A 71,172-nucleotide genomic window follows, 5' to 3' on the forward strand; every position below is an offset into this window, starting at 1 on the left:
CTAAGTTTGGGCTTTGGTATCCTAGGGGATCCACATTTGATTTGATTGGTTATTCGGATGCCGATTGGGCGGGGTGTAAAATCAATAGGAAGAGCACATCGGGGACTTGCCAGTTCTTGGGAAGATCCTTGGTGTCTTGTGCTTCAAAGAAGCAAAATTCGGTCGCTCTTTCCACCGCCGAAGCCAAGTACATTGCCGCAGGCCATTGTTGCGCACAACTACTTTGGATGAGGCAAACCCTGCGGGACTACGGTTACAAATTAACCAAAGTCCCTTTGCTATGTGATAATGAGAGTGCAATCAAAATGGCCGACAATCCTGTCGAGCATAGCCGCACTAAACACATAGTCATCCGGTATCATTTTCTTAGGGATCACCAACAAAAGGGAGATATCGAGATTTCTTACATCAATACTAAAGATCAATTAGCCGATATCTTTACCAAGCCTCTTGATGAACAATCTTTTAACAAACTTAGGCATGAGCTCAATATTCTTGATTCACGTAATTTCTTCTGCTAGATTGCACACATAGCTCATTTATATACCTTTGATCATGTCTCTTTTATATGCTATGACTAATGTGTTTTCAAGTCTATCTCAAACCAAGTCATAGGTATATTGAAAGGGAATTGGAGTCTTCGGCAAAGACAAAGGCTTCCACTCCGTAACACATTCTTCGCCGTCGCTCCAAGCTTCTCTCCATCTTTAGGGGGAGAATTCAAAGCAAAAAGACTTCGTCTTTGGGGGAGAAAATAAGCCCAAAGCAAAAGGACTTCGTCTTTGGTATAATCTTAACTCAATTATTTATGACCAAAGGGGAAGAAAGTACTTCGAGGGCTCTAATGATTCCGTTTTTGGCGATTCATGCCAAAGGGGGAGAAAGTAAGAGCCCAAAGCAAAAGGACCGCACCACCACCAATTTCAAAAACTTAGTGTTTCCAAGAATATTTTCAATTGGTATCCTATTGTGTTCAAAAGGGGGAGAAAAATGGTATTTCAAAAATGACATATCAAAACCCTCTTGAACACTAAGAGGAGGATCTCATTTAGGGGGAGTTTTGTTTAGTCAAAGGAAAAGCATTTGGAACAGGGGGAGAAAATTTCAAATCTTGAAAATGCTTCTCAAAATCTTATTCATTTGCCTTTGACTATTTGCAAAAGAACCTTGAAATAGATTTACAAAAGAATTTGCAAAAACAAAACATGTGGTGCAAACGTGGTCCAAAATGTTATATAAGAAATAAACAATCCATGCATATCTTGTAAAGTATTTTTGGCTCAATTCCAAGCAACCTTTGCACTTACATTATGCAAACTAGTTCAATTATGCACTACTATATTTGCTTTGGTTTGTGTTGGCATCAATCACCAAAAAGGGGGAGATTGAAAGGGAATTAGGCTTACACCTAGTCCCTAATTAATTTTGGTGGTTGAAATGCCCAACACAAACAATTGGACTAATGATAGTCGCCTAGAGGGGGGGGTGAATAGGGCGAAACTGAAATTTACAAAAATAATCACAACTACAAGCCGGGGTTAGCGTTAGTAATAATAAATGAGTCCGTAAGAGAGGGCGCGAAACAAATCGCAAGCAAATAAGGAGAGTGACACGTGGATTTGTTTTACCGAGGTTCGGTTCTTGCAAACCTACTCCCCGTTGAGGAGGCCACAAAGGCCGGGTCTCTTTCAACCCTTCCCTCTCTCAAACGGTCCCTCGGACCGAGTGAGTTTTCCTTCTTCTCAATCAACCGGGAACAAAACTTCCCCGCAAGGGCCACCACACAATCGGTGCCTCTTGCCTCGGTTACAATTGAGTGTTGATCACAAGAGCAAACGAGAAAGAAAGAATGCGATCCAAGCGCAAGAGCTCAAATGAACACGGCAAATCACTCTCTCTAGTCACTAGGGTTTTGTGTGGAATTGGAGAGGATTTGATCTCTTTGAATGTGTCTAGAATTGAATGCCTAGCTCTTGTAAGTGGTTGAGAAGTGGGAAAACTTGGATGGCTATGAATGTGGGGTGGTTGGGGTATTTATAGCCCCAACCACCAAACTTGACCGTTGGCTGGAGGCTTCTGTTCGATGGCGCACCGGACAGTCCGGTGCACACCGGACAGTCCGGTGCCCCTGCCACGTCATCGTTGCCGTTGGATTCTGACCGTTGGAGCTTCTGACTTGTGGGCCCGCCTGGGTGTCCGGTGCACACCGGACATGCACTGTTTGATGTCCGGTGCACCGGTATGGGCAGCCCTGACGTCTGCGCGCGCTGCGCGCGCATTTAATGCACCGCAGGGAGCCGTTGGCGCCGCAGGGAGCCGTTGCTCCGCTGGCACACCGGACAGTCCGGTGCACACCGGACAGTCCGGTGAATTATAGCGGAGCGGCTGCCGCGCGAACCCGAGGCTGGCGAGTTCAGGAGGCCGCGGTTCGTTGGCGCACCGGACATGTCCGGTGCACACCGGACAGTCCGGTGAATTATAGCGCGCCGGCTTCCACGAATTCCCGAGGGCGAAGGGGTTGGAGTCTGAGTCCCCTGGTGCACCGGACAGGTACTGTTTACTGTCCGGTGGCACACCGGACAGTCCGGTGCGCCAGACCAGGGGTGCCCTCGGTTGCCCCTTTGCTCCTTTATTGAATCCAAACTTGGTCTTTTTATTGGCTGAGTGTGAACCTTTTACACCTGTATAATCTATACACTTGGGCAAACTAGTTAGTCCAAAGATTTGTGTTGGGCAATTCAACCACCAAAATTATTTAGGAACTAGGTGTAAGCCTAATTCCCTTTCAATCTCCCCCTTTTTGGTGATTGATGCCAACACAAACCAAAGCAAATGTAGAAGTGCATAATTGAACTAGTTTGCATAATGTAAGTGAAAAGGTTACTTGGAATTGAGCCAATATAACTACTTCCAAGATATGCAAGTAATGTTTCTTTCTTATATAACATTTTGGACCACGTTTGCACCACTTGTTTTGTTTTTGCAAAACCTTTTGTAAATCCTTTTCATAGATCTTTTGCAAATAGTCAAAGGTAAATAAATAAGAGTTTGCAAAAGCATTTTCAAGATTTGAAATTTCCTCCCCCTGTTTCAAATGCTTTTCCTTTGACTAAACACAACTCCCCCTGAAAGAGATCCACCTCTTAGTGTTCAAGAGGGTTTTGATATACCATTTTTGAAATACTACTTTCTCCCCCTTTTGAACACAATAGAATACCAAATGATAAAGACTTTTGGAAAGCACTAAGTTTTTGAATTTGGTGGTGGTGGTGCGGTCCTTTTGCTTTGGGCTCATTTCTCCCCCTTTTTGGCATGAATCGCCAAAAACGGAATCATTAGAGCCTTTGAAGTGCAATCTTCCCCTTTGGTCATAAATAAGTGAGTTAAGATTATACCAAAGACGAAGTCCTTTTGCATTTGAGCTTTTACTCTCTCCCCCAAGGATGAAGTCCTTTTCCTTGATGCTCATTTCTCCCCCAAAGAAGAGAGAGTTGCTCGGAGTGGTGGCGAAGTATGAGTTACGGAGTGGAAGCCTTTGTCTTCGCCGAAGACTCCAATTTCCTTTCAATATACCTATGACTTGGTTTGAAATCGACTTGAAAACACATTAGTCATAGCATATAAAGGAGATATGATCAAAGGTATTCAAATGAGCTATGTGTGCAAGCTTAGCAAAAGAAATTTCTAGAATCAAGAATATTGAGCTCATGCCTAAGTCTGGTAAAAGATTGTTCATCAAGTGGCTTGGTAAAGATATCGGCTAATTGATCTTTAGTATTAATGTAAGAAATCTCGATATCCCCCTTTTGTTGGTGATCCCTAAGAAAATGATACCGAATGGCTATGTGCTTAGTGCGGCTATGCTCGACGGGATTGTCGGCCATTTTAATTGCACTCTCATTATCACATAGCAAAGGGACTTTGGTTAATTTGTAACCGTAGTCCCGCAGGGTTTGCCTCATCCAAAGCAATTGCGCGCAACAATGTCCTGCGGCAATGTACTCGGCTTCGGCGGTGGAAAGAGCGACCGAATTTTGCTTCTTTGAAGCCCATGACACCAAGGATCTTCCCAAGAACTGGCAAGTCCCCGATGTGCTCTTCCTATTGATCTTACACCCCGCCCAATCGGCATCAGAATAACCAATCAAATCAAAAGTGGATCCCCGAGGGTACCAAAGCCCAAACTTAGGAGTATAAGCCAAATATCTCAAGATTCGTTTTACGGCCGTAAGGTGTGATTCCTTAGGGTCGGATTGGAATCTTGCACACATGCAAACGGAAAGCATAATGTCCGGTCGAGATGCACATAAATAAAGCAATGAACCAATCATTGACCGGTATACCTTTTGATCCACGGACTTACCTCCCGTGTCGAGGTCGAGATGCCCATTAGTTCCCATGGGTGTCTTGATGGGTTTGGCATCCTTCATCCCAAACTTAGCAAGAATGTCTTGAGTGTACTTCGTTTGGCTAATGAAGGTGCCCTCTTGGAGTTGCTTGACTTGGAATCCTAGAAAATACTTCAACTCCCCCATCATCGACATCTCGAATTTCTGTGTCATGATCCTACTAAACTCTTCACATGTAGACTCGTTAGTAGACCCAAATATAATATCATCAACATAAATTTGGCATACAAACAAGTCATTTTCAAGAGTTTTAGTAAAGAGTGTAGGATCGGCCTTGCCAACTTTGAAGCCATTAGCAATAAGGAAATCTCTTAGGCATTCATACCATGCTCTTGGGGCTTGCTTGAGCCCATAAAGCGCCTTAGAGAGCCTATAGACATGATTAGGATACTCACTGTCTTCAAAGCCGGGAGGTTGCTCAACATAGACTTCTTCCTTGATTGGTCCATTGAGGAAGGCACTTCGACTTGTGAATACCCTTTGGCCACGAGTCGAGCTTTGTTCCTTGTCACCATACCATGCTCATCTTGCTTGTTGCGGAAGACCCATTTGGTTCCTACAACATTTTGGTTAGGACGTGGAACTAAATGCCATACCTCGTTCCTCGTGAAATTGTTGAGCTCCTCTTGCATCGCCACCACCCAATCCGAATCTTGGAGAGCTTCCTCTACCCTGTGTGGCTCAATAGAGGAAACAAACGAGTAATGTTCACAAAAATGAGCAACCCGAGATCGAGTAGTTACCCCCTTATGAATGTCGCCGAGGATGGTGTCGATGGGGTGATCTCGTTGGATTGCTTGGTGGACTCTTGGGTGTGGCGGTCTTGGTTCTTCCTCATCATCCTTTTCTTGATCATTTGTATCTCCCCCTTGATTATTGCTATCATCTTGAGGTGGCTCGTCTTCTTGATTTTGCTCTTCATCATTTTGAGCCTCATCCTCATTTTGAGTTGGTGGAGATGCTTGCATGGAGGAGGATGGTTGGTCTTGTGCATGTGGAGGCTCTTTGGATTCCTTAGGACACACATCCCCAATGGACATGTTCCTTAGCGCTATGCATGGAGCCTGTTCTTCACCTATCTCATCAAGATCAACTTGCTCTACTTGAGAGCCGTTAGTTTCATCAAACACAACGTCACAAGAGACTTCAACTAGTCCAGTGGACTTGTTAAAGACCCTATATGCCCTTGTGTTTGAGTCATAACCAAGTAAAAAGCCTTCTACAGTTTTAGGAGCAAATTTAGATTTTCTACCTCTTTTAATAAGAATGAAGCATTTGCTACCAAAAACTCTAAAATATGAAATGTTGGGCTTTTTACCGGTTAGGAGTTCATATGATGTCTTCTTGAGGATTCGGTGAAGATATAACCGGTTGATGGCGTAGCAGGCGGTGTTGACCGCTTCGGCCCAAAACCGGTCCGGTGTCTTGTACTCATCAAGCATGGTTCTTGCCATGTCCAATAGAGTTCGATTCTTCCTCTCCACTACACCGTTTTGTTGTGGCGTGTAGGGAGAAGAGAACTCATGCTTGATGCCCTCCTCCTCAAGGAAGCTTTCAATTTGAGAGTTCTTGAACTCCGTCCCATTGTCGCTTCTTATTTTCTTGATCCTTAAGGCGAACTCATTTTGAGCCCGTCTCAAGAACCCTTTTAAAGTCTCTTGGGTTTGAGATTTTTCCTGTAAAAAGAATACCCAAGTGAAGCGAGAATAATCATCCACAATAACTAGACAGTACTTACTCCCGCCGATGCTTATGTAAGCGATCGGGCCGAATAGATCCATGTGTAGGAGCTCCAGTGGCCTGTCAGTCGTCATTATGTTCTTGTGTGGATGATGAGTGCCAACTTGCTTCCCTGCTTGGCATGCGCTACAAATCCTGTCTTTCTCAAAATGAACATTGGTTAGTCCTAAAATGTGCTCTCCCTTTAGAAGCTTATGAAGATTCTTCATCCCAACATGGGCTAGTCGGCGGTGCCAGAGCCAACCCATGTTAGTCTTAGCAATTAAACATGTGTCGAGCTCAGCTCTATCAAAATCTACTAAGTATAGCTGACCCTCTAACACACCCTTAAATGCTATTGAATCATCACTTCTTCTAAAGACAGTGACACCTATATCAGTAAAAAGACAGTTGTAGCCCATTTGACATAATTGGGAAATAGAAAGCAAGTTGTAATCTAATGAATCAACAAGAAAAACATTGGAAATAGAATGGTCAGGAGATATAGCAATTTTACCCAAACCTTTGACCAAACCTTGATTTCCATCCCCGAATGTGATAGCTCGTTGGGGATCCTGGTTTTTCTCATATGAGGAGAACATCCTTTTCTCCCCGGTCATGTGGTTTGTGCACCCGCTGTCGAGTATCCAACTTGTGCCCCCGGATGCATAAACCTACAAAACAAGTTTAGTTCTTTGTTTTAGGTACCCAAACGGTTTTGGGTCCTTTAGCATTAGATACAAGAACTTTGGGTACCCAAACACACGTCTTGGAGCCCGTGTGTTTGCCCCCAACAATTTTGGCAACTACCTTGCCAGATTTGCTAGTCAACACATAAGATGCATCAAAAGTTTTAAATGAAATGGCATGATTATTTGATGCATTAATAGTTTTCTTTCTAGGCAACTTGGCATGGGTTGGTTGCCTAGATCTAGATGTCTCACCCTTATACATAAAAGCATAATTAGGGCCAGAGTGAGACTTCCTAGAATGAATTTTCTTAATCTTATTCTCAGGATACCCGGCAGGGTACAAAATGTAACCCTCGTTATCCTGAGGCATGGGAGCCTTGCCCTTAACAAAGTTAGACAAGTTCTTAGGAGGGGCATTAATTTTGACATTGTCTCCCTTTTGAAAGCCAATGCCGTCCTTAATGCCCGGGCGTCTCCCATTATAGAGCATGCTTCTAGCCAATTTAAATTTTTCATTTTCTAAGTCATGCTCTCTAATTTTAGCATTAAGTTGTGCTATGTGATCATTTTGTTTTTTAATTAAGGCAAGGTGATCATGGATAGCATCAACATTAATATCTCTACATCTAGTGCAAATGGACACATGCTCAATAGTAGATGTAGAGGGTTTGCAAGACTTTAATTCAATAACCTTAGCATGCAACAAATCATTCTTAGTTCTAAGGTCAGAAATAGTAGTATTGCAAACATCAAAATCCTTAGCCTTAGCAATTAATTTCTCATTCTCATTTCTAAGGCTAGCGATGGAAGCATTTAATTCATCAATCCTAGCAAGCGAATCAACATTATCATTTCTAGGATCAATGCAAACATGAGAATCAACCTTAGCCAACAAATTAGCATTTTCATTTCTAAGGTTGTCTAAAATCTCATGGCAAGTGCTTAGCTCACTAGATAATTTTTCACATTTTTCTCTTTCTAGAGCATAAGCATTTTTAACCTTAACATGTTTCTTGTTTTCCTTGATTAGGAAATCCTCTTGGGAGTCCAAGAGATCATCCTTTTCATGGATAGCACTAATTAGCTCATTTAATTTTTCCTTTTGTTCCATGTTAAGGTTGGCAAAAAGAATACGCAAGTTATCCTCCTCATTTTTATCATCCTCATCACTAGATGTTTCATATTTAGTGGAGGACTTTGATTTTACCTTCTTTTTGCCGTCCTTGGCCATGAGGCACTTGTGGCCGACGTTGGGGAAGAGGAGGCCTTTGGTGACGGCGATGTTGGCGGCGTCCTCGTCGTCGGAGGAGTCGCTTGAGCTTTCGTCGGAGTCCCACTCCTGACAAACATGGGCATCGCCGCCCTTCTTCTTGTAGTACTTCTTCTTCTCCTTCCTCTTGCCCTTCTTGTCGTTGTCCCTGTCACTGTCACTTGATAATGGACATTTAGCAATAAAGTGACCGGGCTTACCACACTTGTAGCAAACCTTCTTTGAACGGGATTTGTAGTCCTTCCCCTTCCGTTGCTTGAGGATTTGCCGGAAGCTTTTGATGATTAGGGCCATCTCCTCGTTGTCGAGCTTGGAGGGGTCAATTGGTTGTCTACTTGGTGTAGACTCCTCCTCCGTTGCCTTGAAGGCCACGGGTTGCGCCTCGGATGTGGAAGGCTCATCAAGCTCGTTGATCTTCTTGGAGCCCTTAATCATGCATTCAAAACTAACAAAATTCCCGATGACTTCCTCGGGGGTCATTTGTGTATATCTAGGATTGCCACGAATTAATTGTACTTGAGTAGGGTTAAGGAAAATAAGGGCTCTCAGAATAACCTTAACCACTTCGTGGTCATCCCATTTTGTGCTCCCGAGGTTGCGCACTTGGTTCACCAAGGTCTTGAGCCGGTTGTACATGTCTTGTGGCTCCTCCCCTTGGCGAAGACGGAAGCGACCGAGCTCCCCCTCGATCGTTTCCCGCTTGGTGATCTTGGTGAGTTCATCACCCTCATGCGCCGTCTTGAGTAGGTCCCAAATCTCCTTGGCGTTCTTCAACCCTTGTACTTTGTTGTATTCCTCCTTGCTTAAAGAGGCAAGGAGAATGGTTGTGGCTTGAGAGTTGAAGTGCTCGATTTGGGCCACTTCGTCCGTGTCGTAGTCCTCATCCCCTACGGATGGTACCTGTACACCATACTCAACAACATCCCATAATCTTTTGTGGAGAGAGGTTAGATGAAATCGCATCAAATTACTCCACATAGCATAATCTTCACCATTAAAAGTTGGTGGTTTGCCTAATGGGACGGAAAGTAAAGGTGTATGTTTAGGAATGCGAGGGTAGCGTAGGGGGATCTTACTATACTTCTTACGCTCTTGGCGTTTAGAAGTGACGGACGCCGCGTCGGAGCCGGAGGTGGAGGTCGATGAAGTGTCGGTCTCGTAGAAGACCACTTTCCTCATCCTTTTGTGCTTGTCCCCACTCCGATGCGGCTTGTGAGAAGATTTTTCCTTCTTCTCCTTATGGTGAGAAGAGGAAGATCTTTTCTCCTTCCGCTTGGAGGATTTCTTCTTCTTCTCTCTTCTCTTGGTGCGGGACTCTTCCGATGAAGATGAAGTGCTCCCTTGGCTTGTAGTGGGCTTGTCGTCGCCGGTCTCCATCTCCTTCTTGGCGTGATCTCCCGACATCACTTCGAGCGGTTAGGCTCTAATGAAGCACCGGGCTCCGATACCAATTGATAGTCGCCTAGAGGGGGGGTGAATAGGGCGAAACTGAAATTTACAAAAATAATCACAACTACAAGCCGGGGTTAGCGTTAGTAATAATAAATGAGTCCGTAAGAGAGGGCGCGAAACAAATCGCAAGCAAATAAGGAGAGTGACACGTGGATTTGTTTTACCGAGGTTCGGTTCTTGCAAACCTACTCCCCGTTGAGGAGGCCACAAAGGCCGGGTCTCTTTCAACCCTTCCCTCTCTCAAACGGTCCCTCGGACCGAGTGAGTTTTCCTTCTTCTCAATCAACCGGGAACAAAACTTCCCCGCAAGGGCCACCACACAATCGGTGCCTCTTGCCTCGGTTACAATTGAGTGTTGATCACAAGAGCAAACGAGAAAGAAAGAATGCGATCCAAGCGCAAGAGCTCAAATGAACACGGCAAATCACTCTCTCTAGTCACTAGGGTTTTGTGTGGAATTGGAGAGGATTTGATCTCTTTGAATGTGTCTAGAATTGAATGCCTAGCTCTTGTAAGTGGTTGAGAAGTGGGAAAACTTGGATGGCTATGAATGTGGGGTGGTTGGGGTATTTATAGCCCCAACCACCAAACTTGACCGTTGGCTGGAGGCTTCTGTTCGATGGCGCACCGGACAGTCCGGTGCACACCGGACAGTCCGGTGCCCCTGCCACGTCATCGTTGCCGTTGGATTCTGACCGTTGGAGCTTCTGACTTGTGGGCCCGCCTGGGTGTCCGGTGCACACCGGACATGCACTGTTTGATGTCCGGTGCACCGGTATGGGCAGCCCTGACGTCTGCGCGCGCTGCGCGCGCATTTAATGCACCGCAGGGAGCCGTTGGCGCCGCAGGGAGCCGTTGCTCCGCTGGCACACCGGACAGTCCGGTGCACACCGGACAGTCCGGTGAATTATAGCGGAGCGGCTGCCGCGCGAACCCGAGGCTGGCGAGTTCAGGAGGCCGCGGTTCGTTGGCGCACCGGACATGTCCGGTGCACACCGGACAGTCCGGTGAATTATAGCGCGCCGGCTTCCACGAATTCCCGAGGGCGAAGGGGTTGGAGTCTGAGTCCCCTGGTGCACCGGACAGGTACTGTTTACTGTCCGGTGGCACACCGGACAGTCCGGTGCGCCAGACCAGGGGTGCCCTCGGTTGCCCCTTTGCTCCTTTATTGAATCCAAACTTGGTCTTTTTATTGGCTGAGTGTGAACCTTTTACACCTGTATAATCTATACACTTGGGCAAACTAGTTAGTCCAAAGATTTGTGTTGGGCAATTCAACCACCAAAATTATTTAGGAACTAGGTGTAAGCCTAATTCCCTTTCAACTAACTAGTTTGCCCAAGTGTATAGATTATACAGGTGTAAAAGGTTCACACTCAGCCAATAAAAAGATCAAGTTTTGGATTCAACAAAGGAGCAAAGAGGCAACCGAAGGCCCTCTGGTCTGGGAGCACCGGACTGTCCGGTGTACACCGGACAGTGTCCGGTGCACCACCGGACAATGTCCGGTGCACCAGAGGACTCCAACTCAAACTTGCCACCTTCGGGAATTTCCAAGGCACTCGCGCTATAATTCACCGGACTGTCCGGTGTACACCGGACAGTGTCCGGTGCGCCAAGGAAGATCAGCCTCAGGAACTCGCCAGCTTCGGGAAACTCCAACGGCTAGCCCGCTATAATTCACCGGACTGTCCGGTGTGCACCGGACTGTCCGGTGCAACTCCGGAGCAACGGCTAGTCGGCGCCAACGGCTACCTGCAGCGCATTAAATGCGCGCACAGCGCGCGCAGAAGGCAGGCGCGCCCATACTGGCACACCGGACAAGGAACAGTGCATGTCCGGTGTGCACCGGACATCCTGGAGGGCCCACAAGTCAGAAGCTTCAACGGTCGGAATCTAACGGAACCGGTGACGTGGCAGGGGCACCGGACATGTCCGGTGTGCACCGGACTGTCCGGTGCGCCATCGAACAGACAGCCTCCCAACGGCCACTTTTGGTGGTTGGGGCTATAAATACCCCAACCACCCCACCATTCATTCCATCCAAGTTTTCCACTTCCCAACTACTACAAGAGCTCTAGCATTCAATTCTAGACACACCAAAGAGATCAAATCCTCTCCAAATTCCACACAACGCCATAGTGACTAGAGAGAGTGATTTGCTTGTGTTCTTTCGAGCTCTTGCGCTTGGATTGCTTTCTTCCTTCTTGATTCTTTCATTGACATCAAACTCACTTGTAATTGAGGCAAGAGACACCAAACTTGTGGTGGTCCTTGTGGGAACTTTGTGTTCCAAGTGATTGAGAAGAGAAAGCTCACTCGGTCCTTGGGATCGTTTGAGAGAGGGAAGGGTTGAAAGAGACCCGGCCTTTGTGGCCTCCTCAACGGGGAGTAGGTTTGCAAGAACCGAACCTCGGTAAAACAAATCCGCGTGTCACACTCTTTATTTGCTTGCGATTTGTTTTGCGCCCTCTCTCGCGGACTCATTGATATTTCTAACGCTAACCCGGCTTGTAGTTGTGATTATTTTTGAGAATTTCAGTTTCGCCCTATTCACCCCCCCTCTAGGCGACTATCAAGAACGCAGACGCTACTCTTCGAGGCCCTCCTGCGAGACCGCGAGGCGGGGGAGAACGAGGCTATGGCCTAGATGGGGTATCCCGGGCGAGCAGTTTTGCCGAAGAAACCATGGCATGAGCGATCTGGCCTGGAGGAGGCGGTTGTCTGTGTTGCATCCAAGAACGAAAGGGAGAACAGGAACCGTCAAGATTCAAGATGAATAGCCAACAGGGATGGGCCACCTGCCATAGAGTGAGAGAGTGGCCACACACGGATGTGGAGCATGGTTGCTCGACCAAAGACCATGGCGCTCGTTCAACTTGTTTCGTTGTTTTCTTTCTTTTCTTTCTTTTCTTTTTTATACATATATGAATATATATACATATATTAAAATATTCCAAAATTGTAGTTAATCATAAATAATAAATTATCCCATTTCAAAAGAATAATTAGGGTAATAAGTCCTATTTATTTAAATAGACTAGGTTTCAAAAAGATAGATCGAATACAAATAAACCTTTGGACTTAGAAACATTATGCAACGGCATGAGTGTAACAACCAATATATACCAAAATAATTCTCCATTATTTAGGAAATAGAGAAAAAAGCAAAAATAGGAGAGAGTAACACCTGAATTTGGTGAATATTAGAAAAGAAATTTTATATCCCCAAATTCAGGGTGTTACATTGCGCTCATCCTCCGCGTGGTCAGGTTCTCCGCGTGTGCTCGTCTAGATCCATGGTGCACCCCTTCCTCCAAGCCCTAGACGCACCCCTTCCTCGTTTAGATCCACCGCGTGTGGCGCTGTGGCTGCCGGCTGTGTGGCTGCCTCCTCGGCTTGGCAACCAAGAAACTATTACAAGAAATTTGCAAGCCACATTTCTTGGGCTTGGCGGTGCTCGTCTGGATCCACCGCGTGTGGGGGTCCTCTGGCGGCCTCCTCGCCATGCTGCTGCTCCTCGCCGTTATCATGCGTGTCTGCTCTCCAGTCTAGGGAACACGAAGCGCAGCTGCCGCACCACGAAAACTCTTGCCTGCTCACTGCGTACTGCTCAGAGACCAAACAACCATGCTAATCCCACGCATGTCGGACTACTGCTCCTCCTGTCCGGGGAGTACAGGGTGCCGCAACAAACACTGACGACCAAATACCAGTGAATTCAATGGTGTCTGCCTAACACTACGATGCAATCCATCTGCCAGTGAGCTTTACCACCCTTTTTTGTTGCCTTCTTTTTCCTATAAAACTGATCGATCATGTTTTAATATGGAGATGACCGAAGAGAATTGACTGACAAGTTGATACTGCAAGTCCCTTTGTCAAAGCTTCGAAGAAAGTCTTTTAGAAAAAAGGGGAAAAAACTTGGACGATAAGCATGATTTGGTACTTCAAGTCCCTTTGTGAAAACTCCTGCACCATCGTCACACCCACTTCAGGAACGCAAGGGACCTGAGAGGCTGAGATCACTCAGCAAGTCTTGTCGTCGTCTTGTTCAGGCTCCGCGAATGTGAATTTGCTTCAGACATTGACTTCCGAATTATGCCTCTGCTTTAGTGCCAAATCTTCCCTTGTTAGTCCGTAATTCGAGTTGTTTCATCTTTATCTTTGCTACTATATATTGCTCACTTTATGTAGTAATATATGCTATAATTTCATACAGCTGCCCAGTACTAGATTTTTTTGGTTACATAAGTGTATACTGCCATCCAACAATGCATTGAAGAAGACAGGAAAAACAGATCAGGATACAATGCATTTGTTGCATCCATAATCATTCGCTTTTTGTATAAATATTTTTTCATTTGTCCTGATTCATTTGTGTGCCTATATTCATGTGTTTGAGTCCCTCAGAGAATTATTACTTCATGAATTAATTGTACACTTTAGGATCATGTATGTCAGCTCCTTATTTCAGTTTTGTTACATGTAGATCCCTACAACACCGATTAGAGTTGGGGAAGGCGAACCTCCTCCTTCTTGGGATCCGGTACCAACTCCAAAAGGTACTGAATTATGTCTATGTATACATAGTTTGCTTTAGTCCGTAGTAGTTTGCTTTAATTCTGTTTTTTATATTCAGCTTATATCTGACGACAAGTCTATATTATTTAGTTCTACAATGAGTATCTCATTGCGGGATCGTATTAGAAAGAGGAGGGAAGAAGAAGATGATGACATGATGATATTTATTTTCCCCGCCTTATATCTGATGGGTTCTACTAGAGGTGGGGGACAAAAGAAGAAACATCATACCTCAGATGAGACAGGCGAGGTTAAGGTTCGTCGACTCCTCGAGGGACATGTCAAGAACTGTCAAGTTACATTTCGGATGGAACCACACATCTTCAGAGAGCTTGCAACTTATCTTAGAAGGAGAAGGATCATTGTTGATACAAGGATCACAGTCGAGGAGAAGTTGGGGTTCTTCTTATACATGCTAAGTCGCAACGCCTCATATCAGGATCTCCAAGTGTATTTTGGGCACAGTAATGACACCTTCCATCATCACATCAACCACTTCTTCAATAAGGTCATTCCTGTCCTATCTCGTCGCTTCATTCAGCCTCCTGATCCTAATCAAGTGTATCAAAAAATCCAAGATAATCCTAGATTCTATCCATTCTTCAAGAATTGTCTTGGTGCCATTGATGGAACTCACATTCCTATTTCCATATCTCCTGATAAACATTCTCCTTTTCGAAATCGGAAAGGAACACTAAGCATAAATGTGATGGTGGCATGTGATTTCGATCTCAATATCACTTTTGTTTCTAGTGGATGGGAGGGATCAGCCACATATTCTAGAGTGCTAAGATCAGCTATGAGCAAGGGTTTCCAGGTACCTCCAGGAAAATTCTATCTAGTTGATGGAGGGTATGCAAATACTCCATCCTTTCTTGCTCCATACCGAGGAGCTCGGTACCACTTGAAGGAATTTGGGGCTGGACATCGAAGACCACAGAACCTGAAGGAGCTCTTCAACCATCGCCACACACTTCTGAGGAACCATGTGGAAAGGGCTTTGGGGGTGCTTAAAAAGCGCTTCCCCATTCTCAAAGTTGCCACGTTCCACACATTGGAAAACCAAGTAAAGATACCTATAGCTGCTGCCATCTTCCACAATCTAATCCGATCACTTCATGGTGATGAGGATTGGTTAGATCATCAGCCGGATAATATTGATCCATCAAACTTTGTTGCTCTACCAAGTGGTGATCAAATGAGTGACCCAGGCACTACACAAGGCAATGCTTTAAGAGATACCATCGCCCAAGAAATGTGGGCTCAATACCAACAACATCTAAATTAGTATTTTTGTGGTTGAATAAGTTGTAATAATTTAATTAGTAGTATTGTAACATGTAAAACAACACTTTAAGTTAGTAGTATTGTAAAATGTAATAAGTTTTTTTCTTTAAAAAGTTATGGTTGGAAAAGGCTCCCCAAGGTTCAACATAGGTGGTTCCCCAAAGTTGCGTAGGTTCATTCCTACAACAAGTGCTACTAAAAAGAAGACTTCTCCTAAATGCAGTGGGGCAAAAAAGAGTGGAAGTTCTCCAAGAGGTATTGTGTTCAATGTTTCTTCATGCTTTCTTGTAAGTTTTGTATTACTGATGTGTGACCATTGTTTATGTAGTAGTGAAACAAAGAGCGGATTGGAATCCAGGCCTTGAGAGGTCTCTTGTTGACATTCTCCATGAATTTAAAGAAAGTGGATATAGAGGTGACAATGGTTGGAACTCCGAAGGGTGGAATAGAATGGTCAAGGAGTTTCATGTGAGGAACAAGTATGTCTCCTTTACAAAGTCTCAAATTCAGGATAAAGAAGGTCAGCTGAAGAGAGACTACAAGATGCTCAAAGCAGCAAAGCAACAGAGTGGGTCCACCTGGAATGAGAAAAGGAATATGGTTGAAGGACCACCAGCTTTGTGGGAGAATCTCATGGTGGTAAGTTGATTTCTTGAAATTCAATTATCAAATTAGTTATGTAGGATAACCTTATAATGATAATCTCATATTTGATCAATGTTTTTTTAATTGTGCAGACATTTCCTAAAATCAAGAAGTTTAACAACAACAAGGCGACCTTCCCGCTCTTTGATGCTTTGGGAGAGCTTTATGATGGTAAGTTTCCAAACATCATACTGAAATATATAATATAGTTTAACTTCTAAATTTTAGTATGGTCCTTCTGAATGTCCCATTCAAAATGTCCCATTCTTTCCACTCGTGCTCTAGGTAGAGACATATTTTTGCTAAGTTTATATTTCTTTGTTATTGTGTAGGACACTTGGCTGAAGGGACTTGGAATTGCACTTCTCTTGAGGCACCGCAAGAGGAAGAACCGAATGAGCAACTTCAGGATGCAGAAGATGGACCACAAGGCTTTGATCTGAATGTTGTTCATGATGTAGATGATGAAGTTGATGATGCACTCACTGAAAGGAATGAAGATATGTTTGAAGGAAGGGCTAATACTCTGTCACGAGATGAAGAAAGTGGACAGCGAAGACCTGCTGCGTCAAGAAACAAGCAAGAAAAGGAACCAAAGAAGCCCAGAAAGACTGACAACATAGAAAATATGATGAACAAATACCTAGAAATGAGGAGCAAGCAAGTAGAAGATGAAGCTGCAAGAGAAAAGGAAGCAAGAGAAAAGGAGACAAGAGAAAAGGAGGCAGCTCAAAGTGAAGATTTCTCCATCAAAAGGTGCATATCAGTTTTGAACACAATGGAAGAAGTGACCAAACTGGAGAAGGCAAAAGCATATTCAGTCTTCACCAAGAGCAAAGATAATAGAGAGACTTTCATATGTGCATGTGAAGCGGATCAAGAATCAGCTTTGATTTGGCTAAGAAATGAGATGACTTAGTAGGTATGATATTTGTGTCTTTACCTTCCACTCAACCATATTCACTTGGGCCTTTATATTCCAATCTAATTGTTCCATTTGTTTGGACAGGTTTGGGTGATCAATCGGTGATGCTTAGCACATCTGGAGGTTTCTTATTTTGAATTGACATGCTTAGTTCTAAAGTGATGTTTCTTCTTAGCACATCTGTTCTATCTCTTAGATGTTGAAGATGTCAGTCTATCAAGATTGCTCTTTGCGTTTGTTGGCAAGACTATAATTTATTTGACATGCTTTGTTGTTTTAAAACTATTTTGGCTTTACTACTATGTACCAAGTCTGCTGTTGGTGCCCTATTGTAGGATGTCGTCCAAAGCAGAAGCTTTTGCTGGACAGGTGACGTGCTTACAAGCTCAGATTGATTCATGAAATTGCTTTGTTTATGTTGGTGTACCAATTTTTGAGTTTTGTTTGTGACATTGTGTGTGGCTGAAAATTTGATTTCAACTGAAGTGACAGGATTTAATCCTTTGCTACCAAACAGATAAAAATTGCTTCCCTTAATTCATTCCAGCCGGATTAATTACATGTCCGGAACAAGTGAAAGGGCCGGATCCACTGAATCCTAGCTTGTAACTGTTCCTAGCCTGGATTCAGTCCTGAGATGCCGAACAGGCCCTTAGGAAATATCCAGACTGGAAACACATGGCAAATCTCTTCCACATCAGCCTTAGAAATGCGCTGATCCCTGACGTTTAGTGATGTCACCAGATAGTGGCCATAAGGCCATCTCCAGGAGGATATGTAAATGGCCGTATAAAGTATTATTTTGTACTATAGATACTTTGTACTATAGATTACACTGTCCGTATATTGAAGTTTAAAATAGAGAGTGAAAAGAGAGTACGATAGGGATAGAGATTATGCTGGAGATAGTCTAAGACCACTCTAGTAGAGACACACTCCGCATCTATATTTCACGTAGGCTTGGACACACATGGATGGCCCCTTTGCACGGGCGCGTTCCAGCAGACTCCGCATTTGCACTTTATTCGCATGCATGTATAGACTGACAATTGGGTCCCACAATACATGCTTTTAATTACACTATTTCTCAGACTTGTTTGAAGAAGAGAGAGAAGATGTGGAGAAGGGGAGTGGAGATGTCTAGCGTGCATTATAGGGAGAAGGCTGTGGAGTCTGTTGAAACTGTAAACAGTGCCACAGACCAGCATAAAATACGAATACAGAGTGTAATAGGGTGACTGCTGGAGTTGGTGTAACTACATATTGTCGCGCCACCTACTAGACGTCTAGACACCCAGCAGCTTGGGCCTCGTGCAGTTCTGTTTCGTGGGCTGCCCCAGCGCCATCACGGCCAGCCAATATTGGCCGCAGATTTCTAAAGAGCATGTTCAATTGTGTGAGCTATAAAAATATTTTATAATTTAAAAATGAGTATAATTTATAGAATTTATGACACCAATAAAATATACCGCTTCAATAATAAAATCCTAATTCTAGATTATAAAACAGTCTACTACAATGTAACATATTTGAGGCCCTTGATAGTATGCCCACTGTTGTGTAGGATATCCTGCAAACTTTCACTTGGTTACCTTTAGGCTCGAGTGTATAACATCTGATTGAATGACTGTGTATTTTGCATGCATCGAGTAACATATTTCTCCGAGCTCCAGCAAAACAAAATTTAGAATAGCTATTAGGTTGCCGTCGATGATATGTAATTATGTATGGCTTGAACGCCTTATTCCAAACTTATATGTCAATCGGGTTAACAAAACCAGATGATGGCCTTCATCTTGACATCTTGTCATGTTGCAAACTTGCGACAAGCTAGCAGAGCACAGTGTGAGATCAGTCAAAAAAGCAGTCCCTGTGCGAGATCAGACAAAAAGCAACTACGCAGGCACTGCTCAAATACCAACAGTAATGACCCTGGCCCGTTCCGTTTTCCCAGTACGTTTCCGTCGTACGTTTCCCTTCAGTTCACCGACGATGATGTCCCGGACAAAGGCTCGTGCACGACGACGTCGGTAGAGACGAAGACGGGGCTGTCGTTCAGCCTCAGCATGATAGCCCTAAGGATTTCTGTGAGCGACTTCTTGAACTCCGCTTCATCCACTGCCTTTCCTTCTTCGACGCCCGCTGTCTTGATCGACTCTTCCACGACAGCATCCACCTGGCGAACAGATGGTTAAAAAACATGAAAAAAAAACTACGTCCCGATTGATCATACATCATCAGTGTTGTCATTTGGAGATGAGACGATACCTCTTTCACAGCACTGTAATATGGAAGGCTTGCAGCATCGGCCATCTTGTCAAGCGCGGTTATGAGGCACCCCTTGGACGCCTTGTTCTTATCTTCTGCTGCCAAATTTTTCCAGACAGAATCCAGCAGCTGGTGCACAGAACAAGATTTAATTTAATTTAACACACCTCGGTATTGCCATATTGGCATTCCGCATTCCCCAACAATAGCAACTGAACCTTCTGAAATCACAAGTTCGAGTTTGAGAAAAGAAAAAAAAACAGCTTGGCTTGGTGTACCTTGTCCAACTCGAATTTGTTGGCCAGCAGCCTCTTGACGCCACTCCCGTCATAGTGGTTCTCGGTGTGCGCGACGATCACAGGCTGCTCCTGGAGTCGATCAGCGACGGCGCCCAGCAGCTTCTTCAGCTGCTGGAACAGGTCATCGCGGGAGGCCGGCTGCTGCCCAGGCTGATCGGCAGGAAGAAGCTGCTGCAACGCCGGCTCCACGATGTGCTTCGCGACCCAGGCATCTGAAGCCGGGGGCACTCCGTGGTCGACGGACAGCTTCTGTAGAGCGGCCAACACGCATTGGCGCGGTGACGCGACTTCGGAACCGAGATCGACGACCTGCGAGAAAACGGCGGCAGCTGTGGGCTCGTATCTGCTGCCGGCGGCGAAGTCCCTGAGGTCCTCGCCGTCCATGCGCAGTATCACGAGGGGGTCCCTCTTGAGCCCCGCCGCCATGCCGAGGAGTATGTCCGACAGGGCCTCCTGGAACTCGGCCTTGCTCACCTCGCCCTGGGATGTCCCATGAGTCAACTCGCTCACCACCTGCACGTGTTAAACCGCATGCGTTAAAAAAAATGATAAGCCTTAAATTCAAAGGTTAAGCTATACATAACGAGAGATAGTTTAAGGGGTGTTTGGTTTGTAGGGACTAATGTTTAGTCCCTTCATTTTATTCCTTTTTAATGTATAAATTGTTAAATATAGAAACTAAAATAAAGTTTTAGTTTCTATATTTGGCAATTTTTGAACTAAAATGGAATAAAATGTAGGGGCTAAACATTAGTCCCTAGAAACCAAACACACTCTAAGTAGAATACACATAGTTCAAAATATAGCTATAAAAAGAGACTTATACAATACTAGTTGTCCCACTTGTTTACACGCTGTGCTTTTCGAATGATATGAACATGTCGATTATTGAAGCCTATCATGATTGTAGATCCACACATAATTGAATTCATGATCTATATCTCCAATCATTCTTTTTTGGAAAACTACGTGCATAAAGTTATCGAGAGAACCTGTTCGAACCGGTTTTGAGCCGGCGGACAGTCCGGCCCTGAGGCCGGACGGTCCGCGGTCCGGACGGTCCGCTCCTGTGGGCCGGACGGTCCGCGCGTGCGCAGAACAGATTAGGGTTCCGAGTTTTGTGCTACGGTTGTTAGCTGTATTCGCGGGATTAGCTCGGAATCAGTTGTGTAAAGGGTCCAGCCCCCCTCCTCTATAAATAGAGAGGTCTACGGCCGATTTGTAATCATCAACAATCGAATCAATACAACTTTTATTCGCATTTTATCCTAGGAGTAGTTCTAGTCTAGTTTAGGTTTAGCCACTCGATCCCCAAATTCTCCGCCTCTCCTCGACTCTACGTCGATTAGAGGAGTCTAGGTCGGCCTGCCCGAGCCTAGACACCACCTAGGATCTCTACTCCCCGACGGGGTCCCTCCCGGGAGTGAGATCCAGGCGCCGTCGGCGATCTTCCGCCGTCCCTGCGTACGTGCGGACCGTCCGGCCCCAGGGCGCGGACCGTCCGGCCGTCAGGCAGAAGTCCCAGCAGCGCATCAGGCCGCGGACCGTCCGGCCCCAGGCCGCGGACAGTCCGCCCTTGCGCAGAGAGCACCACCGCGCCTCGCACCAGGCCGCGGACCGTCCGGCCCCTGCGCGCGGACCGTCCGCCCCTGTGCAGAGGGCACCGCCACGGTTCTTGTTGAGTGTTTGGCGCTCCGAAAAGGCGTCAACATACTTTTGGCGACTCCGCTGGGGACAACATATCTAAGCTCATCAAATCGGCCCTCAATGGCCGGTTCAAGGGATAGCTCTGATATTTCTCCAAGCAACATCATAGAGCCGACTTGGGAAACCTTGCCGGCTGACGAGCAGCTCCAGTTCGAGGAGCACAAGGAGCGGATGATCCAGGAGGCTAAAGCAAAATTCTTGGCCAACTTCAAAGTGGACAGGAACAACAAGGTCGTCCGACATCGGGCGACGGATCCGGCTTCGCTCCAACCCACGCCAGATATCCCCAATGTAAGTAATACCAACGATCTGCAATCTCTTAGAAATTATGTAGAAGATCAGCGTGAACAAATGCAGAACATCATAGGGGGTATGCAGAGCGATCTTAAGAGACTAGTACGTGCATTTGATAAATCTAGTACCGCAAATTTTCCTTCGCACGAGGTTGAGTTAGGAGATAACGCGTGTAACCCATCGGCTACAGGTTGTCACGACCAGTCACAACCCCTTTATGGGATGCCGATGGACACATACCCTAAGCAACCGCAAATCGGCAGCAAACCAGCCGATCTGCACATGCCCGGACCGTCCGCACGTGAGCGCGGACCGTCCGGGCCAGCAACAGTCGGGCCTATTTTTAATGAGTTACCTAGGTATGCGCCCGAGCCACCACACACGGCGCAGAACCCAAACTACCCAGACGGACGGCCCGCATATAACCACGGACGGTCCGGGTACGTATCCGGACAGTCCGCGCATGAGTCTTTTGAGGAGAATTATTACATGAATCCTCGCCCGTCCCAGCAACACTTCCCATCACACTATGCGATGCACCAGCCCATTAATTCAGGATCCAGAGCCCAGGAAAGCTTTCCGGCCCCACCTAGAAGGCCGGAAAGAAACGATCAAACCTATGAGCCATATAGGGCAAATGGAAATGCACCACGTAGCTCAAACCAATGGGGGGAAAGACAACATGCTAATATCCAGCCAACCCCACCTATGTTTGACCAGAGAGCCGGTGGTCTCGCACCGGCTGCCATTGATATAGTAAGGGAAGAAATAGCCGGGGCGTTCCGAGATAAGCTCGGAGTAAGCATGGTCCCTGGGGGGCAATCATATCGGAAACCTTATGACAGCCGATTTGATCACCACCCATACCCACAGGGAACCAGGATACCCGAATTCACAAAATTTTCGGGTGATCAAGGAAAGAACACACGTGAACACATAGGCCAATTTTTAGCACAATTAGGAGAGTTGGCCGACACAGAGGCATTTCGCGTACGTTTATTTTCATTATCTTTAACAGGAACTGCGTTTGCATGGTACGCCACTTTACCTCCTAATTCCATTTCATCATGGGGGGATTTAGAACAAAAATTTCATGATCATTTTTTCTCCGGTGACTATGAGTTGGATTTGGTAGATTTAGCGTCGTTGCGACAGACAAAAGATGAATCGGTTAATGATTACATCCGGAGATTCCGAGATACAAGAAACCGATGCTTTCAAATTCATTTAGCAGAGAAACAGCTAGTAGGATTAGCCTTTAATGGTCTGCGATATTATTTAAAAGAAAGATTAGAAGGCATCCAATTTTTTACACTAGCACAGTTACACCAGAGAGCTTTGGCTTGCGAAAGCCGGAGCAAAGAAACTGCTAAAACAATGCGTCACAACGTACACATAGTAGAATGCGACCAAAGTAGCTCAGATGACGAATCAGCAGAAGTGTACGCTGCTGAAATGGTTTGGCCAAAGCAGGCCAAATCTTCGGCTTGTGCTTCCTTACAGCCGGTTCAAAAGAAACGGCAAGAGGAGGTAAAGTTTACATTTAATGTTGGTAAATGTGATAAAATATTTGATGAGTTACTTAAAATGGCAATATTAAAATAAATCACACTGTTCCATCCGCCGACGAGCTAAAACGTCGTGCGTACTGCAAGTGGCATAACTCATTTTCTCATGCCACTAATGATTGTAATGTATTTCGGCGACAGATTCAATCGGCCATTAACGAAGGACGATTGAAATTTCAGGAAATGCAGGTGGATACAGAACCCTTTCCGATGAACATGATTGACTTCGAGGGCAAGAAAGTCTTGGTTCGGCCAAATACAGCCGATAAAGGCAAATGCAAGGAAATAATCATCGGCAATGCTAAAAGGGCCGATGGAGATTGTAAAGTTGCTTGCAGGAAGGTGGTGGCCGAGAAGACTCCCGATGGAGGGGAGACACTGAAGGTGACCATCACAGCCTCTAACACTGGGGGGCAAGCGCAGACAGGGAGACAGTTGCGGGAACCCGTGCTGCGCATCACGGACAGTCCGCCGTCCCGACGCGGACGGTCCGACGCTTCCCCGGACGGTCCGGACGACTCTGGCGGACGGTCCGGCCATGCTCAGGACTCGCAGCGACCACGTACCTTCAAACCACGACGACCAGAGATAGGTACGTGGAAAACAAATACATTTAAAGCAGCTGGTCGGCTGATCAAGCCTGGCCCGACTTTCGATCAATTGTTGTCTAAATATGTGAAAAAGAAGGCCGGCCCCAGTGACCGGCCACCGAAGCGACCCCGCTCACCCATTCATGAGCAACATCAGGTCAGGCCGATTGGACCACTTCACCAATCGGAAGAAATGAAAGGTCCTATTGTACAATTGAGACCTAACATGCCGACATGGACCCCTCCACCCCCTTATCCATCTATGCCATATCCATACACATACTTACCTCCACCATATGTCCCAAATCAAATGTGGGGCATGCCACCATATCCATTTGGGATGCCACAGTACCCCGCCTGGGGGGCACCCCAAACATCCGTTTTTGATAGGTTGGCGCCGCCAGTGCAAGACCGATTGAGCGCTGCTGAATCTGGTCACCAGGCACAGGCCCAACAAGATTGCCGGACTACTCGGCCTCCTAGGCCGACCAATCCGGCAGGGGGGCATATGCCTGCAACAAAAAAGGACATCATCAAAATAGGCACTGCAGATGTTGTCATACAAGAAGATAATAAAGGGCCGATGATTTTCGGCGAATCGGCCAACACAACCGAAAAGGATACGGCTACCATCAAAACAGTCGATCCAAAATACTCCATGCCTCGATGGTGCCCAGCGGGATTGACACGATCCCAAAAGAGAAAATTACAGCGCCTAAGAGCAAAGAAGAGCCAAAAGAAGGAGGCGGAAAAGACATTTAATGACACACATCCACTATACCCGCCACCGCAAAAGAAATGGAGACCGAAGGCCGTTGAGAAAAAACAAACGGCCACAGAAATAGAAAGTCAATCTGCACCAGGCGCGGACCGTCCGGCCCCTGCGCACGGACCGTCCGCCGTTCACCAGGAAGTCTCTGGACAACCTGCACCAGGCGCGGACCGTCCGGCCACCCCACGCGGACCGTCCGCCGTTCACCAGGAAGCCTCCAACGACACGACAACATCAATGGAAGAGGACGACCTGCTGGGAGAAGACCTGGTCGACTACGAGGCTTCTCCAGAACACCCAGGTATGGATGTAAATATTATTACATTTTCTGCCGATTGTACTATCATCGGCGACGATGAACCTGTTGTTGCCCAGTTTGATTTTGGTCCTAAAGAAGCCGCCTTTACTAAACCAAAAGAATCGGTAAATCATTTAAAGCCGCTCTTCGTGCGCGGCCACATTGATGGGATACCGATTGCTAAGATGTTGGTAGATGGAGGGGCGGCTGTAAATCTAATGCCTTATTCATTATACAGAAAATTAGGTAAACAAGATGACGAACTTGTCAAGACCAACATGACCCTCAGCGGTGTTGGAACTGATAGTTCGATCAAAGCCAGGGGAGTCACGTCCGTTGAATTAACCATCGGGACTAAGACCCTTGCTGCTGCATTCTTCGTCGCTGATGTAGAAGGAAATTACAGTTTAATCTTAGGAAGAGATTGGATTCACGCCAATCAATGTATACCTTCTACATTACATCAAATGCTGATACAATGGGTAGGCGATGACATAGAACAAGTACATGCTGATGTATCGGCCTGCATCGCTGTGGCTGATGCCCCTGTACTCTGGACTTACGAGACTGCTACATGTCTCACAGGAGTAGACTTTTCTGATTATCAATTCATAAGTATAGATAAGAAAGGTTTCATTCCTGTAATGCTAGAGCCGATGGAGAATCGGCTAAATCCTAAATAAAGTTAAATGATGAATACAGACAAAGTTCATGAGTCTTTGGTCACGGACAGTTCGGCCGCCAAGGCCGGATGGTATGGTCTTTCACAAAAGAGTTCGGACTTTAAGGCCGAACATCTACCACAGCGAAAAAACAGTATTACGGATGATCCGGTCCCCGAGACCGGAAAGTCCGCCATCACGCAAAGATCATCTGATTCCTTTGTGGGAGACATGATAGAGGAATTCAGAGATCTTGATAAACTAGGACAGGGGTTTACATCGGCCGATCCTTTGGAGGAGATTGACATAGGAGATGGTAAAACTCCAAGGCCGACTTTTGTAAACAAGACCCTGGAGACCGATTCTAGAAATGAGATGATCGGTCTATTGAAGGAATATTCAGATTGTTTTGCTTGGAATTACACTGAAATGCCTGGACTAAGCCGAGAAATTGTCGAACATCGGCTGCCTATTAAGCCTGGTTTCAGACCTTTCAAGCAGAAAGCTAGAACATTTCGTCCAGATCTTCTCCCACGAATCAAGGACGAAATCCACCGGCTGCTAGAAGCTAATTTTATTAGACCTTGCAGATACGCAGAGTGGGTCTCCAATATTGTGCCGGTGGAGAAGAAGGAGTCAGGTAAGCTTAGAGTATGCATTGATTTTCGTAATTTAAATAAAGCAACTCCTAAGGATGAATATCCCATGCCCATAGCCGATACATTAATCAATAATGCATCAGGAAATAGGATTATTAGCTTCCTTGATGGTAATGCCGGATATAATCAGATTTTCATGGCCGAAGAAGATGCGTCTAAAACGGCCTTTATATGTCCAGGCTTCATTGGTTTATTTGAATGGGTTGTCATGACATTCGGTCTTAAAAATGCTGGTGCTACTTATCAGAGGGCTATGAATCTGATCTTCCATGAGTTGTTAGGAAACGCTGTGGAAGTCTACATTGATGATATTGTAGTCAAATCGGCTGAGTTTAGTTCTCATATAGCTGATTTGCGCAAAGCCTTTGATAAAATGCGTTGGTATGGTTTAAAAATGAACCCACGTAAATGTGCTTTTGGAGTGTCGGCTGGTAAGTTTTTAGGATTTGTCATCCATGAACATGGTATAGAAATAGACCCTGACCGAATCAAGTCTATTCGGAATGTGGGGCCTCCGACGTGTAAGGTCGAAGTGCAGAGGTTTCTTGGCAAGGTGAATTATTTACGAAGGTTTATTTCTAACTTAGCCGGGAAGATTGATGCCTTCACCCCTATCCTTCGGCTTAAGAATGATGCTGAATTCACTTGGGGGGCAGAGCAGCAGAAAGCATTTGATCTCATTAAAAAATACTTGTCTTCGGCTCCCGTGTTAAAAGCACCACAAGTAGGAGCACCATTCAGATTATACATTGCAGCTGAAGACAAGGTTATTGGGGCTGTTCTGACACAAGAAACTGAGGGGAAGGAGCATGTGGTGACATATCTAAGCCGAAGGTTGGTGGATGCTGAAACAAGGTACACTTTTATTGAAAAGTTATGCTTATGCTTGTTTTATGCATGCACCAAATGTAGATGTTATTTACTGTCTAGTCGTTGCACTGTTTCTGGTCAAGCCGATGTAATCAAGTACATGTTGCATAACCCAATTATGAGTGGTAGAATTGGTAAGTGGGCTTATGCACTCATAGAATATGACTTGGCTTATGAACCATTGAAATCTATGAAAGGCCAAGTCATAGCAGATTTTATTGTAGAACATCGGGTTAATGATATTCATGAACTAGACATATCATACCTCACTATTACTCCTTGGATTTTATATTTTGATGGATCGGCTTGCAATGAAGGGCAAGGAATTGGCATTGTGCTTGTTTCACCAAGTAATGTCTCCTTTGACTTCTCTAGCCGATTGGAAACGTATTGCACTAATAATCAAGCTGAATATGAGGCCCTCCTATTCGGTTTAGAACTGTTAAATGGTATGGGAGTAAAACATGTGAAGGTATTTGGTGATTCTCAGCTGGTTGTCCAACAAGTGTTAGAAGAATATCAATGTCTTGATGGTACTCTAAATAGTTATCTTGAGAAATGTTGGAGCATAATCCATTCTTTTGATGAATTCAGTATTCAACATATCTCTAGAGTTGAGAATCATAGAGCTAACAACTTGGCACAAGATGCATCGGGTTATCGGATAAAGAGAGGGAAATTTCACAAAACTGAAAATCTGATAACCAGTGCAGAGCCAAATTCCCAGGTCGCGGACCGTCCGCGTGTTGACGCCGGACCGTCCGAGGTTACCAGAAAGGTTCTCTTAATCGATTCGGCTGACAATGAAGCCGATACAAGTGATTGGAGGACACCTATACTTAATTATTTGCAAAATCCCAATATCAGGACAGATAAGAACATTCGGCGAACAGCTTTCAAGTATGTTTTGATGAGTGATGAACTTTACCGCCGAACGGTTAATGATGTCCTGCTTAAGTGCTTGGGCCCAGATGATGCTATATTAGCCATGGCCGAAGTACATGAAGGGATTTGTGGTACCTATCAATCAGCTCCAAAGATGAAGTGGTTGTTGCGAAGGTCTGGTTTTTATTGGCCTAGTATGACAGCTGATTGTTTCAAGTACTACAAGGGGTGCCAAGTGTGTCAAAAATTCGGCGACCTACAGTTGGTCCCTGCAGTCGAATTACATCCTATCATCAAGCCTTGGCCATTCAGAGGATGGGGATTAGACTTTATTGGAGAAATTCATCCTTCATCATCAAAGGGGCATCGGTTTGTGTTAGTTGCCACTGACTATTTCACCAAATGGTCTGAAGCCGTTGCTCTAAAGAACATGACGCACAAGGAGGTAATTGAGTTCATAACTGAGCATATTATTCATAGATTCGGCATTCCCCAGACCTTGACTACAGATCAAGGTACTTCTTTTATGTCAAAGGAGGTACGTGAATTTGCTGAATTATACAGAATTAAGCTGCTTAATTCGTCTCCATATTATGCTCAGGCCAATGGACAGGCCGAGTCTAGTAATAGGACGTTGATTAATTTGATAAAGAAAAAGGTATATGATAATCCTAGACATTGGCATAAGATTTTGTCTGAAGCTTTGTGGGCTTATAGAATATCTAAGCATAGTGCTACTAAAGTATCTCCTTTTGAGCTTGTCTATGGGCAGGAAGCAGTGTTACCTGTGGAAATAAGTTTGAATGCTGTCAGGTTTGCCAGACAAAATGATCTAACTACTACTGATTATTATAATTCAATGATGGATAATATTGATGAGGTGACCGACAAGAGGATGATAGCTTTGGGAGCAATAGAAAAGGACAAGATCATGGTAGCTAGGGCCTACAACAAGAAGGTCAAAGCAAAATCATTCCAAGTAGGAGACTTGGTGTGGAAGACCATTCTGCCTCTAAGGAATAAAGACCGAAAGTTCGGGAAATGGTCGTCAAGCTGGGAGGGTCCTTATAAAGTGAAACAGGTGATGTTTGGTAACGCTTATTTACTACAAACATTACAAGGCAAGGATTTACCTAAGGCTTTGAATGAGCGTTTCCTCAAACAGTACCATCCTAGTATGTGGCAAGATGCCTAAGAAAACCGATGTGGTCACATCGAGTTAGTTGCTTTTGGTTCGCCCAGCTCCACCAAAAGGCAGGGGGCATATGTTCGAACCGGTTTTGAGCCGGCGGACAGTCCGGCCCTGAGGCCGGACGGTCCGCGGTCCGGACGGTCCGCGCGTGCGCAGAACAGATTAGGGTTCCGAGTTTTGTGCTACGGTTGTTAGCTGTATTCGCGGGATTAGCTCGGAATCAGTTGTGTAAAGGGTCCAGCCCCCCTCCTCTATAAATAGAGAGGTCTACGGCCGATTTGTAATCATCAACAATCGAATCAATACAACTTTTATTCGTATTTTATCCTAGGAGTAGTTCTAGTCTAGTTTAGGTTTAGCCACTCGATCCCCAAATTCTCCGCCTCTCCTCGACTCTACGTCGATTAGAGGAGTCTAGGTCGGCCTGCCCGAGCCTAGACACCACCTAGGATCTCTACTCCCCGACGGGGTCCCTCCCGGGAGCGAGATCCAGGCGCCGTCGGCGATCTTCCGCCGTCCCTGCGTACGTGCGGACCGTCCGGCCCCAGGGCGCGGACCGTCCGGCCGTCAGGCAGAAGTCCCAGCAGCGCATCAGGCCGCGGACCGTCCGGCCCCAGGCCGCGGACAGTCCGCCCTTGCGCAGAGAGCACCACCGCGCCTCGCACCAGGCCGCGGACCGTCCGGCCCCTGCGCGCGGATCGTCCGCCCCTGTGCAGAGGGCACCGCCACGGTTCTTGTTGAGTGTTTGGCGCTCCGAAAAGGCGTCAACAGAACCTTTGATTATATATGCTCTTCCAATTGCATCTTGATTATTAACCGGATAACTCTGAATTTTCTTGTCCTTGAAGGTGACTACATATATCAACAACGCGTTGAATGTTTTATGACTAATATGGCATGATAATAGAAAATTTCGTTACTAAATATTTCTGTTTATAACGCTAGAGAGGAGCTAAAAAAACTATTAGAAAAACTACAGTATAATTTATAGGGGATAAAAGATACTAGTAGAAAAATAAACGGTAACGAAAGCCAAGTAGCTATATTTAATATATAAAAATAGAAAATAAAAATAAGGTTCAACATCATAGTTAATTGGGGTGCCCCACAGGATCTGTCAGTATCCTACCCAACATACCCGGTGGGTCCGCCCTTGGTCGGCAGCGGATGCAGCCACTGCCAGAGGTAGGATCATTCCAGAGGCGTCGGCCGTGCCGAGACAAACAAGTCGATTTGAGCGATTTCACTTGTAAAGATGCATGTGCAGGCCCTCTACTACTGTCAGGGCTGGTTTGGCAGCCGCTTTTCCCGCCGGGATCCCGGTGTTTTCCCTGTGTCGCCAATCCCTGCGCTAAATTTTCACGGACCATCGCTCCATCCTGTTTGGAAACCGGCCCCACGGGTATACTGGCCCATTCTGAGCCCAACTTACGCGTGGAAACTCGCCCGACCTTCAGACGTCGGGCGGCTATCCCCGAGTCCCGAATCGTCTCTTCTTCTCGCCTCCTCTGTCACGGCCGGACGCGCCGCCACCACTCCGTCAGTCGCCGTGCACCCCTCCGCCAGTGATCTTGTCGGGTAAATCTAGCTCCTCTTCCGCACCTTCTTCTTGCTAGGATTTCTTTTTTCTGTTCTTGCTGCTTCTTGGACAGTGACGAACCCGGGCTAGAAGCATGGTAGGATCTGACGCGACCGCTTTTACTCTCTCTCGTGGGTGCTGGCCTTTTTCCATATCCACTAGGTGCAGATCTAGATCAGTTCATTATACCCTGTGTAGATCTAGAATGCTTGAATGTTGGGGCGTGGGGATGAGTCTGCTTTCCTTTCGCCAGTCTTTGCAACCTTGATTGGCTGCCATCATGTCATCCTCACCTCCGATGCAGCAGTTGATGTCGACCTAGGAACTGCACAGAGTTTATTCGACAATATGCTCATGAGGTATATCTTACGCATTCCAAACCAATTTTGCCAATGCTAAAAAGTCTGATGACCCCTCTGTGTCCATCTATGCCGTCCAGATCGCTCTCTATGTGTACCAAAAGGAACATTTGCTTCCACAAAGTTGCCATCGTTCTGATGATAACACCTCACGAATTAGCTTCTGTGTTTCTGCTCTTGTGTTTGATTTATTTAAGCTAATTCTTATCTAATATTTTATAGTTAAAATTACACGTTATTGTTTGCACGTCATGTTCACCACCTCTCTGTCTTGTTGTAAGTAGAAGCTGAGCTCGAGCTTACGATGTCTTTGGTTGTACTGAAGATTATCGCTCAGTTTATTTTAAAGTTAAAATTACATGCTAAATGCAGTGATCACTTGCTAGTTTAGCCTACTACATTGTTTGATTACTGCATTGACCCTACTATGCTCACTGCATTAAATTTACTACATCAAATTTAATGCCAAATCTTCAAAATCTGAGTTCAGAATGGAGAAGGAAATATTCAAAGCCACATCAAATTTTCTTAGAAGAGAGAATTTACTACGTGACACGCGAGAAGTTAGCATTGAGGAGCAGCTTGGGATGTTCATGGTGTAAACTAAATATAGCTTCCAAGAACATGTTAGCAGCATACTTCTGCAAGTTTCTTCGCTTTTGTCATTTTCTAGTTGTAAAATGTTGGTACATGGTGTAAACTAAACTGTGTGTCAATTGGTACTACTTGGTATTTGCAGAGTGCTAAGTGGAAGCAACACTTAAAGCTGACATGGAGAAGGAAAATGGAACAACAATCCACATGAAGCTTGTAAAAATGGAGTTAAACTAATAATTTATTATAGTGTCAAAGTTCATAATGAAAGGACTTGTACTATGTTTTTACGCTATAATAATTTGTTGAATATTAGATGATCATGTCCTGTGCATGTTTTTTTAGATTTTTAGTGATGTTTCATTGTGTTTTTGTTTTTCTAAATAATTCCTATTTTTCTTTGATTTTTTTTATGATTTTTTGAAGTATTTTGTCTTAAGAGGGGTTTTTAGCCCCTTGGTTGCCAAACAGTGGCAGGGAAATACATCGGAGTGGAAAAAATCCTCCCAGGGAATTAAAGTGTCATTTAAAATCCCCTTGGTGGATTATTTCTCTAGGTTTTTTTATCTATTTGTTGCCAAACTAGCCCTCAAAGGTTCAGGGTAATATGTTTTAGTAGTTAGGACTGCGATGTTTTAGCTTCTGCCCCAACTCCAATGGAATGCCCTCGTGGCTATGGCATCTTGACATGGACCTTACGGGCAAACATGCGTTCTGCATTGCCTTCGGAATCTGCCATCTGTTCTGTTGATCGGGGTCTCGGGGATCCATGACTGACGTCCCTTTGTTTAGCAATTCTCAATTATTGAAGTATTGATGTACCGACAATCCAATCCAAGCATGTACTATTATGTATGTAGTACAACAATAATGCTTGGAACCGCCAGCGCGATCATCAGCCACCGTACCATGCTAGCAGCTTTCTTGTCTTGGAAGCATAATTCGATCGGGTGCGTACCTCTGAGCAGACATGGTCGGCGTTGGGCGACGCCCCCTCCGCGGGCAGGCCGAGCGCGGCGCCGATGTCTGCCACGGCGGGGCGCAGGTCCCCCACGGAGAGCATGCCGTCGCCGTCGGCGTCGAGCTGCCGGAACTTGGTGTCCACGAGCATCCCGAACGCCTCCCGGTCCTCCACCAGCTCCCGGATCTCCGACCCGTCCACCACCACCTTCTCGCCGTGACGGGGGCGGCCGCCCTGCCCCTGCCCCTCGCGCGCCTTCTTCCTCCACCACCGGAACCAGCTGTTGCTCCTCTCCATAGCGCCCACCACCCCCTCGCCCTTTATATACAGAGAACACAAGTGGCCTCGGCGTGTATGGAAAGTTGCACCGGTGGCGGAGTAATTTACTTACTAGTACTAGCTGTGTAGCAGCACCGCGGCAGGAGGGTCGAGCGAGCTCGCTCAGTCGTGTCGCGCGGCCGGTCGCTTTGCGGAATCGCGCCTCGGCGTTTGGTCTGTCCCCGCGCCGAGCGTGGAGACTAAAAAGGCAGGAGGAGAAGACGACGAGCCGGCCGGGCAAAAGGGGGCGTGCGTCGGCGGCTGGATAGCGCGCGGGGAGAGGGACACGTACTCGGTACGTGTGGGACGGTGCCCACCAGGTCGCCCGCCCACATGTTCCGCGCGCTGCTGCTGCTGGTGTGGTCGACGCGACGGCCACTCCAGCCCGGCCGCACGCGGTCTCTCGCTCTGTCCGCGCGGTGACCGTGACGGCGGCGGCGACGCATCCAGCGTGGACAAAGCGTGCGGGGTGTCCGCGGAATCCCGCTGCCCGTCGCGCCACGCAACTTGGGTCGCGTACGTACGTACGTACATGATCGAAAGCAGGTAGCGTTGGTGTGCGTTGTGGTGTTTGCGTCTCCGGCGGGGGAAGGCATATGTCATGGTCGGCGCGCGCGCGGGGGCGCGTCGTGATGATTGGCAGCTGGGAGGATTCCCGCCGGAAAGCGACGGCAGGGTGGTGGCCGACCCGGCCGGCCTTGTCGTCCTTGGCACGCCTGCCAACGACGACTGCGTGGTGGTGAAAGGGTCTGGCGAAAGCGACAGGCTAGGGAAACAAGGAACATGTCTTGTTTTGACATATAGCATGACAATCTCTTTTTAATTACCGTATAGTCCGTTCGCTTTGATTAAATTCAGTTATTTAGACTGCAACCATAATTTATAGAAACAACACACCATAAAAGCCCAGTATCAGTATGGATTAAAGCTAAGCAAATATGTTAAGAATAAAGAAAAGGGCTGAAATGTGCTCTAATCTTTACTACTCATCAGATGTACCCAGCAACAGCTGAGAGTTTGTGTGAACATGGATGCGCAGCGCTTCTCTTCAAGCGCAATATATGCAAACCACCTACCACTGTACTAGGACCCATCATCAGCACCCCTTCATCAGGTCCTAACAAATGTTTCCACTTGTAAACTAGCGAGGCGTATCGGCAGCATGGAGTGTCCACGTGGAGCATCCCAGTGCCGCTTGTTATGCTTAGAAAAAGACAAACTGCTTGACCTGATTGAAGCTCGTTTGTCTCTCTGCCTCGTATACTTCGCTTGCTCCAGAAGCATCCCAAGTGTAGTTGGTGTCACACATTTTTTTTTTGTCTTTTTTCATGTGTGGTGCCTAGGAGAGCTACACCCACACCGGTACAAAAGGCACGAAATAAGTGGCTTAGTTTGGGTACTGTAGTACTGACTTTAATCTATATATATTAAGTGGATTGAGATGGATTGAATAGTAACTTAAACTAATTTATATCTTAATTTATTTTAATATATTTGGATTAGGTTAATAATAAAGTACCCAAACAAGGCTTGTGGTGCTGCTATATACACCGGTCTTGAGGCTTCTCATCAGCCATTCGTCCTGTCCATTCGCACAATCAACTATGCTCTGCTTACGAGGAAAGCGCAGGTAAAAAAAACAGATGGAATATATCCTGAAGGGTCGTCTATCCTAAAAGCATCTCCAATAGTTATGTAAACAAGTCCCTAAATATGAATTTAACTAGTTTTCAAGAAAAACTCTACTCCAACAGTTATGTAAATTAGTTCCCTAAATTTACAAACTTTCTACAAAACCCAATTTTATCCCTACATTTATCAACCTGGTTGGGACTCCCTAAATCTAAAAATCATACTTTTGCCACTGTTTTGCGCTCTCATTATCCTGTTAGCCACAAATTCATCTCTAGCGCCCAGATGTCTTGATGCCGCCACTGCTAGACAGCCTCTTATGTCGAGGCATCGTCATAGCACATCCTGTGATGTCTTCACGCCATCACTGTGACCGTCTGGTCTTTCATCGATAACTTCGACCTCTCAAGACATCAGGGAAAGTTATGGTATTGATTTTTTGCCGACAACTCAATTAAAAATAGAAGCATGCTCGCTTATTTTTTGTTGACGTAGACTACTTTAAAAATTAGCAACCAATAAATAGGGAACTGTTGGAGCACATGCATTTTTCTACTCCTTAAAATGTTTTAGCAACTTCTTAAATTTATAATTTATGGTGCTAAATTTACATAACTATTGGAGATGCTCTAAATAGCCGCTTCCAATATTATGCACTATCGTGGAAAAAGGAAATCAACTAAGGAGTAAGGACAGAAGCATGTATTCGTTTGGCCCGTCAATAACTCGGTAAATTAGTGTTTTTTACACTTTTACAGACATCAAGAGATACTCTCTCCAATCCATATTACGAGATATTTCGTCTTTTTAGAGAGTTAAAAGCATATCAAACTTAAATAAAATCATTCAAAAAACTACGACAGCAAAATAAGCAAACTATAAAAATATAATTCACGAATAGTCTTAAAAAATCAAATTCACAAAAAATACAATAATACTTATATTTATTATCATAAATATTATCATTTCACTATATATATTTAGTTAAATTTAAGATAATTTAGCTGTCAAAACAATTTAAACAATTTACAATTCATATTAGATGGAATACTACCGTTTCAAATTGTAAGCTTTAGTTTTTTTATTTTGTCCCATGTTGATTTTTTTAATTATAATAGGTACAATATATTGAATGTGTGATATGTGATACTGCAGTCAGGGCAAGCATGTCACGGCCACAACTTAGGTTGTATGACACTCAAAACCACTTACAATACATACATCAGATATGTAGGCACACATGCCCATGTGGACTGCACCATGAAGTATAATCAAGTACAAAAGACTATATCGACTACCAACTACATCTATACTGAACAACATGACTTTCAATGCCCATAGATGTGACATATCATACATTACCCTACACTAGGTATGACAACCGTTTGGAAAAGGACATCGGCTAGGAGCATGGGCTCCAGTACTTGAGTCTTAGTTGGTGGAATCCAAGATTTATAACCTCTCTTTCCTTGCCCTATGAAAGTGAGGGGTTGAGTAACAAAATAGAGGGTTTAGACTTTAAAATAGGGATCGCACATTGTATATTTTTTGGACACTCTTGTACTCGAGTTCTTTCGGTAGATAGACATAAAAGTGGGCTATGACCATTAGGCTAGAACCCTACCACAACCAAGAGGTGAGAGTGAGCTAGAAGGTCTTGACTCATTAATGTTTGAGCTTGTAATCTTTTCATCAAGTATGTTCACCAATCGATGAGTAGCAAGAGGACATAGGGTATTATGCACACTGTAGACTGAACCTCTCTAACTGCTTATGTGCTGACTCCCACTTATGCGTGGATCTAGTATGACCATCAATTTGCACCATGCTCCTTCCTAACTCTCCTTAAGGCCCATATATGGCCCCACACAAAGTGGGCTGACTGCACAGAGCCCCCCAAAATTTAGGGCTCTCAACTCTTGTTGTGTTGGATATTTTAGGTATGCCTGATCGACGAGATATAATCACGTACAGAAAATGAACACGAATAGTCATTCATGTCGCTGCCACATCGCATGATACAGGGACACATGACCGTCGTCGCCGATCCTGCAAGCCATAAGGTATCTATTGGCGATTTAGACAACTATTATGTCTTAGTAGTCAACTATGCAGTCAGCACGTAGCAACAATATCTAATAGCAAATTTACTACGCTGCAGGCAAGAATTTAAATCTTACATGCAGAGATTGTGACTTGATCATCAATTGATTCCATCAACATCAGATATATATTAGCCAATCAAATCACTAGTATATTTTTACTGTAGTCACTAGTGATTACAATAAACTAAGCCTCATTAATTAAATAGTATATTCATTTTACTAGGTATGTACTAGTTTAATTAATTAATTTGGCCATGTTTGTTCCTAATAATATAGAAAGATCAATTTTATTCATCACGCCTTCAAAAATTATAAAATATGATTCTAGTTATGAAAATAGTAAGAAAAGACATGCTCCCTTTGGTATTCTTTACACTGGTGTTGAATGCAACCACACCTATAGTGCATAGAAAGTAGGAAAAAGTCCAATTGGCTGATTGTCACGTTGACATTGTAAATATGGGGACATATCTGGTGTACATGAAAGATTGGTGCACATGGTGCACATATTAAATCATCACCACTCATTTTAAATCTAACGTCTCTAGTTGATCATTCAATTTACAAATAACACCTTCCACCACTACACACCACCACATTGGAGGGTGTTCTCAGCAAAATATACCAAACAACTAGAAACGTTAGATCTAAAATTAGTGGTGATGATTTAATATGTGCACCATGTGCACCAATCTTCCATGTGCATTAGATATGTTCTCTGTAAATATAAGAGAAATGTGGCGTCGTTCCCTCCGCTCTTTTCTTATTTCTCCCTTGCCTTTCTCTTATTTATCTGCCATCCTCTCTACAACTTTATCAAAATCATATATAGATTGTAGTGTCTAAACTAGTCTTGTATTAGAAAATTAATAGAGAGTAAGCACAATTAATTTCGATCAGTTGTACTACTGAATTTATCCATAAAACGTTTAGTACTAATATATAACATAAAAACTGTATTTTAGAGAGCACCTTCCAATGATTAGAAAGAACTGCGAAACCCAGATGGACCCCTATCCAAACCCACCCCTACACACCGTGACCGTAGCGTGTACCAGGGAAGTGATACAAACAAGTATTGAAGTACTGGTACATGGAAAATGACAGAAAAAACAGCTGCGCTTGTTTGCCCCAGGCCCCAGCGAATGAGAACTGTTGAATGACACATCTTGAGAAGATACCCAAGGAGTGACCAGATTGAAGCGTGTAATGTTGCAATTACAGGCATTCGTTGCCCATGCCGCTAAACTATATACAAATGCGGAGGGGAACTGTTATTTACAACTTAAATCACACAAAAAGGTACTAAGAAAGCACGGAAATAAGATAATTAACTCTGTGTCACAAGAACCAAGTGAACAACAACATATCTCCATTCCAGCAAACAACATGTGAGCCTAAAACTCGGAAAAAGATCAATACAATGTGCAGGGAAAACAACGGCATGCAGCTAATTCCCAGCAGAATCCTCGGTGGCCGTGCGCCTCCTTAGCTTGGCGCGCGTCACACGGATCGTCTCCTCCATCGGCGTCTCCTCGAGCGCAGGGTCAAGCTCTTCCGCGCCCTCTGCAGCATCACCACTGACCTCATCGATTGCCATGTTGTCTACTTCTTCGGTCTCAGAAAGTGGTGGGGCACTAGGCTCGGATTTTGGTGAATCTGCACTTGTGGCTGGAGTTTGAACTGGGTCGACAGCAGGTTTGACCTCACCTTTCTTTGGGCTACCGCCAGGTTTTGGTGTGGATGCAGCTGCTGCAGGCTTTGTGGATGCCACCGAACCAGGTCTCCCTGATGTTTGACGCTTGATCTTGGGTGAAGATGGAACGGGTATAGTCTCCAGAGATTGCTGTGCCATTGCTGCTTGCCGAGCAGCAATAGATGCTCCTCTGCGCATAACAGGTGCTGCTTGTTTTTGTGGTTGCGGCTGCTGCAGCTCCACCTGCACTTGTGGTTGCTGCTGCTGTGGTTCCTGGAAGGCATTAAAGCATGATTTAGATGACCTTTCTTGTCCTACATCCCTCCCTATGGCATACCACATACAGAAGGAATGCCTACATGGAACAAATTTCTGAGTTTATCCTGAGTATGAACTTGTGTTAGCAATTGAAAAGGAACCAAACGACCATAAGTGCCTTAGTACTTGGTAGGATATGGCTCAATGATGCTGACATGCTATCGCAATTTATGATATGTTCCAAATATGCATACATATTGGTGACCCTGCAGACAGTTGCTGATGAAAGTAGCATCTGGTATTTAGCAGGGGCCCATGAGTTCCTCCTTTGCTCAATCACCTTGGCCACATAGTCTGTTGTGGGTGTTTTGGTCATAATAAAAACTGGCAAGCACTTTAAACTTTCTAACTTGAGGGGGCCAAGGTGATTTATAGTCACTCCCTATGTACTTGTTTCTCTCAATGAAATGAACGCAGCTCTCACGCATTTTTGACAATACCACTTGGAAGCAGTAGCGAATGCATCTTTAAACAACATAGCTGCTAAAATTAGTCTAACATCATGATCAATATTGCATCAGAGAAGAACATTAAAAAAAGTTTTGAGTATCTGTGTAAACATGATGAACACTTAACAACAAATTATTCAATGGATTTTTTTTGGACAAAAAAGAGAATACATTCGACCAAACCTGATGAGGGTGCAGCCTTGATTTCCGAGAAGGGGACTGGGCAGCAACATATTTTAAAACGTCAAAGAAAGTATTTTGCCCTACCGAAGCAGCCTTATGGAAGTAAAGGACAACCATATCGGTGGCTCGAGCTCTGAGCTCAAGAAGATTTCGGTCGATTTCATTCTCATGCTGAGAAATATATGGCTTAAAGAAAGTTCCATAAACATACGTAGTTCCCTGTAATGAAAACACACATCAGCCTGTGCCAAAAAAAAAACTGTAAGATAGAAGAAGCAAAGGACAAACTAAGTACCTTTGTCTTAGGGTACCACAAATATACAAAGAACAACACCTTTGCTTCTGAGTAAAACGGTAGCCTTCATCATGAGCGCACACAATGTTAGAGTATGTCAATGAACTGAAGAAAATCACAAGCTTTCACAGTCTCACCATGATATTGTAAAATCTCCAAATCTCTCCAAAACTGTCAACAGGGCAACTAAAATCCTAGAGACAGGAAACGAAACTAAATTTGACAGATTGTTCATGGAAGTCAATCTTGCGACCAGACAATTCACTGAAACACCTTACCAATACTGACACCAAAATATGAGCTGCTCAATCTGTGGTTTGTTCAGTTCAACGGTCTTGTAGCATTCATAGGCAGGATAGGCATAGCCAAAAGCCAGCCTACAGGAAATTGGCATATCAAATGCCGGAAGATAAATGGCATGTTAGCACTTGTATATTATGACAAAAACCTGTTCTTTCTCATACAGTAAGTTGGCATTTCAGGGGGGAAAACTATTTGTTTTATTTCTTTCCTTTATTCTGTAATAAATCACAAAAAGAAAAGCTGCCAATCTAAAGCTGCATGGTTTTAGTATCAAAGTATCCTTCAATAGACTAGCACTTTAGATGCGCTCAAAAAGATAGATAAATCATCAACACACAGATGGACAGGATCAAATCTAGTTCTTGATGAAGCAGGTCACAGATAAAAAAAAAGAACACAGCAATTCGACATATCTTAACGCATACGGCAGCATTCTCCGATCTTAACCGTTTGAAGAAATATGATTAATAGAACATCATCATAAAGAATAAGGGAACGTATCATGTACTCATGGAGCTCTTGTGCTCATATAAGCACTTTAAATCTGGTGCATTCATTTCTCATTCAAGTGTGAATAGACATTTCCTAGTTTCTTCTGTGTGTCACCCTTGTTGCGTCGCGCCGCCTGTCTCTTCTGTGTGACACTGCTGCCCTCACCCCCTGAATGAGAAATAAAGACACTAGATTTAAAGTGCTCATATGAGCACATGATACGTTCCCAAAGAAGAATGCGTCGAACCGGAAGAATAAACGAACATAACCTTTGCCCGTTGTGCAATGCATTGAAAACTTGCTCCCATGCTCCTCGAGAACAATAAAATACTTTTGAATGGTTGCGTGCTCTTAGCCTCATTTTCCGGCGAATAACCAGGGGGACAAATCGATAAGACAGAACGCATCTCCTCATTTTTTTAAGAAAGCAGTATGTTAAGAACGAATGAAGAGTTTAAACCAAGAAGAGACTGAACTCTCTGAATGGGCACCCACAAAATCCCATTTCAAGGAAACAAATTCAAACCCGAAACTCATGCCTCTGATAAGGCTCCAACCTCAACATGTCAATCTACAAACAACATGCTACAAGATTCGGAGCAATAGAGCGCTTACAGGAGGACCCTGGAGAGGAACCCGCCCATCATCTTCTCCGGCCACTCTGTGCGCGACCAGATCCGCCAAAGCGAACACAAATCAAAACAACATCACCGCACCAGCACATTCAGAAGAGAAACCACAGAGAACCGACCATACCGCAAAGAAACCTTGCAGGAGAGGGATCTGGCCGGGAGACGACCGGGGCGGTGGATGGACGGAACAGACGGAGCCCGCCCGTGAGGAGGGAGAGAGGAACAGTCAGGAGCTCTGGTTTCCCCTCTCTCTACGCAACCCGTCTCCTCCGGCGGCTAAAAATACCGGTAATGCGGTGCCATGGAATGCGGAGAGGGGAGCCGGAAATGTGAGGAGAGGAGAGGCGAGCACGTCCGCCGTCAGCTCACACTCTGGCTACTGCCTCTCCAGTTCAAGTTCAACCATGGGTGTACCAGCAACATTTCTTTAAATAATTATAAATACCACTGTCCTTCCGTTTTGTTTTAGCTATTATTTTAAAAACAAATCACGTTTAGAACTCTCGCGTCTAAACCGCTACAGTTTCTCATGATATAACTTTATTTTAATAAAACTTAAAAATATGTGTTATTTTAATTGGATGAGCGTGAACGTAGAGTCAACAACCAATGATTAAAAATCACTTGTAAACAATTTTATCTTATTTATGTAAGTAATGCGGTTGCATTCCTCCATTGCACTTCATGGGCATGATGTCCTTCCTTTTAAGGCGGGCTCCATCAAGAGCCTCTAATCCATCAAGAGCCTCTAAAGCCTCCTGTACTCTAAATATGAAGAGATTGACACTGTCTGTAGAGAGAAATTTGAAATATCAGATGAGATAAGGGATGAGATAGGAGATCTACTGGAGATAGCCTAAGAATCTTGCTTGCCACTGACTTAATCCAGAACTAGGTCAACTATGAACAGAACACTAAAGGGTCGACCTACATTCTACTTATTTGTAACTCTGCAGCATATGCATTCAGGATTCAGAGACCTAACAGAAGAAACTGACATACTAATAGATGCCAAAATTCTTGCTTTGCTGACTTAAATACCAGATACCACACTAGATATTGCACTCGAAGAGCATGTAAAGTTGCACACTTCAACTTTAACCTCATTGAACTTATCAGGTGACTTAGCTAGTGATGGCACCAGACACCTAACCCAGTTAACGACTAGTTTATAGTCGTTGGATAGACACCATATGTGTTCAATGTCGTATTCGGTGGTGTACCAAACATGTCCAGTGCCACCGAGTTCAATTTTTTCAAGAGGAAATAGTTAGATTCCTTTGTGGGATTATAATTAGACCCATTGGATAGCCTTGGCTAACATCCCTCGACCATTAACACTTACAAACCTCTTGGGGCTTGAAAACACACTCCACTCACTTGTAACTAGTAGATCATCACTTGGGTGAGATTGGAGCACTCCTAGTGCATAACATTGAGTTCATGCATCTTATGGCACTATTTGAGTGACTTGGGCTAGTTATACATCTATTATTATTGATAATTTTCATCACCTAGATAGCTCGATGATTGTGAGATCATTGAGCAATTATTGGAGATTGTCACTAGCTTTGATCATTATTGTGAGGGGCGCCTATGCTTATTCTCCATGGGAGATTCGTGAAGAACAACTATAATAGAATAGTGGCTTGTTGGAGTGCCTCGCTAGAGTGATTCTTATGACATCCTTCTTATGGGCTTGTCTTGTAACACTAATTAGCATGCGAATCACCTAGTTTGAACTCGCTACAATGAGTACGTAGTTCATCAGCATGCAACCAAACCTCTAGGATAAATATTATGTCAACTCTTGTCTTATGTGGTTTGAACACCAAACTATCCTTGCAATTTCAATTGTTGTATCATTTTAGTACATCAACTCTTTGTGTATTAGTATTTAAGTTGTATGTTTTGCTTAGTGAGTAGTTTGTATTCTTTAAACAGATCTTTCTCAAGCTACTAGCCTGATTAAAGAGATAACCTAGAATAACTTATAACTAGAGAAAGTAAACGCCTTCGCGTATCAAACATATCAGTTCTAGTTGTATGTTTTGTAGGAACAATTTTTATAGGCTATTCAAAACCCCTCTAGTCATCTAGGTCCAATCATTAATCCCAATTGTCTCTAAGGATTAGTGGCAGGATTATGTGAGATCAATGACGAGGATTCAATTTTGACCCCTCATGTCATGGGTATTCACTAGAACTAGGCAATTATGCATCCTATGACTCTTTGCTACTCAACTGAAAGGATCATGATGCACAAGAAGGGGGCGAATTGGGCTTTTCTAAATTTCTTGCAAATTATTATACCCTAATTGTAAGCCCAACTTCACTCAACTACTTAGCTAGATCACAAAAGCTAGGGAATGCTAAACAAAACCTACGTCATCATGGCAAATACTAGGAATGTAAATACTCAAAGTAAATTACTCAAAGTAATTGTGGAATGTAAAGCAAGGGTAGGAAAATTCCTTCGATTTTTTCCCAAGGTATCGGAGAGTCGACACACTCCACTAGTCCTTGTTGGAGCACCCGCGCAAGGGTATAACTCTCTTTAGTCCTCGCAAGGACCAAGTGACTACTACGAGATGATCCTTTGCCTCTCCGGTGCGGTGGATCCCTCACGACCGCGTACAATCGCCGAGCTAGGTCACCAACAAAGCCTCCAGGGTGATCATCGAGCTCCAATCATGAAAGGGAAATGTGCCCTTGAGAAAATTTCAATAATGTTTTGGTGATTAAGTGCCCAACACGGTTAATTAAGTTCTTATGTGCCAAGTAAAGTGAGAAGTGCAAATCAAAGAAAAAGGTACATTTCTAGACTTAGTACATTGTTTTGAGTACTAATGTGTTTTGTCTAAGTGCTAGAAACAGTGAGAGAAGAAAAGGAAAAGACTTGGCTCTGTGCAGCCAACTCCAGCTCGGGTTGGCACACCGGACTGTCCGGTGCGCCAGGCTGGTCCGTGTGAACTCGCCGCTCTCGGGACTCGACGGCGGCGTACGGCTAAAAATCACCGGATCGTCCGGTGGTGCACCAGACTGTCCGGTGAGTCATCCGCGGCGAACTCGTCGCCCTCGGGAAAAGCAAAGGGGCAACGTGGCTATAATTCCTGGTGGTGCACCGGACTGTCCAGTGAGCCAACGGTCGCCTGCGCCAACGGTCGGCCGCACATTCTTCGCGCGACACGTGGACTGCTCCAACGGTCAGCTGGTGCATCGGACTGTCCGGTTTGCACCAGACAGTGTCCGGTGCGCCAATCAGCCCAGAGGAGCAACGGTCGGATATGCCACATTTGGAAGGAGATCGCGCACCGGACCGTCTACAGAACCTGTCCGGTGGCGCACCGGACTGTCCGGTGCGCCACTCGACAGAAGGCAAGAATAGCCTTCCTTGTTGGTCTTCAATGGCTCCTAGCTGCCTTGGGGCTATAAAAGGACCCCTAGGCGTATGGAGGAGTAACCCAAGCATTCACTAAGTATTCTAAGGCATCCAGACTCTGCTCCCGCACATTCGCTTTGTTGTGTTAGAGATTTGAGCTCCATTCGAGTCGCGAACTCCCTGTGTTGTCAATTGAGCTCAAGTCTTCACTTGTGTGCGTGGGTGTGCTGCGGATTTGTGTCTTGTGTGTGTTGCTCTTCCCAACCTTACTCTGTGCTTTCTTTGTGATCTCCTTTGTAAGGGCAAGAGACTCCAATTTGTGGAGATTCCTCGCAAACGGGAACAATACTCTAAAAGAAAAACCGTGGTATTCAAGTTGATCATCGGATCACTTGAAAGGGGTTGAGTGCAACCCTCGTCCATTGGGACGCCACAACTTGGAAGTAGGCAAATGTTACTTGGTCGAACCATGGGATAAAAATCGTGTGTCTTGTGTTGCTTTCTCTATGATTGTTTGTATTCACAAGAACTCGCTTCAAGCCACTTGGCCGTACTAACACTTATAACTAAGCTTTGTGGCTATTAGTGTTTGATTTTTATAGGATCACCTATTCACCCCTCCTCTAGGTGCTCTCAATTGGTATCAGAGCTGTACTCTTCACATAAAGGACTAATCGCCCGAAGAGATGGATCCTAAGGGAAAGGGGATGGTGGTCAACGACAAGGAGAAGGAGTCCATCTTCAACAAGCCAAGGGACGACAAGCCCACTGACTCAGGCTCGAGTCACAAGAAGAAGGACAGGGAGAAGAAGAGGCACATCAAGAAGATCATCTACTACGACAGCGATGCATCTTCTTCTTCACCAAGAGTCGATGACGATGATGACTCTTCGTCGAAAAAGAGAACGGTTAATCAAAACTACTCTTTTGACTATTCTTGCATGTCGTACAATTCGAATGCACATTTACTCTCTATTCCCCTAGGAAAACCTCCACACTTTGATGGAGAGGACTACTCATTTTGGAGTCATAAAATGCGTAGTCATCTATTTTCTCTCCATCCTAGCATTTGGGAAATAGTGGAAAATGGAATGCATTTCGATAGTACGGATAACCCTGTGATTATTAATGAACAAATCCATAAGAATGCCCAAGCTACTACTGTGTTGTTAGCATCTCTTTGTAGGGACGAGTATAATAAAGTTAGTGGCTTGGACAACGCCAAGCAAATCTGGGACACCCTCAAGATCTCACATGAGGGAAATGATGCTACAATGATCACCAAAATGGAACTGGTGGAAGGCGAGCTAGGGAGATTTGCCATGATCAGGGGAGAAGAGCCAACATAAACCTACAACTGGCTCAAGACCCTGGTCAACAAGATTAGAAGCTATGGAAGCACAAGATGGACGGATCATGACGTCGTCCGACTCATGCTCAGGTCATTTATAGTTATTGACCCCCATCTTGTGAATCTTATCCGTGAAAACCCCAGGTACACAAAGATGACGCCCGAGGAGATACTCGGAAAATTCGTGAGCGGGCGCATGATGGTAAAGGAGGCACGATATGTGGATGACGTCTTGAACGGTCCACTACCCATCTACAAGCCGCAGCCCATTGCGCTCAAGGCAACAAGCAGCAAGGAGGCGTTACCAAGCAAGGTAGCACAAGTCGAGGCTGCCGGGCTCAACGAGAATGAAATAGCGTTTCTCATCAAGCGCTTCAAGACCGCACTCAAAGGACGCAAAAAATATCCCTTCAAGAGTAAAACAAGGGGGAAGCGCTCCTGCTTCAAATGCGGTAAGACTGGTCACTTTATTGCAATTGTCCCAATAATGATAGTGACCAGGGACAAGAAAAGTGAGAGCACCTAGAGGGGGGGGGGTGAATAGGTGATCCTGTAAATCTTGAACTTAATGCCACAAAAACTTAGTTAAGCGTTAGCACAGTATTGCCAAGTGGCTAGAAAAGAGTCTTAGCGAAACACAATAACCACAAGAGAATCAACATAGATAGACATAGTGGTTTATCCCGTGGTTCGGCCAAGTACAACACTTGCCTACTTCCATATTGTGGCGTCCCAACGGACGAGGGTTGCAATCAACCCCTCTCAAGTGGTCCAAAGACCTACTTGAATACCACAGTGTTTGCTTTTCTTTTCTATATCCCGTTTGTGAGGAATCTCCACAACTTGGAGTCTCTCGCCCTTACAAAGATGTTCACAAAGAAGCACAGAGTAAGGGAGGGATTAGCAAATCACACAAGACACAAAGATCACAGCAAATTCGCACACACAAGACCCAGACTTAAGCTCAAAAGACTAGCACACTAGAACGGAGCTCAAATCACTAGAATGTCGAACAAGTGCGCAAGAATGGAGTGTGAGTGATCAAGAGTGCTCAAGGAATGCTTGGTGTCCTCCTTCATGCGCCTAGGGGTCCCTTTTATAGCCCCAAGGCAGCTAGGAGCCGTTGAGTGCATTCCAGGAAGGCATTTCTTGCCTTCTGTCGCCTGGCGCACTGGACAGTCCGGTGCACCACCGGACACTGTCCGGTGCGGATCTCTTTCCTTATTTGGCGAAGCCGATCGTTGGCGCCTTGGAGCCGTTGGCGCACCGGACACTGTCCGGTGCACACCGGACACTGTCCGGTGCACACCGGATAGTCCGGTGCCCCCTTCTAGCCGTTGGCTCGGCCACACGTCGCGCCCGGATTAAGCGGTCGACCGTTGGCCCGGCGACCGTTGGCTCACCAGACACTGTCCGGTGCACACCAGACAGTCCAGTGAATTATAGCCGTACGCCGTTTATTTCTTCCCGAGAGCAGCAAGTTCGCCTGAGCCAGCCTGGCGCACCGGTCACTGTCCGGTGCACCCAGACAGAACTGGCTTTGGCTAAACAAGGCCATCTCTTCTCCAATTCGATTTCTCCTGTTTCCAGCACTTAGACACAATACATTAGTCACTAAAACAATGTACTAAGTCTGAGAAACATACCTTTATACTTGATTTGTACTTTGTCCACCATTTGACACTTAGGCACTTGTGTTGGACACTAAATCACCAAAACACTTAGAAATGGCCCAAGGGCACATTTCCCTTTCAATCTCCCCCTTTTTGGTGATTAATGCCAACACAACATAAAGCAAGTAGAACAAGTACAAAATCAATTCAAATAAGAACTCAAATTTGTTTTGAATCAACTTTGGCATATATGGATCATTCTTTGCCACCACTTGGTTTGTTTTTGCAAATCAAACTCAATTTCCTATCTCTAAGTCAAACACACTTGTAGAGACATAGAGAGAGTTGTTCCAATAGAAATTGATCACAGTATCAAAAACTCCCCCTATTTCCCATAATCCACCATTCTCCCCACAAGAGACTAACTTTTGATAATAAGAAGCAAACAAGAGTATTTTGACAAACGAAAACTCTAACTCTAATTTTTCAAAATTCTCAAGTGGTAGCTGATCCATTTATTGCTTTGGCCTTATTTTCTCCCCCTTTGGCATCAAACACCAAAACGGGATCAATTTTGGCCCTTTAACCCCATTGCCTCACCAAAATCTTCAATTGAGAGTAAAAAGGCAATAAGAGTACTAAGATGAACTTGGAAGAAGTTACTCTTTCATCGGAGTGCAGTGGAAGTCTTGCATGGTCCAAGTCCACCTTTTCCCTTTCAATCCACCTTTGAGACTAAATCAAGCAAACTCAAGCACACAGTTAGTCTCAAAGGGTCAAGTTGTAGCACATCTCCCCCTAAATTTGTGCATCACTTGCAAAGGACTTGTGAGGTCCAGGGAGTGCATGTACAACTTGAGCACCATAAATAAACAACACAATGCAAAAGGAACATGATCAAAGGCATAAACACATGTATGCTATAAATCAATCCAAGTTCCGCGAATCTAAGACATTGAGCTCACTACGCAACTTGCAAAAGGTCTGCTCATCTAAAGGCTTGGTAAAGATATCGGCTAGCTGGTTCTCGGAGCTAACATGACACACTTCGATATCTCCCTTTTGCTGGTGGTCTCTCAAAAAGTGATGCCGGATGTCAATGTGCTTTGTGCGGCTGTGTTCAACAGGATTATCTGTCATGCGGATAGCACTCTCATTATCACATAGGAGTGGGACTTTGCTCAGATTGTAGCCAAAGTCCCTGAGGGTTTGCCTCATCCAAAGTAGTTGCGCGCAACACTGTCCTGCGGCAACGTACTCGGCCTCAGCGGTGGATAGGGCAACGGAAGTTTGTTTCTTAGAACTCCATGACACCAGGGACCTTCCTAAGAATTGGCACGTCCCCGATGTGCTCTTCCTATCGACCTTACATCGAGCATAGTCGGAGTCTGAATATCCAATCAAGTCAAAGGTAGACCCCTTTGGATACTAGATCCCGAAGCAAGGCGTAGCGACTAAATATCTAAGAATTCGCTTCACCGCCACTAAGTGACACTCCTTAGGATCGGATTGAAATCTAGCACACATGCATACGCTAAGCATAATATCCGGTCTACTAGCACATAAATAAAGTAAAGACCCTATCATAGACCGGTATGTCTTTTGATCAATGGACTTACCTCCTTTGTTGAGGTCGGTGTGTCCGTTGGTTCCCATTGGAGTCTTTGCGGGCTTGGCGTCCTTCATCCCAAACCTCTTGATCAAATCTTGTGTGTACTTTGTTTGGGAGATGAAGGTCCCATCCTTGAGTTGCTTCACTTGGAACCCAAGGAAGTAGTTTAACTCGCCCATCATCGACATCTCGAACTTTTGAGTCATCACCCTGCTAAACTCTTCACAAGACTTTTGATTAGTAGAACCAAATATTATGTCATCAACATAAATTTGGCACACAAAAAGATCACCATCACAAGTCTTAGTAAAAAGAGTTGGATCGACTTTCCCAACCTTGAAAGCATTAGCAATTAAAAAGTCTCTAAGGCATTCATACCATGCTCTTGGGGCTTGCTTAAGTCCATAGAGCGCCTTAGAGAGCTTACACACGTGGTCGGGGTACCGTTCATCCTCGAAGCCAGTGGGTTGCTCCACGTACACCTCCTCCTTGATTGGCCCGTTGAGGAAAGCGCTCTTCACATCCATTTGGAACAACCTGAAAGAATGGTGAGCGGCATATGCTAGCAAAATATGAATGGACTCTAGCCTAGCCACAGGAGCAAAAGTCTCCTCAAAGTCCAAACCTGCGACTTGGGCATAACCTTTTGCCACAAGTCGTGCCTTGTTCCTTGTCACCACCCCGTGCTCGTCTTGTTTGTTGCGGAACACCCACTTGGTTCGCACAACATTTTGCTTGGGACGAGGCACCAGTGTCCAAACTTCATTTCTTTTGAAGTTGTTGAGCTCCTCCTGCATGGCCAACACCCAGTCCGGATCTAGCAAGGCCTCTTCTACCCTGAAAGGCTCAATAGAAGAGTCAAAGGAGTAATGCTCACAAAAATTAACTAATCGAGATCGAGTAGTTACCCCCTTGCTAATATCACCCAATATTTGGTCGACGGGATGATCCCTTTGAATCATTGCTCGAACTTGGGTTGGAGGTGCCGGTTGTGCTTCTTCCTCCATTACATGATCATCTTGTGCTTCCCCTTGATCACACGCCTCCTGTTCATCATCTTGAGTTGGGGGTTGCACCATTGTTGAGGAAGAAGGTTGATCTTGCTCATCTTGTTCCTGTGGCCTCACATCTGCAATCGCCATGGTGCGTATTGCGGTCGTTGGAACTTCTTCTTCATCTACATCATCAACATCAACAACTTGCTCTCTTGGAGAGCCATTAGTCTCATCAAATACAACGTCGCTAGAGACTTCAACCAAACCCGATGATTTGTTGAAGACTCTATACGCCTTTGTATTTGAGTCATAACCTAACAAAAACCCTTCTACGGCTTTGGGAGCAAATTTGGAATTCCTACCCTTCTTCACTAGAATGTAGCATTTACTTCCAAAAACTCGAAAATACGAAACATTGGGTTTGTTACCGGTTAGTAGCTCATACGACGTCTTCTTGAGGAGGCGATGAAGGTAGACCCTGTTGATGGCGTGGCAAGCCGTGTTCACGGCTTCCGACCAAAAGCGCCCGGGGGTCTTGAACTCTCCAAGCATTGTCCTCGCCATGTCTATAAGCGTCCTGTTCTTCCTCTCTACCACACCATTTTGCTGTGGTGTGTAGGGAGCGGAGAACTCGTGCTTGATTCCTTCCTCCTCAAGGTACTCCTCCACTTGAAGGTTCTTGAACTCGGACCCATTGTCGCTCATTATCTTTTTCACCTTGAGCTCAAACTCGTTTTGAGCTCTCCTTAGGAAGCGCTTGAGGGTCCCTTGGGTTTCAGATTTATCCTGCAAAAAGAATACCCTAGTGAAGCGGGAAAAGTCGTCAACTATAACAAGACCATACTTACTTCCTCCTATACTTAGATAGGCGACGGGTCCGAAGAGGTCCATGTGAAGCATCTCCAAAGGTCTTGATGTGGTCATCACATTTTTGGTGTGATGAGAGCTTCCCACCTGTTTGCCTGCTTGACAAGCTGCACAAGGTCTATCTTTTTCGAATTGCACATTAGTTAAACCTATCACGTGTTCTCCCTTTAGAAGCTTGTGAAGGTTCTTCATCCCCACATGTGCTAAGCGGCGATGCCACAGCCAGCCCATGCTAGTCTTAGCAATTAAGCATGAATCTAGACCGGCCTCCTCTTTTGCAAAATCAGCTAAGTAAAGTTTTCCGTCTAATACACCCTTAAAAGCTAGTGAACCATCACTTCTTCTAATGACGGACACATCTACATTTGTGAATAGACAATTATATCCCATATTGCATAATTGACTAACAGATAACAAATTATATCCAAGAGACTCAACTAAAAACACATTAGATATAGAGTGCTCGGATGAAATAGCAATTTTACCTAACCCTTTTACCTTGCCTTGATTCCCATCACCGAATATTATTGAATCTTGGGAATCCTTGTTTTTGACGTAGGAGGTGAACATCTTCTTCTCCCCCGTCATATGGTTTGTGCATCCTCTGTCGATAATCCAGCTTGAACCCCCGGATGCATAAACCTGCAAGGCAAATTTAGGCTTGGGTCTTAGGTACCCAACTCATGTTGGGTCCTACAAGGTTAGCACAAATATCCTTAGGGACCCAAATGCAAGTTTTGTCTCCCTTGCATTTTGCCCCTAATCTTCTAGCAACTATCTTCCTATCCTTTCTACAAATAGCAAAGGAAGCATTTAAAGCATGATATATTGTAGAAGGTTCATTAACTTTCCTAGGAATATTAACAACATTTCTCCTAGGCCTATGAACAAAATATCTCCTAGACATATCTCTACCATGCATATAGGAAGAACTAGAAGCAAACATGGCATGAGAGTTAAAAGCATCATAATTATTACAACCCCTATACGATTGTCTTCTATCATGGTACATAAACGCATGGTTCTTTTTAGCACTACTAGTCATAGGAGTCTTCCCTTTCTCCTTGGCGGAGATGGGAGCCTTATGGCTTGTTAAGTCCTTGACTTCCCTCTTGAAGCCAAGTCCATCCTTAATTGAGGGGTGTCTACCAATCGTGTAGGCATCCCTTGCAAATTTTAGCTTGTCAAATTCATTCTTGCTAGTCTTAAGTTGGGCATTAAGACTAGCCAATTCATCATTCAATTTGGAAATTGAAACTAGGTGTTCACTACAAGCATCAATGTCAAAATCTTTACATCTCTTGCAAATCATAACATGTTCTACACAAGAGTTAGATTTACTAGCTATCTCTAACTTAGCATTCAAACCATCATTCATGCTCCTTAAGCTAGAAATTGTCTCATGGCAAGAAGATAGTTCACAAGAAAGCATTTCATTTCTTTTAACTTCTAAAGCATAAGATTTTTGTGCCTCTACAAATTTGTCATGCTCTTCATATAAAAGGTCCTCTTGTTTTTCTAAGAGTCTATCCTTTTCATTCAAGGCATCAATCAATTCATTAATCTTATCTACTTTAGTTCTATCCAATCCCTTGAACAAACTAGAGTAATCTATTTCTTCATCACTAGACTCATCATCACTAGAAGAATCATAAGTGGCATTGTTTTGATTACATACCTTCTTCTCTTTCGCCATGAGGCATGTATGACGCTCGTTGGGGAAGAGGGATGACTTGTTGAAGGCGGTGGCGGCGAGTCCTTCAATGTCGGAGTCGGATGACGAACAATCCGAGTCCCACTCCTTGCCAAGGTGTGCCTCGCCCTTAGCCTTTTTATATGCCTTCTTCTTCTCCCTCTTGTTCCCCTGTTCCTGGTCACTATCATTATCGGGGCAGTTAGCGATAAAATGACCAATCTTACCACACTTGAAGCATGAGCGCTTCCCCTTTGTCTTGGTCTTGCTTGGCTGCCCCTTGTGACCCTTTAGCGCCGTCTTGAAGCGCTTGATGATGAGAGCCATCTCTTCATCATTTAGCCCTGTCGCCTCAACTTGTGCCACCTTGCTAGGTAGCGCCTCCTTGCTTCTTGTTGCCTTGAGAGCAAAGGGTTGAGGCTCATTGATTGGACCATTCAATGCGTCGTCCACGTATCTCGCCTCCTTGATCATCATTCGCCCGCTCACGAACTTCCCAAGAACTTCCTCGGGCGACATCTTGGTGTACCTAGGATTTTCACAGATATTGTTCACCAAATGTGGATCAAGTATAGTAAAGGACCTTAGCATTAGACGAACGACGTCGTGGTCCGTCCATCGTGTGCTTCCGTAGCTCCTTATTTTGTTGATGAGGGTCTTGAGCCGGTTGTATGTTTGGGTTGGCTCCTCGCCCCTTATCATTGCAAATCTCCCGAGCTCGCCCTCTACCAACTCCATCTTGGTGAGCAAGGTGACGTCATTCCCCTCATGAGAGATCTTGAGGGTGTCCCAGATCTGCTTGGCATTGTCCAAGCCGCTCACCTTATGGTACTCGTCCCTGCACAAAGAGGCTAATAACACAGTAGTAGCTTGTGCATTCTTATGAATCTGTTCATTAATGAATATAGGACTATCCGAGCTATCAAATTTCATTCCATTCTCAACAATCTCCCATATACTTGGATGGAGAGAGAACAGGTGACTACACATTTTGTGACTCCAAAATTCGTAGTCCTCCCCATCAAAGTGTGGAGGTTTGCCAAGAGGGATGGAAAGCAAATGTGCATTTGAGCTATGCAGAATACGAGAGTAATCGAAAGAAAAGTTCGAATTAACCATCTTTCTTTTGTCATAGTCGTTGTCGTCGTTGTCCTTTTGGGAAGAAGTGGACTCATCGCTGTCGTCGTAGTAGACAATCTCCTTGATGCGTCTTGTCTTCTTCTTCTTCCCATCTTTGCGTTTGTGGCCCGAGCCTGAGTCGGTAGGCTTGTCATCCTTGGGCTCGTTGACGAAGGACTCCTTCTCCTTATCATTGATCACAATCCCCTTGCCCTTAGGATCCATCTCTTCGGGCGGTTAGTCCCTTTCTTGAAGAGAACGACTCTGATACCAATTGAGAGCACCTAGAGGGGGGGGGGGTGAATAGGTGATCCTATAAATCTTGAACTTAATGCCACAAAAACTTGGTTAAGCGTTAGCACAGTATTGCCAAGTGGCTAGAGAAGAGTCTTAGCGAAACACAATAACCACAAGAGAATCAACACAGATAGACACAGTGGTTTATCCCGTGGTTCGGCCAAGTACAACACTTGCCTACTTCCACGTTGTGGCGTCCCAACGGACGAGGGTTGCAATCAACCCCTCTCAAGTGGTCCAAAGACCTACTTGAATACCACGGTGTTTGCTTTTCTTTTCTATATCCCGTTTGCGAGGAATCTCCACAACTTGGAGTCTCTCGCCCTTACAAAGATGTTCACAAAGAAGCACAAAGTAAGGGATGGATTAGCAACTCACACAAGACACAAAGATCACAGCAAATTCGCACACACAAGACCCAGACTTAAGCTCAAAAGACTAGCACACTAGAACGGAGCTCAAATCACTAGAATGTCGAACAAGTGCACAAGAATGGAGTGTGAGTGATCAAGAGTGCTCAAGGAATGCTTGGTGTCCTCCTTCATGCGCCTAGGGGTCCCTTTTATAGCCCCAAGGCAGCTAGGAGCCGTTGAGTGCATTCCAGGAAGGCATTTCTTGCCTTCTGTCGCCTGGCGCACCGGACAGTCCGGTGCACCACCGGACACTGTCCGGTGCGGATCTCTTTCCTTATTTGGCGAAGCCGACCGTTGGCGCCTTGGAGCCGTTGGCGCACCGGACACTGTTCGGTGCACATCGGACAGTCCGGTGCCCCCTTCTAGCCGTTGGCTCGGCCACGCGTCGCGCTCGGATTAAGCGACCGACCGTTGGCCCGGCGACCGTTGGCTCACCGGACACAATCCGGTGCACATTGGACAGCCCGGTGAATTATATCCGTACGCCGTTTATTTCTTCCCGAGAGCAGCAAGTTCGCCTGAGCCAGCCTGGCGCACCGGTCACTGTCCGGTGCACCACCGGACAGTCCGGTGCACCCAGACAGAACTGGCTTTGGCTAAACAAGGCCATCTCTTCTCCAATTCGATTTCTCCTGTTTCCAGCACTTAGACACAATACATTAGTCACTAAAACAATGTACTAAGTCTGAGAAACATACCTTTATACTTGATTTGTACTTTGTCCACCATTTGACACTTAGGCACTTGTGTTGGACACTAAATCACCAAAACACTTAGAAATGGCCTAAGGGCACATTTCCCTTTCAAAAAGAGTGGGAAGAAGGAGAAAAAGAAGAGCTACAGGAAAGCAAAGGGCGAGACACACCTTGGAAAGGAATGAGACTCGGACTGCTCTTGTTCCGACTCCGACGATGAAGGACTCGCTGCCTCGGCCTTCAACAAGTCTTCTCTCTTCCCGAACGAACGCCATAAATGTCTTATGGCCAAGGAAAAGAAGGTACATGTTCGAGATACCCCTAAGTACACTACTTCTAGCGATGATGATTCTTCTGATGATGAAGTAGATTACTCTAGCTTATTTAATGGTTTAGATAGAGCTAAAGTAGAGAAAATTAATGAATTAATTGATGCTCTAAATGAAAAAGATAGATTGCTAGAAAAGTAAGAAGATATTTTGTATGAAGAGCATGACAAATTTATTAGTGTTCAAAAATCTCTTGCTTTAGAAACTAAGAGGAATGAAATGCTATCTTTTGAGTTATCTGCTTGCCATGAAACTATATCTAGTTTAAAGAGTTTAAATGATGAATTAACTGCTAAGCTAGAGGAAGTTAGTAAAATAAATTCATGTGTAGAGCATGTTAGTGTTTATAATAGATGTAAGGACTTTGATGTTGATGCATGTAATGAACATCTTATTTCTATTACTAAGTTGAATGATGAAGTGACAAGTCTTAATGCTCAACTTAAGAATTGCAAAAATGATTTTGATAAATTAAAATTTGCTAGGGATGCCTACACTATTGGTAGACACCCTTCAATTAAGGATGGACTTGGTTTTCGAAGGGAAACCAAGAACTTAACAAGCCAAAGGACTTTCGTTCTCAACAAGGAGAAAGGGAAGGCTCCTATGGCTAGTAGTACTCCTCAAAGGAACCATGCCTTTATTTATGATAGGAAAATTGCTAGTCACACTCATTACAATAGGAGTTATGATCATGCTGCTTATAACTCAGAGGCTATGTTTGCTTCTAGCTCTACTTTTGTGCATGATAGAAGTAGGCCTAGGAGAAATAAGGTTGTGTCTCATATGCCTAGGAAAATATGCAATAAACCAACTACTGTTTTTCATGCTTGTAACACTTCCTTTGTTCTTTCATATAAGAATGCAAAAGTAGTTGCTAGGAAGTTGGGATCTAAATGCAAGGGAGACAAAACTTGCATTTGGGTTCCAAAAGTTATTGTGACTAACCTTGTAGGACCCAACAAGAGTTGGGTACCTAAAACCCAAGCTTAAATTCCTTGCAGGTTTATGCATCTGGGGGCTCAAGCTGGATTATCGACAACGGATGCACAAACCACATGACGAGGGAGAAGAAGATGTTCACCTCCTACGTCAAGAACAAGGATTCCCAGGATACGATTATCTTTGGAGATGGGAATCAAGGCAAGGTCAAGGGTTTGGGAAAGATAGCCATCGCCAACGAGCACTCCATATCAAATGTATTTCTAGTAGAGTCGCTTGGTTACAACCTTCTGTCTGTAAGTCAATTGTGTCACATGGGTTACAATTGTCTTTTTACAAATGTTGATGTATCTGTCTTTAGAAGGAGTGATGGTTCATTAGCTTTTAAGGGTGTATTAGACGACAAACTCTACCTAGTTGATTTTTTTGAAAGAGGAGGCCGATCTAGATGCATGCTTAATAGCTAAGACTAGTATGGGCTGGCTGTGGCATCGCTGTCTAGCACATGTTGGGATGAAGAACCTTCATAAACTTCTAAAGGGAGAACATGTGTTAGGACTAACCAATGTTTGTTTCGAGAAAGATAGACCTTGTGTAGCTTGTCAGGCAGGGAAACAGGTGGGAAGCACTCATCACAGCAAGAATGTGATGACAACATCAAGACCATTGGAGCTTCTTCACATGGACCTCTTCGGACCCGTTGCCTACCTTAGCATCGGGGGAAGTAAGTATGGTCTTGTAATTGTTGATGATTTTTCCCGCTTCACTTGGATGTTCTTTTTGCAGGATAAATCGGAAACCCAAGGGACCCTAAAGCGCTTTCTAAGGAGGGCTCAAAACGAATTTGAGCTCAAGGTGAAAAAGATAAGAAGCGACAATGGGTCCGAGTTCAAGAATCTACAAGTGGAGGAGTATCTTGAGGAGGAAGGCATCAAGCACGAGTTCTCTGCTCCCTACACACCACAGCAAAACGGTGTGGTAGAGAGAAAGAACAGGACACTTATCGACATGGCGAGAACGATGCTTGGAGAGTTCAAGACGCCCGAGTGGTTTTGGTTGAAAGCTGTGAACACAGCTTGCCACGCCATAAACCGGCTCTACCTACATCGCCTTCTCAAGAAGACCTTGTATGAACTCCTTACCGGTAACAAACCCAACGTTTCTTACTTTCGTGTATTTGGGAGCAAATGTTACATTCTGGTGAAGAAAGGTAGACATTCTAAATTTGCTCCCAAGGCAGTAGAAGGGGTTTTACTAGGTTATGACTCAAATACAAAGGCGTATAGAGTCTTCAACAAATCATCGGGTTTGGTTGAAGTCTCTAGCGACGTTGTATTTGATGAGACTAATGACTCTCCAAGAGAGCAAGTTGATCTTGATGACATAGATGAAGATGATATTCTGACGGCCACAATGCGCATGATGGCGATAGGTGATGTGCGACCACAGGAACAATAGGAGCAAGATCAACCATCTTCCTCTACAATGATGCATCCCCCAACTCAAGATGATGAACAGGTACCTCAAGAAGAGGGACAAGATCAAGGGGGAGCACAGGAAGAACAAGTAATGGAGGAAAAAGTACCAAGTGCCCCTCCAACTCAAATTCGAGCAACGATCCAACGACATCACCCCGTTGACCAGATTCTGGGTGACATAAGCAAGGGAGTAACTACTCGCGCAAGATTAGCTAACTTTTGTGAGCATTACTCGTTTGTCTCTTCTATTGAGCCTTTCAGGGTAGAAGAGGCCTTGTAGGATCCGGATTGGGTGTTGGCCATGCAGGAATAGCTCAACAACTTCAAGCGAAATGAAGTTTGAAGCCTGGTGCCACGTCCCAAGCAAAATGTTGTGGGAACCAAGTGGGTGTTCTGCAACAAGTAAGACGAGCACGGGGTGGTTACAAGAAACAAGGCTCGACTTGTGGCAAAAGGTTATGCCCGTCACAGGTTTGGATTTCGAGGAAACTTTTGCTCCTGTGGCTAGGCTAGAGTCTATTCGAATATTATTAGCCTATGCTGCTCATCACTCTTTTAGGTTGTTTCAAATGGATGTGAAGAGCGCTTTCCTCAACGGGCCAATCAAGGAGGACGTATACGTGGAACAACCCCCTGGCTTTGAGGATGATAGGTACCCCGACCATGTGTTCAAGCTCTCTAAGGCGCTCTATGGACTTAAGCAATCCCCAAGAGCATGGTATGAATGCCTTAGAGATTTCTTAATTGCTAATGCTTTCAAAGTTGGGAAAGCCGATCCCACTCTTTTTACTAAGACTTGTGATGGTGATCTTTTTGTGTGCCAAATTTATGTCGATGACATAATATTTGGTTCTACTAATCAAAAGTCTTGTGAGGAGTTTAGCAGGGTGATGACTCAAAAGTTCGAGATGTTGATGATGGGCGAGTTGGCCTACTTCCTTGGGTTCCAAGTGAAGCAACTCAAGGATGACACCTTCCTCTCTCAAACAAAGTACACTCAAGATCTTCTCAAGAGGTTTGGGATGAAGGATGCCAAGCCCGCGAAGACACCGACGGGCATGTCGACCTCAACAAAGGAGGTAAGTACGTTGATCAAAAGGCATACCGATCTATGATAGGGTCATTGCTTTATTTATGTGCTAGTATACCGGACATTATGCTAAGTGTATGCATGTGTGCTAGATATCAATCCGACCCCAAGGAATGTCACCTTGTGGCCGTTAAGCGGTTTCTTAGATATTTAGTTTCTACGCCCTGCTTCGGGATCTGGTATCCAAAGGGCTCTACCTTTGACTTGATTGGATACTCAGACTCCGATTATGGTGGGTGCAAGGTAGATAGGAAGAGCACATCGGGGACGTGACAATTTCTAGGAAGGTCCCTGGTGTCCTGGAGTTCGAAGAAACAAACATCCGTTGCCCTATCCACCGCTGAGGTCGAGTATGTTGTCGCAGGACAGTGTTGCGCGCAACTACTTTGGATGAGGCAAACCCTCCGGGACTTTGGCTACAATCTGAGCAAAGTCCCACTCCTATGTGACAATGAGAGTGCAATCCGCATGGCGGATAATCCTGTTGAACACAGCCACACCAAGCACATAGACATCAGGCATCACTTTCTGAGAGACCACCAACAAAAGGGATATATCGAGGTGTACCATATTAGCACCGAGAACCAGCTAGCCAATATTTTTACCAAGCCGTTGGATGAGAAAACTTTTTGCAGGTTGTGTAGTGAGCTAAATGTCTTAGATTCGCGTAACTTGGATTGATCTATAGCATACATGTGTGTTATGCCTTTGATCATGTTACTTTATGCATTTAAATCCATTATTGTTTATTTGTGGTGTTCAAATTGTACACGTGATCCCCGGACCTCACAAGTCCATATGCAAGTGATGTACACATTTAGGGGGAGATGTGATACAACTTGACCTTTTGAGACTAACCTGGTTGTTTGAGTATACTTGATGTAGTCTAAAAGGTGCATTGAAAGAGAAATGTGGACTTGGACAATGCAAAGACTTCCACTGCACTCCGGTATTAGTGTAATTACTTCCAAGTTCATTCTTATGCTCTCATTGCCTTTTTCCTCTGAATTGACATTTTTGGTGAGGCAATGGGGTTGAAGGGCCAAAAATGATCCTGTTTTGGTGCTTAATGCCAAAGGGGGAGAAATTAAGGCCAAAGCAAATGGATCAGCCAACCACTTGCAAATTTTGAAAATACTAGAGTTAGAATTTTTGATTTGTCCAAAATACTCTTATTGCAAAATTTGGTCTCTTGTGGCGGAGAATTTTGATTATGGGAAAAGGGGGAGTTTTTGGTACTTGATCAATCCTTCTCTTGGAATATCTCTCGATTTGCCCAAACAAGTGTGTTTGACTTAGAGATAGGAAAATGAATTTGATTTGCAAAAAACAAACCAAGTGGTGGCAAAGAATGATCGAAATATGTCAAATCTTGTGCAAAAATAATTTGGTCCTTAATTGCATTGATGTTGCACTTCTTTTGGTTGCTTTTGGATGTGTTGGCATAAATCACCAAAAAGGGGGAGATTGAAAGGGAAATGTGCCCTTGGGCAAATTTCAATAATGTTTTGGTGATTAAGTGCCCAACACGGTTAATTAAGTTCTTATGTGCCAAGTAATGTGAGAAGTGCAAATCAAAGAAAAAGGTACATTTCTAGACTTAGTATATTGTTTTGAGTACTAATGTGTTTTGTCTAAGTGCTAGAAACAGTGAGAGAAGAAAAGGAAAAGGCTTGGCTCTGTGCAGCCAACTCCAGCTCGGCTTGGCACACCGGACAGTGTCTGGTGCGCCAGGCTGGTCCGCGTGAACTCGCCGCTCTTGGGACTCGACGGCAGCGTACGACTAAAAATCACCGGACCGTCCAGTGGTGCACCAGACTGTCCGGTGAGTCATCCGCGGTGAACTCGTCGCCCTCGGGAAAAGCAAAGGGGCGACGTGGCTATAATTCACCGGACTGTCCGGTGGTGCACCAGACTGTCCAGTGAGCCAACGGTCGCTTGCACCAACGGTCGGCCGCGCAATCTTCGCGCGACACGTGGACTGCTCCAACGGTCAGATGGTGCACCGGACTGTCCTGTGTGCATCAGACAGTGTCCGGCGCGCCAATCATCCCAGAGGAGCAACGGTCGGATATGCCACATTTGGAAGGAGATCGTGCACCGGACCATCTACGGGACCTGTCTGGTGGCGCACCGGACTGTCCCGTGCGCCACTCGACAGAAGGCAAGAATAGCCTTCCTTGTTGGTCTTCAACGGCTCCTAGCTGCCTTGTGGCTATAAAAGGGACCCCTAGGCGCATGGAGGAGTAACCCAAGCATTCACTAAGTATTCTAAGGCATCCAGACTTATCGGGGACCATAATTAGGGGTACCCCCAAGACTCCTAATCTCAGCTGGTAACCCCCATCAGCACAAAGCTGCAAAGGCCTGATGGGCGCGATTCCGGTCAAGGCTCTGTCCACTCAAGGGACACGATCTCACCTCGCCCGAGCCTAGCCTCGGGCAGGAACAGTAGACCAAGGCAGATTCAAGCCTCGCCCGAGGGTCTCCTCAAGCAACAGGCGCACCTTCGACTCGCTCGAGGCCCAGCTCAGGAAGGCTTCGCGGAGAAGCAACCTTGACCAGATCGCCACGCCAACCGACCGTATCGCAGGAGCATTCAATGCAAGGATCGCCTGACACCTTATCTTGACGCGCGCCCTTCAGTCGACAGAGCCGAAGTGACCGCAGTCACTTCGCCACTCCACTGACTGACCTGACAGGAAAACAGCGCCGCCTGCCCTGCTCCAACTGCTGTGCCACTCGCCAAAGTGAGGCCGACAGCAGCTAAGGCCAGCCTCGGGCGCCATAGGAAGCTCTGCCTCGCCCGACCCCAGGGCTCAGACTCAACCTCAACCTCGGACGACGGTCTCCGCCTCGCCCGACCCCAGGGCTCGGACTCAACCTCGACGCCGGAAGACGGTCTCCGCCTCGCCCGACCCCAGGGCTCGGACTCAACCTCGACTCCGGAAGACGGTCTCCGCCTCGCCCGACCCTTGGGCTCGGACTCAACCTCGACGCCGGAAGACGGTCTCCGCCTCGCCCGACCCCAGGGCTCGGACTCAACCTCGACTCCGGAAGACGGTCTCCGCCTCGCCCGACCCCAGGGCTCGGACTCAACCTCGACGTCGGAAGATGGTCTCCGCCTCGCCCGACCCCAGGGCTCGGACTCAACCTCAACGCCGGAAGACGGTCTCCGCCTCGCCCGACCCCAGGGCTCGGACTCCACCTCGACCTCGGACGACGGTCTCTGCCACGCCCGACCCCAGGGTTCAGACTCAGCCTCGACCTCGGAGGAGCCACCACCTCGCCCGACCTCGGGCTCGGACCGACCACATCACAGGGGGCCATCATTACCCTACCCCTAGCCAGCTCAGGCTACGCGGAACAAGACCGGCGTCCCATCTGGCTCGCCCCGGTAAAACAGGTAATGATGGCACCCCGCGTGCTCCATGACAACGGCGGTTCTCAGCCCCTTACGGAAGCAAGGAGACGTCAGCAAGGATCCGACAGCCCCGACAGCTGTGCTTCCATAGGGCTCAAGCGCTCCTCCGACGGCCACGACATCACATGAACAGGGCAGCAACACCTCTCCGACAGCCACGATAGCATGTACATAGGGCTCTGGCTCCCCTTTGCTAGACACGTTAGCACATTGCTACACCCCCCATTGTACACCTGAGCCCTCTCCTTACATCTATAAAAGGAAGGTCTAGGGCTCTCGTACGAGAAGGTGGCCGCGCGGGAGAACGGGCAGACGCACAAGGCTCGCGCCCTCTCTCTCTTTCCCTCGCGAACGCTTGTAACCTCCTACTGCAAGCGCATCCGCCCTGGGCGCAGGACAACACGAGGCCGCAGTTTCCCCTTACTGTTTTCCCCCCTTGTGTTCCGTCTCGCGCTGACCCATCTAGGCTGGGACACGCAGCGACAATTTACTCGTCGGTCTAGGGACCCCCCGGGGTCGAAACGCCGATAGTTGGCGCGCCAGGTAGGGGCCTGCTGCGTGTTGACGAACAGCTTCCCGTCAAGCTCCAGATGGGTAGTCTCCAGCAACCTCTCCAACCCGAGACGGTGCTCCGTTTCGGGAGCCTTGAGTTCATGTCCCTCGACGGCAGCTACGACATGATACTCCTTCCTCTGCCGCGCGACAACTACAATGGAGGCCGTCAGCCCACCCGTCGGCGGCGGAATCGACGACGTCTTCCCCACGTGACGGAAGAGCAACATCCGGGTCTGTCCCATCACCTTCCCCGCCGATGGAGGAGGAGGCGGGGCAGGCATGGCCAAGCAGGAGGCGGCACCTCGTCGGCTGTCGAGCGAGTCGACGGCGCCGGCGCCCCAGCGGGGGACACGTCGGGCGTTGACCTCGTGTCTGAGACGAAGACGAGCATCGTTTCCCCGCAACACACCAACCCCAAGTAGACACACGACGCCAGCACGCTCATGAAGGACTTGCTGGGCGTTAGCCTCATACCTGAGATAACGGTGCAGTCCGTCCCTGACGCGACTTCGTCACCATCCGTCGATCAAGAGGTACCGTCCGTTTACCATCCTATGCCTTTTAGATTCAGCTTCGACCCACCAAGCGACCCCGCTTTGGTGGATGCTTTGATAAAGGCATATCCGAACCTTCCGGGGTATCATATGCGGTCAACCTGGGACCGACTGACGGCCGTCTCGACCTACGGGCCCCCGGGTTCCGAGGAAGATGACGAGCTCGACTCTGGTTGGGATTTCTCCGGGCTCGATAACCCCAGTGCCACGCGGGACTTCATGACCGCATGTGACTACTACCTCTCCGATTGCTCCGATAGTAGCCACAGCCTCGGCGACGAGGACTGTGGCCCAAGTCGTGAATGTTTCCACGTCGATCTAGGGGGTCTCGATGAAGGCAACCATCTTGGTATGCCGTAGGACGGCGATCCCCCTAGGCCTGCGCCTTGCGTTGACATCCTTCGGGAGCTAGCTGTGGTCCCAGTCCCTGTAGGGGGTCAGGACGCACAGCTCGAGCAAATCCGCGAGATGCAGGCCAGGCTCGACGAGGAAGCAGGACAACTTGTGCAGCTCCGGCAGACTATCGGGTAGGAGGGGGCAGGCCGAGCACCAGCCGGAGAAGCGCGTCATCTGGCGCAGGACGTCCAGCACCGCATCGCTAACGATGCTAGGGCAAGGCTGCCCCCGGCTTCCAGTGGGGTCGGCCAAAACCTGGCTGCAGCAGCAATACTACTCCGAGCGATGCCGGAACCATCCACCACCGAGGGGCGGCGTATCCAGGGAGAGCTCAAGAATCTCTTGGAGGATGCCGCGGTCCGACGGGCCGAAAGCTCTGCCTCCCAAAGGCAAGGATACCCCCGGAGATCGCGCTGCGACTTCCTGATTCATGCGGGAAGCCTCGGTCCACACCGGGCGCACGCGGGACACAGCGCCTGTGGCCCCGGGTCGCCTCGGCAACGAGCACCATCGCCGTGACCGTCAAGCCCACCTCGACGATAAGGTGCGCCGAGGCTACCACCCCATGCGTGGGGGACGCTACGATAGCGGGGAGGATCGGAGCCCCTCGCCCGAACCGCCCAGTCCACAAGCCTTCAGCCGGGCCATACGACGGGCGCTGTTCCCGACCCGGTTCCGAACCCCGACTACCATCAGCAAGTATTCGGGGGAGACAAGGCCAGAACTGTGGCTCGCGGACTACCGGCTGGCCTGCCAGCTGGGTGGAATGGACAATGACAACCTCATCATCCGCAACCTCCCCCTGTTCCTCTCCGACGCCGCCCGAGCCTGGCTGGAGCATTTTCCCCCTGCGTAGATCTCCAACTGGGACGACCTGGTCAAAGCCTTCGCCGGCAACTTCCAGGGCACATACGTGTGCCCTGGGAACTCTTGGGATCTCTGAAGCTGCCGCCAGCAGTCGGGAGAATCCCTCCGGGACTACATCCGGCGATTTTCGAAGCAGCGCACCGAGCTGCCCAACATCACCGACTCGGATGTCATCGGCGCGTTTCTCGCCGGCACCACTTGCCGCGACCTGGTGAGCAAGTTGGGTTGCAAGACTCCCACCAGGGTGAGTGAGCTGATGGACATCGCCACCAAGTTCGCCTCTGGTCAGGAGGCGTTCGAGGCCATCTTCCGGAAGGACAAGCAGCCTCAGGGGTGCCAGCCGGAAGACGTCCCCGAGGCGTCCGCTCAGCGCGGCGCGAGGAAGAAGGGCAAGAAGAAGTCGCAAGCGAAACGTGACGCCACCGACGCAGACCTTGTCGCCGCCGCTGAGCACAGGAACCCTCCAAAGCCTCCCGGAGGCGCCAACCTATTCGACAAGATGCTCAAGGAGTCGTGCCCCTATCACCAGGGTCCCGTCAAGCACACCCTTGAGGAGTGTGTCATGCTTCGGCGCTACTTCCACAAGGCCGGGCCCCCGGTGGAAGGTGGCACAGCCCACAACAACGACAAGAAGGAGGACCACAAGGCAGAAGAGTTCCCAGAGGTCCACGACTGCTTCATGATCTACGGTGGGCAAGTGGCGAACGCCTCGGCTCGGCATCGCAAGCAAGAGCGCCGGGAGGTCTTCTCGGTGAAGGTGGCGGCGCCAGTCTATCTAGACTGGTCCGACAAGCCCATCACCTTCGACCAAGGCGACCACCCCGACCGCGTGCCGAGCCCAGGGAAGTACCCGCTCGTTGTCGATCCCGTCATCGGCAACGTCAGGCTTACCAAGGTCCTTATGGACGGAGGCAACAGCCTCAACATCATCTACGCCGAGACCCTCGGGCTCCTGCAGATCGATCTGTCCTCGATCCGGGCCGGTGCGGCGCCCTTTCACGGGATCATCCCCGGGAAGCGCGTCTAGCCCCTTGGGCAACTCGATCTGCCCGTCTGCTTCGGGACTCCCTCCAACTTCCGAAAGGAAACCCTCACGTTCGAGGTGGTCGGGTTCTGAGGAACCTACCACGCAGTGTTGGGGAGACCATGCTACGACAAGTTCATGGCTGTCCCCAACTACACCTACCTCAAGCTCAAGATGCCGGGCCCCAACGGGGTCATCACCGTCGGCTCCACGTACCGACACGCGTACGAATGTGACGTGGAGTGCGTGGAGTACACCGAGGCCCTCGCCGAATCCGAGGCCCTCATCGCCGACCTAGAGAACCTCTACAGGGAGTTGCCAGATGCGAAGCGCCACGCCGGCAACTTCGAGCCAGCTGAGATGGTTAAGTCCGTCCCTCTCGACCCCAGCAACGACGCCTCCAAGCAGATCCGGATCGGCTCCGAGCTCGACCCCAAATAGGAAGCAGTGCTCGTCGACTTTCTCTGTGCGAACGGCGAGGTTTTTGCGTGGAGTCCCTCAGACATGCCTGGCATACCGAGGGATGTCACCGAGCACTCGCTGAATATCCGAGCTGGAGTCCGACCCATGAAGCAGCCTCTGCGCCGATTCGACGAAGAAAAGCATAGAGCCATAGGCGAGGAGATCCACAAGCTGATGGCTGCAGGGTTCATCAAAGAGGTATTCCATCCCGAATGGCTAGCCAACCCTGTGCTTGTGAGAAAGAAAGGCGGAAAATGGCGGATGTGTGTAGACTACACTGGTCTAAACAAAGCATGTCCGAAAGTTCCCTACCCTCTGCCTCGCATCGATCAAATTGTGGATTCCACTGCTGGGTGCGAAACCCTGTCTTTCCTCGATGCCTACTCAGGGTATCACCAAATCAGGATGAAAGAGTCTGACCAGCTCGCGACTTCTTTCATCACACCTTTTGGCATGTACTGCTACATTACTATGCCATTCGGTTTGAGGAATGCGGGTGTGGCATACGAAAGGTGCATGAACCACGTGGTCGGAGAGCACATTGGTCGAACGGTCGAGGCTTACGTCGATGACATTGTAGTCAAGACGAGGAAAGCCTCCGACCTCCTCTCAGACCTTGAAACGACATTCGAGTGTCTCAAGGCGAAAGGCGTAAAACTCAATCCCGAGAAGTGTGTCTTCGGAGTCCCCCAAGGCATGCTCTTAGGGTTCATCGTCTCCGAGCGGGGCATCGAGGCCAACCCGGAGAAAATCGCGGCCATCACCAACATGGGCCCCATCAAGGACTTGAAAGGAGTACAGAGGGTCATGGGATGCCTTGTGGCTCTGAGCCGCTTCATCTCGCGCCTCGGCGAAAGAGGCCTACCTCTGTACCGCCTCTTAAGGAAGACCGAGCGCTTCACTTGGACCCCCGAGGCTGAGGAAGCCCTCGGGAACCTAAAGGCGCTCCTTACAAGCGCGCCCATCTTGGTGCCCCTGCTGTCGGAGAAGCCCTCTTGATCTACGTCGCCGCTACCACTCAGGTGGTCAGCGCCGTGATCGTGGTCGAGAGACAAGAAGAGGGGCACGCATTGCCCGTCCAGAGGCCGGTCTACTTCATCAGTGAAGTACTGTCCGAAACCAAAATCCTCTACCCGCAAATTCAGAAGCTACTGTACACGGTAATTCTGATGCAGCGAAAGTTGCGACACTACTTCGAGTCTCATCCGGTGACTGTGGTGTCATCCTTCCCCCTGGGGGAGATCATCCAGTGCCGAGAGGCCTCGGGTAGGATTGCAAAGTGGGCGGTGGAGATCATGGGCGAGACAATCTCGTTCGCCCCTCAGAAGGCCATCAAGTCCCAAGTCCTGGCGGATTTTGTGGCTGAATGGGTCGACACCCAGCTTCCAGAAGCTCCGATCCAACCGGAACTCTGGACCATGTTTTTCGACGGGTCGCTGATGAAGACAGGAGGGGGCGCGTGCCTGCTCTTCATCTCGCCCCTCGGGAAGCACCTCCGCTACGTGTTGCGCCTCCATTTCCCGGCGTCCAACAACATGGTCGAGTACGAGGCTCTGGTTAACGGGTTGCGCATCGCCTTCGAGCTAGGGGTCCGGCGCCTCGACGCTCGGGGCGACTCGCAGCTTGTCATCGACCAAGTCATGAAGAACTCCCACTGCCGCGACCCGAAGATGGAAGCCTACTGCGATGAGGTTCGGCGCCTAGAGGACAAGTTCTACGGGCTCGAGCTCAACCACATCGCCTGACGATACAACGAGACTACGGACGAGCTGGCTAAGATAGCCTCGGGGCGGACAACGGTTCCTCCGGACGTCTTCTCCCGAGACCTACATCAACCCTCAATCAAGACCGACGACACGCCCGAGCCCGAGAAGGCCTCGGTTCAGCCCGAGGCACCCTCGGCCCAGCCCGAGGCACCCTCGACCCCCGAGGGTGAGGCACTGCGCGTCGAGGAAGAGCAGAATGGGGTCACGCCTAATCGAAACTGGCAAACCCTGTACCTGCAATATCTCCACCTAGGAGAGCTACCCCTCGACAGAGCCGAAGCTCGGCGACTGGCGCGGCGCGCCAAGTTGTTCGTCTTGCTGGGTGACGGAAAGGAGCTCTACCACCACAGCCCCTCAGGCATCCTCCAGCGAAGCATATCCATCGCCGAAGGTTAGGAGCTATTACAAGAAATACACTCGGGGGCTTGCGGTCATCACGCAGTGCCTCGAGCCCTTGTTGGAAACGCCTTCCGACAGGGTTTCTACTGGCCAACCGCGGTGGCAGACGCCACTAGGATTGTACGCACCTGCCAAGGGTGTCAATTCTACGCAAAGCAGACCCACCTGCCCGCTCAGGCTCTGCAAACAATACCCATCACCTGACCATTTGCTGTGTGGGGTCTGGACCTCGTCGGTCCCTTGCAGAAGGCACCCGGGGGCTACACGCACCTGCTGGTCGCCATCGACAAATTCTCCAAGTGGATCGAGGTCAGACCCCTAAACAACATCAGGTCCGAACAGGCGGTGGCGTTCTTCACCAACATCATCCATCGCTTTGGAGTCCCGAACTCCATCATCACCGACAACGGCACCCAGTTCACTGGCAGAAAGTTCCTAGAATTCTGCGAGGACCACCACATCCGAGTGGACTGGGCTGCCGTAGCTCACCCCATGATGAATGGGCAGGTAGAACGTGCCAACGACATGATTCTGCAAGGACTCAAGCCACGGATCTACAACGACCTCAACAAATTCGGCAGGCGATGGATGAAGGAACTCCCCTCGGTGGTCTGGAGTTTGAGAACGACGCCAAGCCGTGCCACGGGCTTCACTCTGTTCTTTCTAGTCTATGGGGCCGAGGCTATCTTGCCCACACACTTAGAATACAGTTCCCCGAGGACGAGGGCGTATGACGACCGAAGCAACCGGACCAACCGAGAAGACTCACTGGACCAGCTGGAAGAGGCTCGGGACATGGCCTTACTACACTCGGCGTGGTATCAGCAGACCCTGCGACGCTACCACGCCCGAGGGGTTCGGTCCCGAGACCTCCAGGTGGGCGACTTGGTGCTTCGGCTACGACAAGACGCCCGAGGGCGCCACAAGCTAACGCCTCCCTGGGAAGGGCCTTTCATCATCGCCAAGATTTTGAAGCCCGGAACATACAAATTGGCCAACAGTCAAGGCGAGGTCTACAACAACGCTTGGAACATCCGACAGCTACGTCGCTTCTACCCTTAAGATGTTTTCAAGTCGTTCATATACCTCATTTACATACACAAATAAAGTCTAACCATCAAGGAAGGGCCAGCCTTGCCTCGGCAAAGCCTGACCCTCCCTCGGGGGCTAGAAGGGGCGAACCCCCTCTGCGTCAAAATTTTCCTCGAAAAAAGTCTTCCACCGAAACGACTTTCGTGTTTCCCGACTATATCAGTAACAGAACCCCGAGAAACGAATAAGAGTGCATGTAAGTGGCAAGGCCGACCGAGCCGAGGGATTCCTACGCCTCCGGGATACGGATACCTCACTCATCACCTACCGCAAAAAATAACTCTTACTTGGGTAAGCAATCCTGCTACTGACGAACAAGTCCGGATACGCGAAACAGGAGGAAAAGAGACACAACTTTATATCACGACGACAAAGTGTTCAGGCCTCGGCGGCCGCGAAAGACACACATATATTTAAAATAAACTGCCCCGGCAGAATCAAACATCGTCCGGGGGAGGAGCTGCACCCTCGGTTTCATTTCCACCCTCGGCGAGATCCGCCCCGCCCTCGGACGGTGGCGCGAGCGGAAGAATCTCTGCCTCGAAGGTGGACGCCAGCACCGCACCCGGGCCCGCGGCGACCGCGTCAAGCCTCTAAACTTCGGCCAGGGCAGCTTCGTCTTCATCAGGGAGGCAGTACCCCTCGCTGACCCGCTCCAGATCCACATCGTAGTGGGAAGCGAGCACGGCGAAGGCCTGCCTAACGCTGTGATGTAGCACCTCGCGGAGTCTGCCACACACGTGGTCACCCAAGGCCTGCAGGCGACTCTAGGGGGAGCTTCCCGAGGGGACGTCGTCAAGACCGAAGATCTAGCAGAAGGCCGAGATAGCCTCAGACATGGCCACACGGTCGGCCTCCTTCTGCTCAGCCGCTTGGGCAAGTGCCTTGGCGGACTCATTGAGGGCAGACTCGAGCCCTGTAAACAGCCAAAGCAGAAGTCTTCAAACACAAGTTGAAGAATGAAGCTGAATCAAATTCTCAAAAACAGCCAAGACATACCTTCGGCCTGGGCACGCTGCTCCGAGGCTGCGGCTTGGGCGGACTGAGCAGACCCGACGGCCACGGCCAGGTCCGCCGTAAGGGCTCCGGCCCGAGCAGACGCCTCGGCTAGCTGGCCTCCAAGGGCCTCAGCCCGGCTCTCAGCCTCGGCGGCCTGGCCCCAAGATTGGTCCCGCTCGCCGATGACCTGGCCAAGCTCCAATTGCCGTCGTTGCGCCTCTGTGCGCGCCGCCACCGCCTCTGCCCCCAGCTCGTCATAGGGCAACCGAAGGTCCGCCGCCTCGGCGCTCCGTTGGGAGAGTCGCTCGGTGGTCTCGGCAAGCGTGGTCCTCAGGAACCGCAGCGAACCCCAGACATCGGCCTCGCGGCGGATGAACGACGACTTGGCGGTGCTCAGATCCGTCAGATCCTGAGGAAGGGAAGCGGGGCGTCACAAAGAATGCCTTGATCACATGAAAGGTATGCCTGAAATCCTTACCTGGAGGATCCTGGGAACGTCCCTGGAAAGGACCTCCAGGGTCGACTGAAGCGACCCCACCGTCGCCTCGGCACACTCGCGAAGCTCGTCCCAAGTCTGCTCCTCTCGCTCATCGTCAAGAACGAGGAGGGGTTCCGAAGCACCACGGGTCCAGAACCGGAGCCTCTCCCCACGCCGCTCATTGGGACCTCGCCACGCGAGGATGAGGTCGCCGCTCCCCGAGACGTGCCGCGGTTCTGCGCCTCCCTCCTCCAAGGCGTCGGCACCTCCTGCAGCCAGCGCATCGGGTACCTCCTCGGCCAAGGGGGCAGGTTCCC

At 47.1% G+C, this 71,172-nt stretch overlaps 3 protein-coding genes across 10 annotated transcripts; 1 reads left to right on the forward strand and 2 right to left on the reverse strand.

The window, feature by feature from the left end:
* The first annotated feature begins 14,032 nt into the window (after positions 1 to 14,032).
* Positions 14,033 to 16,977, forward strand: LOC103633600 (L10-interacting MYB domain-containing protein-like). The gene is made up of 5 exons (XM_020541236.2): positions 14,033 to 14,107; positions 14,217 to 15,668; positions 15,742 to 16,052; positions 16,151 to 16,229; positions 16,391 to 16,977. Exons 2-5 carry the CDS (start codon positions 15,530 to 15,532, stop codon positions 16,975 to 16,977), a joined length of 1,116 nt encoding a protein of 371 aa, XP_020396825.1. The 5' UTR covers positions 14,033 to 14,107; positions 14,217 to 15,529.
* Positions 16,978 to 18,582: 1,605 nt separating this feature from the next.
* Positions 18,583 to 33,189, reverse strand: LOC100277079 (uncharacterized). 4 transcript variants are annotated; one of them, XM_023301805.2, is made up of 5 exons: positions 32,932 to 33,189; positions 32,538 to 32,829; positions 19,530 to 20,063; positions 19,252 to 19,380; positions 18,658 to 19,159 (listed from the first exon to the last, which is right to left on the reverse strand). In XM_023301805.2, exons 2-5 carry the CDS (start codon positions 32,688 to 32,690, stop codon positions 18,962 to 18,964), a joined length of 1,014 nt encoding a protein of 337 aa, XP_023157573.1. In that variant the 5' UTR covers positions 32,691 to 32,829; positions 32,932 to 33,189; the 3' UTR covers positions 18,658 to 18,961. The 4 variants fall into 4 exon arrangements, with proteins under 4 accessions (NP_001337174.1, XP_023157573.1, XP_023157572.1 ...); XM_023301804.2 differs by having other exon boundaries at positions 32,538 to 32,858; positions 32,932 to 33,185; NM_001350245.1 differs by having other exon boundaries at positions 18,583 to 19,159; positions 32,538 to 33,071.
* Positions 33,190 to 37,771: 4,582 nt separating this feature from the next.
* LOC100282291 (uncharacterized) lies at positions 37,772 to 41,387 on the reverse strand. 5 transcript variants are annotated; one of them, XM_020551534.3, is made up of 8 exons: positions 41,088 to 41,387; positions 40,947 to 40,992; positions 39,815 to 39,913; positions 39,674 to 39,730; positions 39,537 to 39,600; positions 39,242 to 39,460; positions 38,306 to 38,564; positions 37,772 to 38,161 (listed from the first exon to the last, which is right to left on the reverse strand). In XM_020551534.3, the coding sequence occupies exons 2-8, from the start codon at positions 40,976 to 40,978 to the stop codon at positions 38,046 to 38,048; spliced, it is 846 nt and encodes a 281-aa protein (XP_020407123.1). In that variant the 5' UTR covers positions 40,979 to 40,992; positions 41,088 to 41,387; the 3' UTR covers positions 37,772 to 38,045. The 5 variants fall into 5 exon arrangements, with proteins under 5 accessions (XP_020407123.1, XP_023157967.1, XP_035822949.1 ...); XM_023302199.2 differs by having other exon boundaries at positions 37,772 to 38,564; XM_035967056.1 differs by having other exon boundaries at positions 37,772 to 38,564; positions 39,815 to 40,499; positions 41,088 to 41,378.
* Positions 41,388 to 71,172: the final 29,785 nt, after the last annotated feature.

This window comes from Zea mays, chromosome 1 (assembly GCF_902167145.1).
Source record: "Zea mays cultivar B73 chromosome 1, Zm-B73-REFERENCE-NAM-5.0, whole genome shotgun sequence".
Classification (NCBI taxonomy): domain Eukaryota; kingdom Viridiplantae; phylum Streptophyta; class Magnoliopsida; order Poales; family Poaceae; genus Zea; species Zea mays.

Bases quoted from the DNA above. Each gene is read 5' to 3' on its own strand.
- LOC100277079 (NM_001350245.1), bottom strand. From the start codon at position 32,837: ATGGAGAGGAGCAACAGCTGGTTCCGGTGGTGGAGGAAGAAGGCGCGC. The intron at 20,064-32,537 runs GTACGCACCCGA...TAACACGTGCAG, and splicing joins CCGACCATGTCTGCTCAGAG to GTGGTGAGCGAGTTGACTCA. The intron at 19,381-19,529 runs GTACACCAAGCC...TCTGTGCACCAG, and splicing joins ACAAATTCGAGTTGGACAAG to CTGCTGGATTCTGTCTGGAA.
- LOC100282291 (XM_023302199.2), bottom strand. From the start codon at position 40,978: ATGATGGGCGGGTTCCTCTCCAGGGTCCTCCT. The intron at 39,601-39,673 runs GTGAGACTGTGA...CTCATGATGAAG, and splicing joins GGAGATTTTACAATATCATG to GCTACCGTTTTACTCAGAAG. The intron at 39,461-39,536 runs GTACTTAGTTTG...TTTTCATTACAG, and splicing joins TGTGGTACCCTAAGACAAAG to GGAACTACGTATGTTTATGG.
- LOC103633600 (XM_020541236.2), top strand. From the start codon at position 15,530: ATGGTTGGAAAAGGCTCCCCAAGGTTCAACATAGGTGGTTCCCCAAAG. The intron at 15,669-15,741 runs GTATTGTGTTCA...TTGTTTATGTAG, and splicing joins GAGTGGAAGTTCTCCAAGAG to TAGTGAAACAAAGAGCGGAT. The intron at 16,230-16,390 runs GTAAGTTTCCAA...GTTATTGTGTAG, and splicing joins TTTGGGAGAGCTTTATGATG to GACACTTGGCTGAAGGGACT.